General features: G+C 44.3%; 4 protein-coding genes across 9 annotated transcripts; 3 read left to right on the forward strand and 1 right to left on the reverse strand.

The window, feature by feature from the left end:
* The first annotated feature begins 16,375 nt into the window (after positions 1-16,375).
* LOC126997652 (protein dimmed-like) lies at positions 16,376-27,180 on the forward strand. The gene is made up of 5 exons (XM_050858871.1): positions 16,376-17,252; positions 18,919-19,034; positions 20,473-20,726; positions 21,990-22,126; positions 22,576-27,180. The coding sequence occupies exons 1-5, from the start codon at positions 17,194-17,196 to the stop codon at positions 22,703-22,705; spliced, it is 696 nt and encodes a 231-aa protein (XP_050714828.1). The 5' UTR covers positions 16,376-17,193; the 3' UTR covers positions 22,706-27,180.
* A 1,113-nt stretch (positions 27,181-28,293) lies between these two features.
* On the forward strand, positions 28,294-40,848 carry LOC126997653 (mucin-2-like). Of its 5 annotated transcripts, XM_050858872.1 has the most exons (15): positions 28,298-29,425; positions 29,588-29,743; positions 29,967-30,147; positions 30,696-30,886; positions 31,123-31,326; positions 31,482-31,608; positions 31,747-31,881; positions 32,236-32,319; positions 32,573-32,735; positions 32,936-33,076; positions 33,866-35,249; positions 35,666-35,766; positions 36,343-36,475; positions 37,034-37,129; positions 37,396-40,848. In XM_050858872.1, the coding sequence occupies exons 2-15, from the start codon at positions 29,645-29,647 to the stop codon at positions 37,648-37,650; spliced, it is 3,294 nt and encodes a 1,097-aa protein (XP_050714829.1). In that variant the 5' UTR covers positions 28,298-29,425; positions 29,588-29,644; the 3' UTR covers positions 37,651-40,848. The 5 variants fall into 5 exon arrangements, 4 of the variants coding, with proteins under 4 accessions (XP_050714832.1, XP_050714829.1, XP_050714830.1 ...); XM_050858874.1 differs by having other exon boundaries at positions 28,301-29,743; positions 29,967-30,151; XR_007752244.1 differs by lacking the exon at positions 37,396-40,848 and having other exon boundaries at positions 28,294-29,743; positions 35,666-35,761.
* LOC126997654 (dnaJ homolog subfamily A member 1-like) lies at positions 39,104-50,265 on the reverse strand. Of its 2 annotated transcripts, none has more exons than XM_050858876.1 (9): positions 50,111-50,265; positions 47,629-47,768; positions 45,853-46,031; positions 45,233-45,398; positions 44,896-45,018; positions 44,558-44,712; positions 44,254-44,372; positions 43,927-44,092; positions 39,104-41,739 (listed from the first exon to the last, which is right to left on the reverse strand). In XM_050858876.1, exons 2-9 carry the CDS (start codon positions 47,758-47,760, stop codon positions 41,589-41,591), a joined length of 1,191 nt encoding a protein of 396 aa, XP_050714833.1. In that variant the 5' UTR covers positions 47,761-47,768; positions 50,111-50,265; the 3' UTR covers positions 39,104-41,588. The 2 variants fall into 2 exon arrangements, with proteins under 2 accessions (XP_050714833.1, XP_050714834.1); XM_050858877.1 differs by having other exon boundaries at positions 47,629-47,771; positions 50,111-50,264.
* Positions 50,266-51,579: 1,314 nt separating this feature from the next.
* LOC126997763 (anti-sigma-I factor RsgI2-like) lies at positions 51,580-55,165 on the forward strand. The gene is made up of 4 exons (XM_050859001.1): positions 51,580-51,682; positions 52,525-52,574; positions 52,703-52,793; positions 53,388-55,165. Exons 1-4 carry the CDS (start codon positions 51,616-51,618, stop codon positions 54,719-54,721), a joined length of 1,542 nt encoding a protein of 513 aa, XP_050714958.1. The 5' UTR covers positions 51,580-51,615; the 3' UTR covers positions 54,722-55,165.
* The last annotated feature ends 15,729 nt before the right edge of the window (positions 55,166-70,894 follow it).

A 70,894-nucleotide genomic window follows, 5' to 3' on the forward strand; every position in this document is an offset into this window, starting at 1 on the left:
ACCATGATTCTTTTAACTTGGCTTTACATTTTTCGTTTCTCCTTGTTTCTTTCTCTCTCTTACTTCTTCATTTTTTTCCCTCTCTCATTTTTCTCTTCTCCTTTCTCTTACTTTTCTCTTTTCTCTCTCACTTTCACTAATCTCTCTTTTCTCTTTCCTTTCTTTCACCCTCCTCTTTTTTTTTCAACCTCTTTACCTTTTTCTGTTTCCAACCTAACATCGTCTAACCTTACAGTGTTTCTTATAATGTACCTTTTTTTTTACCGCTTATAACCTCCCATGCTCTTTTATAACCTACCTTTATCATATTACCCATCTCTAATCTTCCATACCCTTATTTTAACTACCATTTTTCGCCTAACCTCTCAAGATTTTTTACACCTATCAGATTTTTCCGTCTATAACCTCCCATGCTCTTTCATGACCTACCTTTTATCATATTTTACATGTCTAATCTACCATACCCTTATTTTAACTACCATTTTTCGTCTACCCTCCCAAGATTTTTTAACCTATCATGTTTTACCATCTCTATAACCTCCCATGCTCTTTCATAACCTACCTTTATCACATTTCCCATCTCTAATCTACCTTTTTATATCGTCAAACCTTCCATGCGCTTTTTATCTTCCTTTTTACCTTCACAGTCCAACTTTCATCAGCAGTCACATCCACACTTTCATTCTGATGGCACTAAAAAAAACATGCTTATCAGTAATTGCCAGAGAAATATATATATTCAGGTTTACTTTTTAAAATGTTTTGCTTATTTTTTCCAATAGGTCCGTCACAGGTGTGCCTCGCGGGCCGGCCACCTGTACTGCCAAGTGAGCGAAGGTGAATTCCTGATGATCCAAAGCCGGCAGGTGACTTCTATAAACACTCGCTCAGGATTGGCCCACCTGCTCCCGCCGCCCACGCCTCAACCTCTCCTGATGATCGGCGAGGAGGTGAGTGTTTGTTTCTTTCTCACACTTTTTCCCTTTTTTTAATCATTTTTTTCTCTTATTTTTTCTTTCTCACTTTCACTTTCTCGTTCTCTCTCTCTCTCTCTCTCTCTCTCTCTCTCTCTCTCTCTCTCTCTCTCTCTCTCTCTCTCTCTCTCTCCATATCCATTTTTACCTATGTATCTATATCTATCTATCATTGTTCTCTTATATGCTAATTGTTGCCACGCCATTTAGATAATTACGTGAATCACTGTAATGGGTCGTCATATGAGATGTATTTTGTTCACAGACAGACACGGACAGACACCCACCTGCTTAGACACACACAAAAAAAGCAGAAAGAGAGAGAAACAGTGTGTGGGTAGGTGTAGGTGAGAGAGAGAGAGAGAGAGAGAGAGAGAGAGAGAGAGAGAGAGAGAGAGAGAGAGAGAGAGAGAGAGAGAGAGAGAGAGAATGTTATGGGTAGCATATCTTTAGCATAAATTAAAAAAAAAAAACTTAATCATTTGGACGGACGCAAATACCATGACGTAAAGAAAACACACTCATATCTGCATACGTAATAGTACTAATAACTATTCCGTAGTGTAACATTTTCCAATTTCATAGTACAAGGTCATCAACTGTTTCGCGTGTAAAAATATCAATTAATACGCTAATGTGTAATCAACTGACGTAATGGTTTGGAACTATGTTAATGGACCAGTACTCTTTGCTAGTTATACATATTCATCTGCACATATCATTAACCTAATTTTTTTTTCTTTTCTTATTTGCTAGGATTTTGAGGGTCTTTATATTGATGGTGATGTGATTCTGTGTGGTTGATTGTGGCATAGTTACTTTATTTTTATTATGTTCATTTTCATTGCATTGAGTTGTTCAGTGTCTTCGATAAAACTCATAATCCCAGACCTTCCATTTATGAGCTATCTGGTGGCAAGGAGAGGATCACAGTGGTATCAAACGTGTGTGTGTAATGCTTTCATGCGTTTTCTTCGGTAAATTATATGTATGAGTAGTTTGACCCCTTTATAAATATCATTCAACCAGTCAATCAGTCAGTCAGTCAATACGTAGCTCTTTCTGTCCGTTCACCCGCATACGTTCCTGTTCTCCGCTTCGTTCCCTCTGTTATCACACCTAAGATACTTTCCTCTCTGTTAGTACTACCTCCTATACTTTCTTTCCCCGCTATTCTGACCACTCCAAGTTTCTTTGCTCTTCACCATCACCTATAATTCCTCAACCTGCCATCCTTATCACTGCCAGTTTATTTTTCCATATCAGTCAATCAATAGGGACGTATTTTTCCGTGTAGTTGTTTCCTCCTACACTCATACAATCTGATGCTTATTTAAAGTCTGCCCCTTGTGCTTAGGTTTACAGGAGGAGCAGGGAAGGGCGGAGTGAGGGTGGGAAGACAGGGAGGCGACCAGCGGGGTGAGACAGGCGCCAGTGGGTGATAAGAGACGTGGAGAGGGCGGGGTGGGTGCCTGAGAGTGCTGGCGGCGATTCTTCGTGCGCCTCGACTGACTGACTACAGGATGCCTTTTTCCCATGAGAGGTGATGTGTGTTTTGTGTTTCTCTCTCTCTCTCTCTCTCTCTCATCATATATAAATAGTTTGACCGGGTAATATTAAAGGAAAAACACCTAAGATTCGTGTCACGGTGGGTTTTTTTTTTTTTTTACTCTGGTGGAGGAGGAGGAGGAGGATGGGATGGGATGGAGAAATCTGTTTTGAAATTTTAAACAAAGACGAGGCAGGTGCTTACTTAAGTAGGCTTGACAGAGTATACAACAACACTGAGGGTCCAACAGTTATGATTCACGGTGCTGTCTAGACTTGCAATTATGAGATAGACAAACACTGAATAATCTACAGCCCGCATATTCTTTAGGAAGCAAACAGAGGAAACTAACACTACCCTCAGCAATTGCCAAGTGTAACAGAAGAAGACGGAGACAGAGCAGGCCGTGGAGCTGATTGTCAAGAGCACATAGGTAGAGGGAGAGGGAGTATAATAATAAGACAGTTCAGTTATATGAGGCATAGGGTAGGTTAGTCGTAAGGGAAGGGACTGTGAGGCTGACAACACAGACCGTGGAGCTGATCAAGAGCACAGAAGTTGAGGCAGGGTAAACATAGCAAGACTGTAGTTATATGAGGCATAGGTTAGGTTAGTCGCAAGTGGAAGGCCCGTGAGCCTGGTGGGGGTGGAAACAGTAATGCGTGGGAAACAGATAAGACGAGACCTGTTGCCCCCTAACGATGATATCAGCAAGTAGGCAGGAACAAAACAATAGCTGAGGCGCCCTTGGTATTCACGGCCTGAGCTGCGAAGACACTCACCTTGATTTCCAAGGCAGTGGCGGTTGTTACGTAGACTCGATCAAGGAAATCTATCATCTGCTTATACTCCTGATGTTGCGGAGACACTCAACCTGATTTTCCAAGCACTAGCGGCGACCCTATCAGGGAAATATATCCTCTAATTATACTCCTGATCTTGCGAAGACACTCACCCTGATTTCCCGAGCACTACCGGCGACTTTATCAGGGAAACATATCATCTAATTATACACCTGATGCTGCGAGGATATTTACTCTCATATCCAAAGCAGTGGCAAGGGTTAAGACGGCTATCAGGGAGGAATATCATCTAATTATACTCCTGAGTAGCCAACAGTTAGATATATTTACGTATTACCATATTCTCAGAGATTGTGGTTGCTGTTGTCACTGGTCAGAGGCCTCCGCCCCTCACATTAACCCTTTCCAGAGGTCGAAAAGGAGATCAGTCGGGTTCTAATGAGTGCTTCTTTAGGTTCGGGGGGCAGCAGAAGGGTTTAACTACCAGAAGGGTCATGGAACTGCCTCTAGAGATGCCCAAAACTCCTATACGAAAGCCTTGTCAATTAAGTGTGCTTGGCCGCCAGGGTCATAAAACTACCCCTGGAAATGCCCAAAACTCCTATGAAAGCCTTGTCATTTATGTGTGCTTGGCCGCCAGGGTCACAAAACTACCCCTGGAAATGCCCAAAACTCCTATGAAAGCCTTGTCAACTCTGTGTGCTTGGCCGCCAGGGTCATAAAACTACCCCTGGAAATGCCCCAAACTCCTATGAAAGCCTTGTCATTTATGTGTGCTTGGCCGCCAGGGTCATAAAACTACCCCTGGAAATGCCCCAAACTCCTATGAAAGCCTTGTCATTTATGTGTGCTTGGCCGCCAGGGTCATAAAACTACCCCTGGAAATGCCCCAAACTCCTATGAAAGCCTTGTCATTCATGTTTGCTTGGCCGCCAAAATGTTTGAAGAATATGACCTCCCCTGTGTTGCCTCCTCCCACCTTTTCGTTCCTCGTCGTGCCTTGGATTCAATCACGAGGGGCTTTCTTTTTCCCGTTGATGGACTCGCTAAAGGAAGGAAAGCCGCAACACCAACCTTTCACCGTGATGAGGAGAAAGTCAATCACCATTTAATTAACGTGGGAGATTGGGACGTCAGACTTGCTCGCTTGATTGGGCGCCCAGGAAGTGTGCCAACCAACCGATGCAGCCTCAGCCACTGGTCCTTCCACTTGTGTCTCGTGTATTCTAATTGATATTGGTTCGTTGTTTAATCTTTCTCGCCTACATATAGTCTTCCCAAGTACTCCACTGCATCGATAATCTCTCCTATTTTGATCAGGCCTTTTTAAGAAGCTAAGCGTGTGTCTCTAATGTGTTTTCTGATCAGTACTGCTTCGTTGTTTAATCCTTCTTGCATAGTGTTATCCCGAGTGTTCGGTTTGCATCGATATTCGTCCCTTTACCGATCACGCCTTTTCAACATGTAATAGCTAAACGTGAGTCTCTTCTCCGTGTGTTCCGATCAATATCTTCTTTTTTAATCTTTCTTGCGTATAGTTATCCCGAGTACTCCGCTTATATCAATCATCTTTCCTTCTCTGATCACGCCTTTTCAACATGTAATAGCTAAACGTGAGTCTCTTCTCCGTGTGTTCCGATCAATATTGCTTCTTTTTTAATCTTTCTTGCGTATAGTTATCCCGAGTACTCCGCTTATATCAATCATCTTTCCTTCTCTGATCACTCCTTTTCAACATGTAATAGCTAAACGTGAGTCTCTTTTCCGTGTATTCTGATCAGTATTGCTTCTTTGTTTAATCTCTCTCACATATAGTTATCCCGAGTACTCCGCTTACATCGATAATCTTTCCTCTCCTGACCGCGACTTTTTGACACGAAGTAGCTAAACGTGTGTCTATTGTGTGTCCTAATCATTACTGCTTCTTACATTATAGATATTCGATTACTTAGCCTATATTATCTTTCCTTCTCTGACTACGCCTTTTCGACACGAAGTAGGGAGGTATCAAAGCAGTGAGCTGTGATGTCGTGTCTTCGTTTCAAGGGCGCCTAAGGACCAAACAGAGGGAAGGAGCGAGAGAAAGGCGGCAAGGGTGAGCAACAAACAGCCGCAGAAGACCGATTTTGACTGTTTTTTTAATTTTTTACGCTTGTCTCTCATTCTGCATTCCTTCGCATTTAACATAACTCGTACGTCCCAGTCCTCTGAGCTCTTCGTCTTTGTTCCTTGTCATATTCTGTCATCGAGTTATGCACTTCTCTCACCCTCCTTCTCCTCCTCCTCGTTCTCCTCCTCCTTGTCCCGTTTCTCCTTCATTCCTCCTCCTCTTCTTCTCGTTCTTCTTCTTATGCTTATTCCGTCTCCACTCCTTTGTTGCCCGTCACGTTTGCTCTCTTCTCAAATATTTCCCTTTCTTTCCCGCCGCTCCGCCGTCTCCTGCACCCCCCTCCTCCCCCTCTCCGTCTAGCCCTGCCGCGAGGTCAACTTGAGTCATAGGTGAAGAGGGACGATGCGGCGGCTGGTCAGAGGTCATGGAGAACCAAAGGCAGAAGAAAAGTGGAGAGCGAGGTGTGGGAGAGCGGACGAGGGTGGGAGGGAGGGCAGAGGGGGGTGGAGGAGGGATTGAGAAACGATCGTGTGGAGGAGAAATACGGAGGTGAGTGGAAAGAAGAGAAGGCAGGAGGAGGAGAGGAGTGAGAAGAAAAAAAAGCGAGGCGTAGGAGATGGAGGAGGGATGATGATGGTGATGGTGGTGGTGATGGACTGAGTTTGAACAAGGTGGAGGAAATATGAAGGAAGGAAAAGAGAGTGAGAGAGATTGGCAAGGAAAATGGAGGAGGAAAGGGAGCAAGAAGATAAGAAAGAAGAATAAGAAGAACAGGAACAAGGAGAAACTGAAGAAGAAGAAGAAGAGGAGGAAGAAGAGGAGGAAAAGTACAAAAAAGAGGAGGATAGAAAAGTTAGTAACAGATAAAGAAAAAACTTGAATAATTGAATGCTAATGATCGTAATGCTAATAGTGGTCGTGGTGGCAGCAGTAGGAGTAATAGCAGTAGTAGTAGTAGTAGTAGTAGTAGTAGTAGTAGAAGTACTGATAGCAGTGGCGGTGAAGGAGGAAACGAATCAGGTCACCAGTGCGCTTTTTTTTCCCTAGTGACAGACGGACAGGTGGAGGAGGCAGGCGGGGAGCAGGTGTACAAAGGCTAGACAGGCGGAAGAGAAGGAAACGTGGGCGGCGCGCGGCGAGGCTCAGGTGGGAAGCCGAGTGTCACCTCGTTAAAGGCTGCCCTCTTGAGTACGTGTGTGACCACCTTCCTCGCCTTCCTGTTTGATTCCTGAGAACGCGATAGGATGTCTTGTGATGCTGTGAGGATGAGGCGTTCCAATACTCGCTTCCTCACTCACTCACTCACTCATCCTTGAACCTTAACCCCGTCTCTCTCTTTCTCTTTCTCTCTCATACACTCTGAGGCCGAGGCAGAAGGACTTGTGAGACTGTATGAGGATGAGACGCTTCACTACTCGCTTCTTCTTCACTCATTCACTCACTCACTCATCCTTGAACCTTAACCCCTTCTCTCTCTTTCTCTCTCTCACTCACATACTCAGACGCCACCGTAACCACCACCACCACTAACAACAACAACAACATCAATACCAACAACAACAACACCCCCAGCACCAAGGCAAACAGCTACCGGTATATCATTAGTAAACAAGAGTGTGTGCGTGTGTGTGTGTGTGTGTGTGTGTGTGTGTGTGTGTGTGTGTGTGTGTGTGTGTGTGTGTGTGTGTGTATGTGCGTGTCAACCTTCAAACCTAATCCTAAACGCGTACTTTCCTTCTCTCTTTTTTTTTCTCTCCCCTTTTAACCCCTCCATTACCTCCCCTCGCAGCCACTTTCGCCCTCACCTTTCTTATTTGCTCCTCCCCTCCTTCTTGCCCCCTCCATCTTCCTCCTCCCTCCCCTCCAAGCTTTCCCTTTCCCTCTCTCTTCCTTCCTTTCTCTTCCTACCCGCTTCTATTCACCTTCCATTCTTTGCACACATCCCCTTCTCTCTTTTTCTCGCTCTCCTTCTATTTCTCTTTCACTAATCTTTCGCGATACCTTCATTCCGTGTCCTTCCTTCCTCTCTTTCCATATTCTGAAACGCTTCGATGCCTTAGTACACTGGTTTGAGTCTCGTAGAAGTTGTTGGGATTTCCATGGGAGGTGGTTTAGGGACCCATGTGGTAGTCTGGCAAGGTTTCTGCGCCTTGAACGGGGAAACGCACGCATGAGAACCCGATTAATCTTATCTGTGGTCTTGGAAAACAGTCTTAGCGAGAGTTCGAAGCGTTGGAGAACACGATACCTGTTTTCCGTCCGTCTTTTCCCTTCCAGTTATCTTTCTTTTCGCCGTCTAGTTTCCTGGTGTCATAAAACGCGGCATAAACCAACTCTCTCCGGCTATTGGTTTGCCTCATGAACTTACCAAACCTCAGACACGCCACGTCTGTTAAAGGTTCCCCACCCAACCCTCCCCATTACCTCACACCGCGCACCTCGATCCGCCCGGTGATGTAAGGAGAGCGAGCGGCGGCCAGGAATGCGGGCAACTAGAATGCGGTGAATTAAGTCAGGTGGAGAGGCGGTGACGGGCGGCGGTGACGGCTACGGCGGCGGTGGTGATGGCGAGGACTCGAGATCGGAAGTCATGGAGGTAGAGAGAGACCCGTGACGGAAACCACCACTTACGATAACCTGAGGGCGAAGTTTTCTGGGGTTTAGTGTTAAGCGTTGGCCTCGTCAATAGCCGGGCTTAAAGACGTAGATAATTGGGTTGCTGGAATGCGCGTTAGTAGTGTTTGCGATGTTGATTTGACTAGTAGTTACGGAAGACGATAACCTGAGGGCGAAGTTTTCAGGGGTTTAGTGTTAAGCGTTGGCCGCCTCAATAGCCAGGCTTGGAGACGTGATTATAGGCTTCTTGAAATGTTCGTAGTAGCGTTTTCGATGTTGAGTTTACTAATAGTGGAGATGTTAATATGTCACGCAACTATATTACGCGGCGTTACTCTGAAATGATGTAGATTCGAGGAAGGGGAGCGGCAGTAACGGGGTCTGGCTAGGTGGGGTGCCTCCTGCTGCCTGGCTGACTGGAGGTGGCTGACCGCCTCGCTGACTGGCTGGCCATGTAACATCACACACTTGACCTGCTTCGACTTTTATTATTTGCTCGCCTTTCACCCGCACTGACGTCACCTCCTTATTATGTTTATGCTGGCGGTGTGGCGGGTGATGAGGGGGACTGTGCGTTGTACCTGGAAAGAGAATGACACGCGAGAACAGAAAGGGATCCAATACTAAACACAGTAGCCGATGACTCTTAGGTCGTATTACTAGACATGCCGCAGCCCAAGAACACATATTTGACAAGGCTTCCGTAGGAGTTGTGGGCATTTCCAGGGGTAGTTTTATGACCCTGGTGGTAGTGTGAGTCTTCCTCTGTACAATGAACCTGAAGAAACACTCATTAGAACCCAATTGACCCCCTCTTTGACCTTTAGAAATAATTGATGTGAGAATCGAAAGTCTTGTAATACCGACCTTAGATTCTACAACACAACCAAAAACAGTACTATTCCACCCTATTTAGACCACTAGAACCTCGCTATCTAACACATTACTGGGATTTAGGTATACAAGTGTGAAAAAATAAATAAAACAAGCAAAGAAGTCCCCGTTTCACCACCATTCCCGTCCCCGCGATCCCCTTCCTCCCGCCGCGGTGAGGGTGTACCCAACCCACTCGGCTATTAAACTGGCTCTGCCGCTGGTGGACTCCGGTCTGATGTTTCTGGGGCTGCCTTGTTAAACCCGTCCATCACCCACTCTGTTGCCACCCTTCCCCACTTCATCGTGAGGACCAGACAATGGATTCCAAAGCTCAATTTCGCCGGAGGACACAAGGCAAGGCGTGTGTAATGAGGAGGGAATAATGTATTTAGCCGTGTGATTGAGCGAGGGCCCTCCCAAACACATGTACTTCATCATCTGCCCTATATGCCCGTGCCTGGTGAGGTGTTGCACGGGATATGGGTGGAAGCGTGCATGGCGTACAGTGGCTACATCGGCGCCGTGAGTTGCGAGAGAGTCGTGGCGTGACGGGCGTGCTGTGAAGCTGCTGCCGATATTTACGTTCATGGTCGGTATGCGAACGAATTATAGGTTTGCTGAATACGTATGAAACTGCGCAGCTCGGACTGAAGTGAGTATTCTTGCGGATGATTAAGTTATTACTGATACGTTGATCGTACATCCGTTTCTCAAATTATGCTTCATTTAAGACTAATGAGATGGGTTAGAGGAGGAATGTGAGCTTGTAGGAACCGTTTATGGCCAGATGATGCAAAATTATTAATATGTAAAGTAGGAGCCTGTTATTAATTGCTGTCCTTGCCACTCCTACATCCTGACTCTCATCTCATTTACCTACAACCCTTTATCTACATCAGTTTGGGGGTGGGCCGCGGCTCCTTCACGCTGGCAGAATTACACTAACACACAGTCACACCGCGTGAGCCTGTGTGTTGCACCACCGCCGGTGACTGGCTGCACAAGTGTGTGAAGGATTCTTTGAGAAAGGAGGAAATATTTTATGATGTAACACTCCCGACCCGCTGCGTGCTTCAGAGGAACGTAGAGTTTCTGGGAAGTATTTGCATGTGTGGTGTCGTGCAGAACATGATAGTGGTGTGGTGATGGAGGGAGTCTGGATGGCGTAGTGGCGGCGACTGTGAGATAAACAGTAGACGCCTGCTTCACGGATACCACTTGATTGTAGGAAGTGCTTAAATGTGTGATGTTATATAGAATCTGCCGAGAAGTGTTGCCAGTCGTGGATGCGGTGCTGGAGACGGAGTGGCTGGCGGCGTTAGCGGTGGCGACAATGAAGGTATAGGAGTGTTGGTAGTGGTGGTGATGACGCAGGCCAGACTGTTGCTAGGCTGCCTTCATCTTGTCCTTCTCTCAGCCTATAGTCCGCCAGCCACACTTCGCCTCCTCGTCACGTAATATCATGTACCCTGACGTGTGAGGGCCCGGGCTAACGACACGGTCCCTCACGTCACACGCCGCTAACGTGATGCTGCCTCCCTGACGTGCTGAGGAGGACTGAGGTGAAGGAGTACGATCGCAACCATAGGCTATTAGCACATTTTCTATTGTCAAGTTTTTTTATCCCACGCTCAAGACACCGCGTAATTATTTCCCCCGCCTCCTCCACGCAGTCCGTCGCAAGCGGTGAGAGTGGCAGGGGTGGAGGGAGGGAGGGACACGGGTGCGCGAGGTGACCTTGGCTCACATACGTGGGGCGGCGTGGCGTGTGTGGCGCCGCAAAGGGAGTAATAACTGATGGCGATTTCCTGGCCAGTTACTAAGGCGTCGTAGGTGACTTTGAGGTCTGATGCTGGGCCCCAAGACGAGTTTAATCCTTTGTCAATACTCGCAGGTACTCCACCGGTTTGGTCATTGATATTTGGAGCCAGATCAACATTACTTGGTTCAGAGCGTAAAAAACACAATCATTCTCATTTATCGTCCTCTCATGGACATACATCTGGCATCCATTGCTTCCCTATCTTGATCTTGAGGCTGCTTTGTGTGGCTGATGGTGAGGTATTGATTCAAGATGTTGACTTTCTTATTGTTATATTCTCATTGACTGATCCCGAGACCAGTGCATGATGTTAAAGTCGTCCTTAGCTACCCACCAGTGAGCGGAGGTCTGGGGCAGGAGCGAGGCTGAGGGTCTGTGGGCCATGGTCTGGACGAGCCATGAAGCTGATAGTTTTCCTTTACACTATTCTCTCAGTGGGTATTTTCCCACGTTTTAAGACAAATCGTGACTAAAATACAGTACCAGCACCTGTAACACATCGGTCAAGGTCACATTTATTTATATCCTGGAGGAAACCAGCCGGGCCGCGTCTGGGATCCACCGGGACTGTCCCAGCGTCACTCCGGGAAGCCCGGCGCGGCCCCTCCGTGACCCTCCTGCGGCCCCGCCCCCAGAGTGGACCCGGCGGCCGAGGAGCAGCGTGGCATAGCGGGTCAGCAAGGACACCGACGAATGAGCGAATGTTACCAGCCCAGCGGCACGCTGGATTATCTGCATCCACCACTTGGCAAGGATCGCTCGACCACTTAACTAGTCGCAGTGTACGAGCACGAGGCAATATTATCTCTATTCCACCCGCTGACTTGACCGCCTCACGCTTAGAGACGCGACCTGCCATATATACGTAGTCGTGGGATGACCTTCAAGGCTCCCATTGTCTCGTATGGAGTGCTGTGATTTTTTTCCTTTCCTTCACATCCGTTTTTTTATTATTCTGAGGCAAGGCTGAGGGGTAGCTGGAACAATAGTAGTAGCCATAGCTTCGCTCGCTCGATTTCTATAGCAAAAATTACGCATGATAGTAATTTGATGGTTCTCATGACTTTTTCACGTTCATGGCATAGAAGCCGTGTCAGACTATAACTCGACTCATCAAACTACCCATGGAAATGCTCACAGCCTCAATACGAAAGCCTTAACAAATGTGGGTGTGTATGTCCCGAGATGTTTAAGTATATTGATCCCTTGGAGTCATGTGTAAATAGTAGTTATGTGGATCCTGGGTGCGTGGTGCTTAGAGGAAAATCAACACTCGTCCAGGGAACAAAGGGTCTTCCCCGGGTGCGATACTTGGCACTCCCTTACTCCTCACCTGTGTGACGGACGCAATTATGCACCAACGCGCTGCTGCCTCCCTGCATTAAAGCGTCTCCGTCCCTTGCTCTCACTTTTCACTTCTGGCTCCTCTCACATTGCTCGGTATTCATGGACGATTTCGCTTCTCACATCAACTCTTCCCAAAAGACAAAAGGGAGGTTAATCGGATTCTCGTGTGTCTTTTTTACGTTTAGGATACACAGGCTTTATCAAACTACCATCAAGGTCATAAAACTAACCCCCCTTCCCACCCATGGAAATTCCCACCCCAACTCCTATGAAGGCCTTGTCAAATTTGCGTGCTTGGCCGCGGAAAATTTTTAATGTTTAAGAATATGATCCAGTCTTTCAGCAACCCTACTCTTGGTCCGTTCTTCCCTACTCACTCCTGTTCCTCGCTCTTCTCCTTCTCCTCCTCCTCCTCCCCATAGGTTCGTATTTATTAAGGTTCATGAGAGATGCATAAAAAGGTCATATTCCTAGGCAATGCACATTTAGGACCATCCAAAGTTTCCCCTCACACCCCCTCTCGGCTTTCCTTCTCCCCTTACCCCTCTTTTTCCCGTTCCCCTTCCCCCTTATTCCTCCCCGTTTTCCCCTTTCCCCTTACTCCTCCACTTTCCTTCCCTCCCCACTAATCTTCTTTGCATCACTCGCCTCAATCCCTCTTTGCACTTGCTCTCTCCTGCTCTGCTTCTCACCTTCCTTTGATCTGCTTCCGTCTTTCATTTGCCTCCTGCTTCGTTAGCCTTATTTTGTTATTTTCGCTTTCATCATCATCTGCCATGCACGCTTCCTGCCTCCCTCCCATCAGCTCCCTCGTGCGCTGTTTCACCCCGACTCCCCTCCTTCGAGTATAACGCCTGACAGTTGGACTTTCACCGCCTTTCACAGCCGCCGTGCACCAGGATAGCCACCCCCACCCTCCCCAACATTGAACCAGTCACACCTCCCCTTCTTCCGCCACGCCCATCACTGCCACACCCACTCCGACCCGCCACACCCTCCCCTGCCTTCACACCCACGGAAAACACATACCTACAAGTTTCCTTCAAGATTAAGACATTAAGTGTGTGTAACTTGTCTGTATGTGCCTGAAATGTACTTAAACAACTATAGCATCGAACTGGAACCCAAGAAAAGCATTAGTGGCCCCTTTCAGCATCTCACTTAGGTTTCAATTCCTCTGTGCCGAGCGAAGAGCGAAGCAGTTTCATGTTAGTTAATAATACGGAGATCAAGTCTATAGTTTTTCCTCTTCGATTGAGATAGAAGAACCTGTGGGCGTCTGTTGTTTGATAGGGCTTATGGTTATGTAGATATAGTATAGGTAGGGTACGTATAGTATAGTTACAGTAATTAGTCATAGTGGGTTAAAGTAAATAAGTTGTGACTAGGAAGGGTTCGGTAGGTGTGTGTTTCAGTCATCGTGGTCTGGTTACGTGCTAGACTTGAGATCGCCAGCCAGAACCCTCCCTCAAAAAAGCGTGAATGTGGGGAGAGAGAGAGAGAGAGAGAGAGAGAGAGAGAGAGAGAGAGAGAGAGAGAGAGAGAGAGAGAGAGAGAGCAAGCCACACCCTCCCCTGCAGGCTGAGTTCTACTGCATCGCGTTCACTCGCTGGCCACTCGTCTGCACCTCTCTCACTTTCTCACTTCCTTTCATTGCGTGCTTATTATAGTTTCTCCCTCTCTCTCTCTCTCTCTCTCTCTCTCTCTCTCTCTCTACTATGCGATTGCGTGTTGTTGTTTTTGTTGTTGTTTTTCATGGTTTGCTTTCCACTAATACGTATCCAGTTTATACTTTTGTGTTTGTTTGTTTTTGTCTTCCATACGCTCGGTAGTGAATGTGTTAGTGAGTTGGTTTGTTTATGTTTGTTTTTCGCTCGCTTCGCTATTAGTTCTACGCGGTTACGTATATACTATACATTTATTTTCTTCTACCTTTTCTTTAAACTGAGACATTAATTATTTTTTTCCTACTCTAAAACCAAATTAAAGATGCTAAACAACACTAACCGCAACAAAGACACGAGCAGTACTATTTAGAATGTCAACACCACTTCACGATCGTCAGGAGAAACTCAACCAACCCAAAGTTCAGAGGCGTGATTGACGGAAGGAAGTTTATTGAAATCGCACATCGCGCCTCCTTGCGACATCGCGGCCTCGCAGGTGCGCCCCACACCTGCGAGGCCGAACAGGTGAAGCAGCAGCACACCGGGGAGTCTACTTTTCCTGTGCACGTATTTTTTTTTTCAGAGTTTTTCATACGTAAGGAAAGTCAACATGTGAATATCTGAAATCTAACTGGTGAGACTTATATTTACGTTGCTATATTAAAGAGATAGATAGATAGATAGATTGATATATAGATAGATAGATAGATAGATAGTTAGTTAGTTAGTTAGCTAGTTATGTAGTTAGTTAGTTAGTCAGTCAGTCAGTCGGTTAGTCAGTTAGTCAGTTAGTGAGAGAGAGAGAGAGAGAGAGAGAGAGAGAGAGAGAGAGAGAGAGAGAGAGAGAGAGAGAGCGAGTGTTTCTACCAGCTAAATATCTTATCCTCTCCCTCGTCACTAAATGAATTCGCTTTCTTATAATTCTCTGATTCCTGATTCCATTTTTAGTCTGTGCAGAGGGAAAAAAAAACACCATATTGATTTTTACGGATGAAACAATGATCTGCATAACGAAGTGAAGATTAGCATACGCGTAACGGTACTGAATTGACTTTAAACTGATCAGCTATTCATGTAAGTTTCCCAAGAGCATGGTGTATCAAGGCCGTTTAGAAATTCAATAATTCAAGAGACAGACTGTCAGTGAACGGGTAAGGCAGAGGAAGCATACGATATCAAGACTGTCCCTTCCCCTCCCCCCCCCCACCCCCAGCCCGGCTCAGATACTGTTTATATTCTCTTTACTTTGTGTTGGGCCAGGTTCAGGCCACTCCGTTTCGTCGTAACATAGCGCCGGATGCAGCGTCATCAGTTTAACGTCACTTCGTATCCTTACCCTGTCTTTGTGTGCGAAATTAACTATGATGTATGAGTCTTTCAGTTTTTTCCTTAAAGTATCCTAAAATAGTGTTATCATGGAGAAGGGAATGTAAATGGTATTGTTTATGGCCGTTTGCAAGAGTTGTGGCACAGAATAATAACAATGCCGAGACCGAAAACTCTCCCGGCGGCGAGGCTCAGGGTGTACTCCTTGTCCTTCTGCGGGGCCTCTAAGGTGAAGGATGGTGGCCAGGGTGGTTGTCCGGACTCTGCCGCCTCCACGGATCTAACGTCGTGATGACACTACGTACATCCGCTGCTGCGTAAAGTGAAACGTAATATGAACTGGTCCTGAAACAATCTTCCCTGTAATTTTTTCTTCGTTTTGTGACTCTACGCGTGTATCTTTAAGCCGGGGAGAGTTATTCAGGATTTCCGATAAGTATTGTGCAATGTTTATTTACATATCTTTAATACAAGTTTTTTTCCGTTTCTCAGATGTATTTTTTCCACGAATAACTATAATAATCACTCCTTAGGCCTAGCTCCCGGCTGCGAGAGGAAGGTCTTGTTATCTGTATGTCGAGCAGGGGAGAGGAGGACGAGACGGGTGGGGCATGTTGGATGAGGGGTAGGTAGTGTCAGTGCTGCTGGCGTAGAGGAGAGCCTGGGAAAGGTCCGACGTGCGGCTGTGGTGTGGGGCGGCAGAGTGTGGGAGGAAATGGCAACAGCAAAGTCTCTGTCTGTCTGGTGCTGTGTGTCATGAACAGTGAAAGTTAGTCGGAGAGAAACTTGACTTAGAAGGTGATTGAGACGGACAAACACGCCAATACATGACAGTGACGAAATCTAATGTTGGGTCTGACATGAGCGCGTTGAGGAAGACAGTTCGAATATCATGCATTTATAGAATCCAGGGATCAAAATAAATCACTAGATATATAGAGGAAAGCTACCATTTATTATCTCTCGTTAAAGAAATATCGACGGGATCCACTGAATCATAGTCCCGTTACTTAAACAGGTGCTGCAGACTTATTTTCGTAAAGGTAGTAAGGAGTCAGCGTAGAACAGTGCTAGATACGTGCTCAGAGAGAGGTAGTTTAACTTCAGAATAGGAATAGCGTGTAAAGCAAACCTAACAAGCTCGTATGATACAGTAACTGGAGGGGAGCTGAACGATGAGTAGCACAAGCATCGTATTATCTTACGTGTAATTTTCTGTGGTGTTACTAAGTGACTTGTATAATAAGTAATCTTAGACGTGAGGTGGTGGGTGGGGGCGGGGCGCTCCCTGGCAGTAGCGCAGCTCGATCTGACAAGCGGTGAGTGCCGTGGGCAGCAAGGTCCGCAGCTCCTCCAGGTCCGCAGCGAGCCGGGGGGCGGGGAGGTTGGGGTTGGGGATTTGGGGACTGGGGAACGGCGAGTGTGTGAGACAGCAGGCAGTATGGCGGTGGCTGCGGGAGGGTGGGGAAGCGCTGTCCCTCCGCTCTCACTGCTCAGACCGCTCCACACCGTCGGCAGTGGTGGTGGTGCCGCGGAACGAGTCGCGAGCAGGCTACATGCTCCAGCCCTCGTCGGTGGTGAAGAGGCCTCAGCAGTAAGATGCGTCTCCCCAGTCGGATACTAATGGTTGAAGTGTAAAATGTAGAAATACATAAAACAAAAAAAGTGCAAAACCAGGTCAAAACGGACCATAAAGTTGTTGTGCGAGTAACTCGCATCTATCAACGTTGAAAAAAATATATATACCTGCAAAAAAAGTTAAATTGTTCTTAAACATCGTGTGTGGAAGTGAATATCGTTTACTGAATGAGTTAAGATTGAGTGAGAAACCTGTGAACCTACATAGCCTGAACATCACCAAACTTTGTGACTTGTCATCTGCTGTCACCTTCCTTTTGGTGCACCAGCACCTAGCCCAATGAGATAATAAGCGGCGCCGCTCGGAACTGGTGCTGCGAGAAAAATCTCTGAAAACCTCTTAAGATAGTTTGTGAATCACACCTGGCTGGTTGGCCGACCATTGCAAAGTTAACGTGCCGGAGCGAGGCGGAGATACGTATGGAAATTTGCTTCATTTGTGGCGGCCCCCACAAGTTGTCTTGAATGCAAGAAAGACTGAGCAGCGGTAAAACACCTCCCAGGACACAGGGCCCCACCACCAGGTAAGACACGACCCTCGCCCCTTGTTCAGTCGTCACGACGACCACTAAGTGGCTGCCGAGTTAATTTTCCAGCTCTCCCCAACACTGGTGACGGACGGCAGGGTGCCAGCGCCCCCGCCCACAAGTGGATAACTCTGCGGCTGTCGGCAGCCCGCCTTGGGACTGGGTCAATGAGAGCTGTCTCGACTAATTTGATATTTTTACTCTGCTTAATGCGGTGACATGTATATTATCGCAGCCCGTTATAGATTTCGTGATACTCGTGTAATTACTTTTGAGCCAAAGCTTTCAATCTGATAATGGTGAACGTCAGGCATCTACTTGGCCTAGCTAAGTAAAGCTTTCTGAACAGTAAACGAGTTCCGGTGTTGGGAGATTAGATGGCAAGGAAAACAGTCATCAGAGGCGTGAACACCACTTATTACAGTTATTAGACGAAAGGACCCTCGGGCCGGGCACTGGAGCATCGAGCGACACACGTGAATCAGCTGTGTGCTTGTGAGAGGGCTAACTGTAGGGAACCTGCAGTTAAGGAATAATGACCATAATTTCTACTGTCACTCCTTATTTTCACCTTATAATTAACCTCGATCTGACGAAGTAATTTGATGCATAACAAGACTTTTTTTCAGATATGAGAGCAATCAGTTACGAAAATTAAGCAAAACAGTCGGTTCCAGCTACACATCCGCTTAATTTAAATAAGAAAATGAGGCACGGACAGGTGGCGTTCAGGCTCGTAGTCAATCGTCAATAAAAAAAAGACCGACAAATAATTGATAGAAATAAATAAAAAATAAAGGTCGGTTTCATCTGCTCCCTTGTTTTGTGAGGGAAAAAAAGTAACCTCCTGGACAAGCTAACAAGAGTTTTTGCTGTATACACATAATTCTGGACCCTATTCTCAGACGCTTTCGGTTTCGGTTCTCACAACAAACATTCCCAAAGGCCACAAGGAAGCTTGGGCTCCCATGAGTTTTTCATATTCATGGCACAGAACACTTGTTAAACTATCACCAGGCTCATAAAACTACTCGTGGAAATGCCGACAGCCTCTAGGAAAGGAGTTAAATGCGTCTGTGAGCCCCGAAATGGTTGAGAATATGCACCCAAGTGTCACACAGGTACAAATGAGTAGCTTGAGGAGGGGAGGAGTTGATGAGTTGGGGAGTACATTGGGCAGACAGTCAGGTGGTCGTGTGTGTGGAGGCGTCACCGGTGTGGCTGTTACGGTACTTCTGTGTTGTGGCGTAACGAAGCCTCGACCCCGGATGTTTACAGTATGAGCACTTTTAGGGTGTTAATGTGTCTTTTCATCACGGCGGTTTACTTTATCTTGCAGTTGCTTGGCTTATATTAATATTAATCTATTTATCCATTGATTTGTGTGTGAGCGCGCGCGCGTGCTCACAAATGGTGGTCATTGAACTGCACATGTTAGTGGTAGTAAAGCTTAATCTTCATATTTATGATGTGGTCATTTCTTTTTAGATGGTAATCTCTTTCAGCAGTAAAAAGAGCAGAGACGTGTTTGCTCGTCCTCTGCTTGATTTCAAAGGCCAAATATTGAGTAGACACTCATGAAAGCATCATATAGGTACTCAGCTATTTGTGCCATGAAGGACGGGACAACTGTTAGGTATTAAGCAGCCTCCTTGTGTCCCAGGATGCGCATGACGGGCCTGTGGGCTGGCGGGGGCGGGGAGGAGGAGGTGGTGGACGTGGAGGCCCAGTTCCCAGCGCTCACGCCGGGCACGCAGCATGCAGCACAGCCTCGCTCAGGTGGGTACGGCGCTACTTCTGAATGACCAATTTTCCGATATTCTGTTGCTACGGTAAAGTTCACTGACCCAAGCAAATACTTAAGGAAAGCCCGCAGGGATTCTGCTCCTACAAAGGTATAAGAAGCCCAAAGTATTGTATCAATTTGGCATCTGGGGTGTTTGCGCTGTATTCCATCAGAAGTATCGCGCTTATCTGATATGTTTGTTGGAGAATTATGTCTTACAAAATGACAAAGTAATATGCAGCATGTGGCGCAGAGATCTGTTACTCTCCATGCACTCCTGGCAGTGTTAGAGAAGTGCCGGCAGGGTGGGTCAGGTCAACACTGCTGACTCGTGCTCCTTGCCATATTTGAGAAAAAAATGTCGGCTACACATCATAAAAAAAAATGCATCTATGTAATCTGGTAAAGTATTGCAGTCTAATGAGTATGATACTTCAAAGAATTGCATGAAGTCAAGAGATTTCTTAACAATTTACTTTCAAACTTTACTTCAGAAAAGATCATTATAGCAAACTGCCTGTCAGTAAAGGCCATTGTAACCTAGGTCTAGTAGAGTAGCCCGGAGCTCTTCTTTTAAAGGGACGTAAAGACTGAGGACTGACCTTGACTTAAAATATGGAGGTATGAAGACGAGCATGAATGAAAGTACGCACATGGTTGTATACTAAAACAACACAGACCAAGCAGAGTTGTAGAAAAAAAACGTAAACTTACCTCAACACACACACTTCATCAGCACTTGTTCGTTTCCTAATTATTTCCAGCTCCCTCACGTTTGCTACCATGTACTCTTTAAATGAGATGCAGGTTTACTAAAACCGAAGGTACCGTAGCCTTTTTTTTTATGTATGGAAAATATATTTAAAGGCCTCCGTGATGCAGTGGTTTGCGTGCCTACCTACGAATTCGCAGGCCCGGGTTTGAATCCTGGCCCGGGTAGTCACCATGCAGCTCACTCACTTATTCATTCTCCCTTTCGGGCTGGTCAATAAATGGGTACCTGGGGAAACCAAGGGAAGTAAACTGTGGTAACCCGGATGTCACACCTTCCCTGTGTCCCGGGGTAATGGGTTCTTGCCACCACAGGCTTAAGGGCCGATGTGACAGAGATGAGCACCAAGGCCACACGCAGCTTTTTCGTATGCCCCAGACTTAACTTTTACCTTATAGAGTGACTTGGAAGTATAAATGGATGAGCAATGGTAAATGAGCAACTTTTTACAAGTTATGGACAGTAATATATCATAACCAAATGAATCCTTTAAATTTGAGGATTCATTCTCTTGGGCAGATTAACTAATGATCAGAAAAGTTTCATTGATATGTTGGTTCCTGGTTTTGTGTGTGTGTGTGTGTGTGTGTGTGTATCTAAATCTATATATTCAAAGAGTGAGATAGAGAGAGAGGTTAACTGTATGTCTACTATTTCAGGAGAGACAGAAAATGGAGGCGAGGGCAGTGTGTCGGACTCCCAGAGCGAGAGTGGCATCAGCAGCAGTGGCGGCAGCAGCACGAGCATCATGGCTCAGAAGAGAAAAAAGTCCAGCCTTTCAAGTTCCTCCGGCCCCCCGCGGCGAGGCAAGAAGAGACGGTCCGGAGTATCGGCACGGGAAAGAAACTTGAGAAGATTAGAAAGCAATGAACGTGAACGCATGAGGATGCACTCTCTCAATAAAGCATTCCAGGTGAGACGAGCAGTATTTAACTCTTACACACTCTGACAGTCATATTTCGAAGGCGATAAAAGGGAAAAAGAGAGGAATCGACGGACGAGAAGGCAAGAACAATTTGCTGAGAGATGAATATGTGACAGTACTCGTGGCAGACTGTCTTGGTTTACTCTAGAACTAGATCCATGAGACTGACAGCATCTCCTTACCACTTTCGTATAAGTGTCTTTTGAATTACTTAGGCATCTGTATACGGAAATGAGAATTCTAAATATCTTTCAATGCGATAATTTCATAAGATATGCCTGACAATATTATAAGACATTTCACTGCCCAAGAACACATATTTGACAAGGCTTTCATAGGAGTTGTGGGCATTTCCAGGAGTAGTTTTATGACCCTGGAGGTAGTGTGACCCTTCTTCTGTACCGTGAACCTCAAGAAACACTCATTAAAACCCGACTGACCCCCTCTATGACCTTTATGAATAGCTGACGTGAGAAGCAGAGCTGTCTTATAATACCTTCCTAAATGTATATACTAGTGGAGGAGGCGAGAACTATCATGATATTATGGAAGCTAAAGTTATACAGAGAGACCCCTTTTGCAATATACAAACTATCATTATTGTAAAGCAATTGTGAGAATGATGGAGGTGATTCTCTGATGGCGGGAAGCTACTACACAGGTACTACATACTGTTTAGCCGACACTGCCCCTGCCCCGTGCTGGAGGGTTGCAAACTGCCCAAGGGTGTCTGTCCTTACTACTTTCATAATCACACCATGCAGACAAAGGTATACCCTTCCTAAAGTAAACAAAATTGTGTGTGATTTCTCTGACATTAATCCTTATAAGCTGTCGTGGATAATGTTATGTAGCTAATATGAAATGCTTACCTTCAATCTGCTTATAGTGAGGCAGTTGATGTGGCGTGGTCGTGCAGGGTGGGTACCAAATTCATGTCTCTGCTGTCATATTCTATTGTTTCTCCATTAGAGACCTGGAATAGGCATAAGCTGTGTTCTGAATGTCCTGTTCACCGTTGCAAGATTATCGTACTCAGAGCATATACTGGTTTCTGATGCCTAACTATTGCCAAGAAACATCAGGAATTAACTATTTTAACGATAGTTATAAGTGAATCTCCTTATCGGGGTCCACGAGACAGTTTTTGGGTCGGAAGTCGGTAAATATAAGAGGCTGAGTAAGACAATCTGGCAACGTTGGTCCTGATGGAGTCTCAGTTTCGCTAATCTTACATTTTTAATCTTGCAGGAGCTGCGTGAAGTCATCCCACACGTCAAGATGGACCGGCGGCTGAGCAAGATTGAGACGCTAACCCTGGCCAAGCACTACATCATGGCACTAACCAACACTGTTTGTGATATGAGAGGAGATGAAAAGCCATACAAGTGAGTGTTTATCTGCTCTCTATTAATACCCAAATGTTAGTGTATAGATTCACAACCTGCTGAAAGTAGTGACACCTCTTACCCTGTTTGCTATGCTTCACGATATGTGTTAGGAAGCCTGTAACACTTGAGGATCTATAATTGTCAGTTTCTTAAGCTTGAAGTTCAGATCATTATAATGTAAGTGTCTATCCATTCATCTCCGTGGGTCTACTTTTTATTTCCACAGAATCTGTAAGCCTTGCTAGTCTCCTCTGGGTGTGCAATACTTCCTTGTTGTGGGTCAATTTCCTAGTAGAAGAAATGTCTTGCTGCCGCTCCTGATCATCTGTATTTCTTCCTTCTGGCTGAGGCATCCCAACTCTTACATATTTATATCTCTCGTGTGTGTTTGTGTGTGGTTCATACCTTGTGCCACAGACCCCTAACAGTTTGGTCTTTTTTTTCAGGTTTTTAGAAGCATTTGTCAATCAGGAAGGTCATCCTGATGATGATGAAGAGGAAGACGAGGAAGAAGAGGAGGAGGAGGAGGAAGATATGGAAGAGATTAACAATAATGGTCTTACACAAGTATTATAATTAAGAACTCCACATGGATATTAGGTAAGCGAGGCCAAATATGACTAAGATTGCACTGGTTAACAATGCTTGATAACAGATTATTTTCAAGTTACTGTCAATGAGGAAATGAAAGAGTAGGTTCACTCATGCTGAACGGCACGACATTGCTATCGTTGCATAGCAGTATTAAAACATATTCTTGTTACTTTTTATTTTTTTTATTTTTTTATATTCAAAGCAGTTTGGTGGAAACTTTTGTTCTGTTGTAAAGTCATATTTTACACACTATAATGTCTTTATTTGTTTTTTGGGGAAACACACTCAGTCAGTGTTCATAGAGTCATGTTAAAGATGGAAACAAGTAGCATCTGACAGTCTTATATTTTGCATGCATCTCAAATGTTTCATGACATGGGAGTTAATAACTCATTATTACTGGCCATTAGTTATGAATCTTAGTCGGCTGACTTCCAGTTACTGCCAGAGTTGTAAATATATATACACGTATGTTCTAGCGTCAGAACTTGTACTATGTGTAAACCTTTCAATGCTGATTACTAGAATGAGGTTGAAGATGTTCTGGATTGTTAGTTAATCCTGCCGGCTTTAACTAACACTTCCACTTAAGTCATTCTGAGTACAGGGTTTCCTTTGCAATGGAAATTCCCATTCACATAAGATGGAAAATGTAGATTTTGCATTACCAGATTGCCTTAATAGCCATCAAGCTTGTAAATAGAAAATGCAGGTATCCTGACACTAATAATTATGCCTTGTTTTCTGTAGGAGACATCATAGTTGAAATGTTTTTGTAAACTATGCCTAAATCATCATTATCATCATCATTATCATCATCATCATCATCACTGATCACTTCTCCAAAGGGGCAGGGCAGGGTGGGGAGTCCAATAAGGCTGTCTGGCCACTGTGACGGCTGCTCCAAGACGAGTCATTAAGGAAGGCCTTCCTGTATCATGTGAATTCCAAACCATTGAGTTTTGTTTTGTGGGAGTCCAGTGGAGTACAGAGACACATATTCACAATTCCCAGGTCTCAGGGATGAATGATACCTTGTAAAAACTGTCCCTCCTCTGCAAATTCCATCGCACAAATCTAGATCATGTAAGGCTCACCAAATCATTCCTGTTACTAGGGTGTACTATTTTACTAAGCAGTTATTTGTAACATGCTGAAGCTTAGTCATTAAAAGCTTGTAGTCAAGGCAGTGACACATCATGCTTATATTAAGACTCAGATATATCACTGAGGGTTGCAAGCATGCACAATACATATTTGTTCATGATAATGTGTGGTAAATATTTTTTCTGCACTTAAGAAAAGCATCTGAGGATTACATACACACACACATCAACAGTACTTCATTTGTAGCTTCATAAGTTTAGCAATAAGCCATGTTCCACCAAAACTGTCACCCTAGGAAGCAGAGGTCGCACTACAAGAATAGTTTCTGGCCCCAACTTTGTTTCCACCCCTTGCAGACTTTTCTACAAAGAAGCACAAAAAAGGTAAATATTGGGTGTGCCAGGCATGGGCACTGTGCCAGTATTAAGTGAAAAATGAGAAGTGAAGCATTTGTAGGCAGTGGAAAGTGTCAGCAAGTATAAAATCACAGGCATCTTCCCTCCTCTCCTAGAACACTGTTGGTGGGAGCAAACATATAGAGATTGGAAGGTTTTCAGCACAGGCAATGAATGGCTGGAGGTTCAGTCTGCTGCTGAAATTGTATCTTTATTTTGCCAGCTGTTTTATAGCAATAATGTGCTGTACAGAATTACTATCTAATAGAACGTACTGTGTGTGTGTGTGTGTGTGTGTGTGTGTGTGTGCGTGCGTGTGCATGTGTGTGCATGTGTGTGTGTGTGTGTGTGCGTGTGTGTGTGCCCGCCTGTGTGTGTACATGTTATATGCATCAGAGAGAAAATTTCAAGTTAAACAGTCAGCGGTCATTCTAGATATTTAGCTAATTGATAACCAACAACTTCCCTTGATCAAAGAATTTACATAGTGTATAAAACTTGGTTTTACAATATGATATCCACTAAATATATCCATTATTGCTGTTCAAACAATTGTCAAGGCAACCTCTTCTTGCTACTCGGCTGACCAAGCTGAATTTGAGTCCTCTGTTAAAAGCTGACAAGAATATTAGTTGTACTATACATTCCAGTGATGGTGATGAATGTGAACCAGACTGACAGAAGAATTTAATTTCGTTTATGTTTATATCAGTGTTGAAAATAATGCATTCATAAATTTGATGAGTTAATTGTTTCTAAAATAAGAGGCATATCTTTACAGATTTTTAGTAATGCCCCAAAAATGTTCACTTCAGATCTGCAAATATGAATTTAATGTTTCTAAGTGGCAAATTTTTACAGCACATCTTGTGATATAAATATTTACAAGTCAGTTCCCAGGCACACATTCCATTCCTGTTGCACAGTTGCATCTATATTTTTTGATGTGATAAGAATTCATAGATAAACAGATATGATATTCATGTGCAGAAAATATATTCATCCTAATATACATAAGAGCTGTTTGACCATACGTAGGCGTTACATATGAGGCCCATGAGAGTTGGCCTGAGAAGTGTGAGTTCTGTAAGAGATGAGCAAGTTCAGTCTTTGAACTTTTTGAGATTACTGCCGTGGCATTCCTTCGAGTGACTGAAACTAGTGCCAGCAGTATTCTGATTGCATTACAGTGAATGGCGTAGAATATGAAAAGACATTTCACAATGTACTGTGAAGTTAATCTGAGTTGTGGAACATGGATTATTTTCTTCTAGATGTAGGATTGTACATTATAGTCATAAGTATCATACATGAATGCTGATTGGTAGCTACTGCAGTCTTCATAAGCACTTTGCCTTCCCATCACATACTTCCTCCCCTCACCGCAGTGCCATACGACCCTGGGTGTCTGGCACGTTACTGTTTTCTTCACACTAACTCGCTCACTCACCATCATCAACATAATCATTATCATTGAATGATAAGTTTCTCAGAAGATTTCATGTTAATTGCCATCATCATTTTCATTATCAGCATTTATATTTTTCATCATTCAAAGCTACATCTTCATGAGTCAACACACAATGCCAGTGCATCAGCACATAAGAAAGAGTGTATGAAAGTGTCTTTTGCCTCGGCCGTTTCACTTCAGTCTGAAAATTGCTTTCACATGTGGTGCACTACAGTAAGAGGTAATATTGTTGCTACCAGAGCTGTAGTAATATACATTGTATATTTGAGTAAGTTTGAGGAATTACATTTCACATGTGCAAACATGTGCACTTCAAAACAAACACACACACACACACACACACACACACACACACACACACACACACACACACACACACACACACTCACACTCACACTCACACATACACATACACATACACACACAGGTGCTAATATCTCACAATTACAGACCTCGATAATATTGACTAGAATGTCTAATGGCTTATTTGTTAAGCCTAAAGTAAAGATATTTCTGACGTCATTGACTGGATGAAGAAGCAAGAAACTGATACCGATATATACACACACACCCACACTGTTGTAGTCATAACACTGGAGAGTTGACGCAATAGTTTAGAAACTTCGTCATGTCCCGGCTTTGTCCTAACCTTACAGTACGGTGACACCAGCAGCCGTTAGCCTTACAGTGTAGTGTTTGTACCCAAGATGTGTGAACTTCATCTTTGCTCTCTTCCTTCACTGGTTGTGGTGAATGCTCTTGGTTTGAATGACTAGTGGTAGTAGAAATGACATATATTTGTAATATTACACTTGAATACAAGTAAATTGTATAACATTTAGGAAGATAATGATCAACCTCCGTTTTGAATACCACTTCTATGATCTCTGTTTCTCTGGATATGAAGGTGATTGCATACGTGAGAAATGAAAAGTGCAATTAGTAAGGTAACTCCAAAATTTAGCTGTAGAACCTATATTTTATAATACTACTTGGCATTAAATCTGGCTTAATATTGTCTTCCCAATTTATATTTAAGCCTTAACCACTGCTAGGGGAAAGAAATCACTACAAGTCTGTCAATGAAATTTTGTATGTTTAAGATTTTTAGATCTAGAGTAGCATGAAGACTGTATCCTTAAATTTAACTTTTATATGAAGCTTTGTAAAAAAACAAACATGGTTGCTTGAGTGTTTTGTAAGAACTTTGTGACGTTTAAAGTGTCTGGGTGGCAGTAGGTTACAGGCTTGTCTCTATAGTATTATATCAGAGTAATATATTTTTTACTTTTAAGATCTTTGCCTCACACAGCCAAAGAAAAGAAGGTTTAAATTGGGAAAGCTACTGGAGAGAAAGTTATGGATAAAACACACCATAGATAATTAGCACAAGAAAGAGAAAAGTCCAAATGGCAAAGAGAATATTGCAAGTTTAATATATTGAAAAGTAAAGATTTATCTTTATAATAAAAGTGACCAGACTGTGCGAACTTTTATTGCCTTACCCTTGACATTCCCACCTCAACCAACTTAGAATTCTTTGGCATTCCTATTCGAAGCACTCCTACATTATTCATCTATGCAGTGTGGTATATACATTAAAATAGGAACAGGATGATTTAGTATTAGAGTAGATTGACATCTCATAACCCATCTGCTGCGATTGGCATGGATTTCACCTTCACTGGTAGCCTGGTAACATATACTCCCAGGTTTTTCTCTGCCTCTTTGGTGGATAGTGGAGTGTTTCCCATGTGGTACTGGTGTGCTGGGGTGGATAGTGGAGTGTTTCCCATGTGGTATTGGTGTGCTGGATATCCCTTCACTGGTAGCCTGGTAACATACACTCTCAGGTCTTTCTCTGCCTCTGTGGTGGATAGTGGAGTGTTTCCCATGTGGTATTGACACTCTCAGGTCTTTCTCTGCCTCTGTGGTGGATAGTGGAGTGTTTCCCATGTGGTATTAGTGTGCTGGATATCCCTTCCCTGGTAGCCTAGTAAAATATACTCCCAGATTTTTCTCTTTCTCTGTGGTGGATAGTGGAGTGTTTTCCATGTGGTATTAGTGTGCTGGATATCCCTTCCCTGGTAGCCTAGTAACATATACTCCCAGGTCTTTCTCTTTCTCTGTAATGGATAGTGGAGTGTTTCCCATGTGGTATTGGTGTGCTGGATATCCTCTCCCAAAGTGCATGACTTTACATTTTTCTTCATTGAATTGTAGCAGCCACTTTTTGTTCCATTCCTGTAGTTTGGTGATGTCTTCTTGTAGGAAATCCTCAGTCAAGGGGTTAAGAAATCTCTGGATCCCTCAGAACTGAAGGTATATTGGGAGTGTGGAGTTCTTTGCAATGGACCAAGGCTTGTCATCACTATAATCATGATTCACTTACATAGCTCAGTTCAGGCACATTTGTAATTCCTGCGCTAAATTCAATATCCATGTCTCTGATACTTATGACAGGTTAGGAAGATAATACTTTTCAAACCCTTCATTATTGAAATATTCACACCGCTCTGTGTTGTACCTGTCTTCCCTATACACACACACACACACACACACACACACTCTCTCTCTCTCTCTCTCTCTCTCTCTCTCTCTCTCTCTCTCTCTCTCTCTCTCTCTCTCCAAAAAAACGAAATTCACAACATAATTCGCCTCTATGTAAAGTATTTTGGCTGTATCCCTTTGCTTTCGCATGTCCGTAGTGTACATGCTAATTTACATCAGTCTTTTTCAGCTACACGTGTATAGCATAGTGTCTCCTCCCATCACGTCCAAGGTTGGTAGGATTTTTTTTAGCTTGTATTTCATAACCTGGATACCCATTTTTGACAGTTCGTTGGGGGTAGGTAATATCCTCTTTATCTTCTTCAATTATCTCTATATGTAGGTTTAATTCATTATGGAGACCAAGTTATGAATGTGTTATGGGAAACGAGAGTAGTCATGTAGTTTTAGCATCCTCATATACCTGTAGTGGTTTAATATAGAAGCTTATGATGAAACTATAATCCAGAGCTTGAAGGCTGTCAGAGGATGAAGTCTGCGAGGGTGGTGTCAGCTGGAGGGGATATTTTTTTCTGAGGGTGAAAATTAGACCAATGTTTTAAGATGTATGGCGAGGTGAAAGGTGTAAGGAGTGATGGATGGGGAACAGCTGCACCGCCACCACGATATACGGCTCTCACGGCGACATAGATGGCAGAGTTGGGAAGGGTTTCTTGTTAGCAATCCGTGTGACACTTATATGTAGGCCGTGACTCAGTGGTTGCTTTAATATCACTTAACGATGGGAATTGGTGTCTTATGAGAGGGGGAGAGAGAGGGAAGGGGGAGATGGAGGGCCGTGGAGTGCGAGATGAGTGCAAAGTGAAGAATATACAGGTATGCAGGCACAAGTAAATGATGGATGCAGGTGTTTGAGGTACCCGAACTGTATACTTTGTTTGGGCGAGGACCACACACCCTTCTGATATCTTGTGCCCTGCTTCCTGTGCGTGTCAGTGGGCCACACGACTCGCGGTTTTGGAATATTAGCCGTGAGTCAGAGTGAAGAACTGACCTACTCGAAAACCTTTGCATACAGCCAAGGTCGCACACGTGTCCATGGTTCGGGGGCCTTTAAATATTGCGCTGTTGACTCTACTGCAGGAAAGTGAAAGGAACCACTTTCTATCCTCCTATTGACTGTTAACACCTTCGTTCCTTGTTAGTGGTCGACCAAAGGTAAGTGTTCTACCTTTGTTGAGTAACTGAAGTCTCGTTTTGTTGACAATGTAAATTTTGTGTAACGTGGAAGCCGTTTAGAGCAAAATAATGGAAGGTATTTCCTGGACGGTGTAATCGCTTAGCTAAGTAATGTAAGTCACACACGTCGGCACCCCGCAGACCAGCCAGGGTGCAGGTGCTGACGAGGGCGGGCCGACAGTTGGACGCGCGCGGTTCATGAAGCAGAGCATGAGCGCTTCGGATAGCGGTGGGACTCTGCGCCTGCTGTTGGTGCTGCCCCTGCTGACGCTGCTGGCAGTGGCGGCCTGGCTCGGGGTGAGGCTGTGTGTATGTGTGTGTGTGTGTGTGTGTCAAGATGTAGTGCGCACAGTGTACTAACATAGAAAGATAGACCTGACATTTTTTCACTCAAACATTTCCACCACATCCCCAGAGTGAGGTGCTCGTGACGGGCAGAAAGTAGTGTGTGGTGTAGCCGGATGGAAAAGTGACTACAATTTATATTTCATATTACATTATTTGATCAATGTCTACGCAGGACCCGGGGACGTCGCACAGTTCGCACACAAGTTTTCTTAAGGAATCTGTGACAAGACACGTAAAAGAGGGCGGCTCATCCCACGACGTGGAGGGCAGGAAGGCCACGGCGTTCTCCCTCCTCTACTGGCCCGAGGGGGGCGACGGGCTGCCCCTCATCCCCTACGTGGTGGTCGATTTGAGTGCGTGAGTGTAATGTTCTTTTGACGATCTTTTAGTGGCCGCGAGTAGGCAGGAGAATAAGTCAGTGGCGTAGCCAGGGAGGAAATGCCCAGGGCTTGGAGTGGCTGTGGGCCCCATGGTGTTGCCCAGTCACGCTGAGCCCTTGTTTTTTTCTCTCTCTCTTAAGAAGCCTATGGAATTTAACGGGATTAAACCTTTCAAGCCTCATGGACCCTTTGGGGCCCCTTGGCTCGTGTCATTGTGCCTCAAAGGTCACCCTTTTGCTACGCCTCTGATAATGCTTGCTTCATAGGATAGTGTTTGAGATCTAAGGGCAGCAGGTAGACAGAAGAATAACATTTTTTCCATATTCGTTATGTTAACTAAAACCTTCAAACCTCCTACAAAATGTTCAGGTCAGCTGACAGGGAAATGATATGTGAAGGAATCCCTAATGAGGTGGCGTTAGCTATGGTGATTTTGAAACAAACTTAAAAAATACAAGGACACGAGTGTCCGCGACACACACTGGCTGCAGCAACTGTCTCACTGTGTCCCCGCGAGGCAGCCCCCGGGTACCGTCGGGCGGCGCGGCGCGGGATGGCCTACTGGATGCTGCACACCTGCGTCAGGTTCGTGGAGGTGCGCCACCCCACAGGCTCCCACCTGAGGCTCATCCGTGGCCTCGCCTGTCGCTCCGACGTGGGCCGCGTCTCCAAGACCGGCCAGGATGTGGTGATCGGACCCGGCTGCCGCGAGGTGAGCCGCTATGTGCCGATGGAAATATATATACGTTGTAGATCACATGACTCGTTTGCTTTCCCAGGTTGATGTGTCTTTGGTGTTTAGACTTTGTCTATATAACCGTATTTAATTTTCTCTGCTTAATGTACTCGCATATCCTTGCCCTTCAGATTCTAACTCCTTAGCGACAGGGACTAGCTTGCTTTTCTTTACCCCTTCGCCGTCTCACTAACGCCTCTGCCTCGCCCAAGCTCCGCCGCATGGTCCGCCTGCTGGCACGTGCTCTGGGCTGGTACGACGAGCACAACAGACCGGACAGAGACCTTCACGTGCATGTGAACCAGGAAAATGTGGACCCTCGCTTTACTTACCTCCTCAAAAAGATTCCCCCGCACCTGGTGGCTGACTTCGGCGTGCCCTATGATCTCACCTCCATCATGCATGCTGATCCGCGGGTAAGGAGGAAGAAAGGGATATAAGAAACGTATAATTAGTGTATGTAGTTTGGTTTCAGAGGAGATAAGAAATGTTTAGTCTATGTACTTTGTCGCACCTTTAGAATTGGTTTGATTGTTTATTTATTCATTATGCGCTGCCTGTTATCCCGCAGTTCCTCTCGGCTAACGGCAGAACGACGCTCGCCACCACCAACCCGCTGCTTCAAAGCCTCGCGGGGCAGAGTCGAGACCTCTCCCACCGCGACAAACTTCTGGCCAACCTCATGTACCAATGCACAGGTGAGGGAGATACTCGACGCTAAAGGTACCACAAATATAGGCGTTTTAAGTTTATATCAGGTCAAATTTAAAACACCAAACATAGGGGTAAGTGCGTATGGCCAGTTTCAAGATGTGCGCTTTCCATTTCCTCCTCAGATAAGTGGTTGAAAGCGTGTGAGATGGAGGCGGAGAGATGCAGCAACGGCGGGTACACTAAACGGGACTGCTCTTGTGCTTGCCCTCCTGGAACCGCCGGGAACATGTGCGAAAACGTGACTGGTGGATACTATGGTAAGTGTGCATGCTTCTTGTATTAATAGAAAGCTAGTTAGAGAGTAGTGGTAGTAGCAATAGTGGTAGTAAGTTATGTGGTGGTGATGGTGGTTCTACTTTTCCACTGTTAACGCATAGTCATTTATGGTTTAGTGATCGATTCATATTTTTTGTTTCTACTCAACCAATTTGCCTTCATAGTCATTCTTTTGGTGTTCTGATTGTTATATTTTCATTATTTTGTTTATATTGCTTTCGTATACCACCATCGATGACTGTTATTCACCCACAGTAATTCTTTTATATACGCATAGTTTTCTGGGAGGCTGTATTGATTTCCCCTTTCCCTACCTTCCTTCCTCGCTCCTACAGACAGTCTCCTGCCAGCTTGCACGGAGGTTCTACGGACACAAACCAACATAACTTCCCCTGGGCACCCACGCAACTACGATAGAGGTAAGACTAATAAACGAAAGGTTGTATTTGGTGATCTCAAGTCCATTGCTGTTCCCTATAAGATGTCAAACCCAGTGTAAGATCATTCTATGTGTCTTATTTTACGCCCATGTCAGAGGTAAGACTGGAGGCAAGGATGTATTTGGAGATCCAAAGTCAATTGCTGTTCCCTAAGATGTCAAACCCAGTGTGAAATCATTCTGCTCCTCTTCTTTCACACCCATGTCCACGTTTTTCGCGTTTTCCTCCACAGACTCGCGGTGTGTCAAGTGGATCAAGGCCCCGCCCTGCCACACGCCCGCCCTCACCTTCCACGCCTTCCATCTCTACGGCAGGAACACTTACGGCGACAACCAGCCTCTCTGCTACCTGGACTACCTCGAGATCAGAAATGAGAGTCTCTACAGCGGCGAAGTGTGAGTGTTTGTTGTAGTTACGAGGAGTTACAAGGAGACGAGCAGGTAAAGATTCAATGGTACTTCAGATTCACTTCAATTGGTGGTTGGGGTTTCGAAGATCCTTGATGAGTGTTCGATCGTAATCAAGCTCTCTAGCATTACAAATACAAGTTGAAATATGACATAAAGGATTAGTTCTCATACCGAGTCTTCTACAGGTATTGCGACAGAGAGATCTACCCAGGCCAGGTCTTCACTTCGTCATCTACCGACCTCATTCTCTACTTCAAGACCCAGACGGACTATTTCCCGGGGTGGGCGGCCTCCATCACCTTCACGCCCATCGATGGTTGTGTTAGGTAAGATAAGGATGCAGTGAAATTAGGTACCATGTTCCTCAACTCTTAATTCGTCCTCCACTGTCTTAATCCTACCCTGCCATTACCCAGTTGTCATGTTGCATAGTTCCTCATCCTCCACCACTGTCTTCATCCTACCCTGCCATTACCTAGTTGCCATGTTGCATAGTTCTAAATCTACCACCACTGGCTAAATCCTACCCTGCCATCACCCCTGTCTTACTGATATGCATGTCGTACCCTAACCAGATTCATACTGACATTTCCTCATAAATATATTCAAATAGTCATGGTTTATTAGTAACACATGTAAATCCAAATAACCTGATCATGGATAAATCTTCTCTCCTGCACTTTCTACCACACTCATTTAGCATTCATTTGGTTTGATTTGCTCTACTCGCATATACGGCAGGTTAGCTCACATAGCCCATAGTCCTTACAGCATCAGCCTTACCTGCTTTACCCTCCATGATGTCAGTTGTAATAGTGCAGAAGTTTACAAGTCAGTTTTGTTGGCTTTAAATGCAATGGTTCTGTATACATGATAATCCTAGTGTATTGCTATTATGCCTGGCCTGAAACTTTTGCTTCATTTTCATTGATACCCTACGCCCCTGTCCACCCAGCAGTGAATGGGTACCAGGTATTAATCGGGGGTTGTGTCCCGTCTCCTGGGGTCTGTTCCCTTCTCCTATAATTCCTTCCCCTTCTGTCTCTCTCCGGCATATGACCACAGATGTTGCGCCAACTAAACGAAACTTTCCACCTTTTTTCATTTTCTGACAGCAATGCGAGTACAACCACAATGTCATCCTCAACCACCACAGCTTCAGGCTCCACCACGACAACCAGCCCACTCACGGATACTACAACAACCACAATTGACGCAGAAACCACATTAACAACCACCACCACCACTACTACCAGCACCCCAACCCCTACCAATAGTACAGAGGACACGGCTTCTACAGCTACAACCACTACAACAACCACCTCTCCTTCCACCACTACTTCATCTACCAAAAATATTACCATCACCACTACACCTACCACTGCAACCACCTTCTCTCCCTCCACCACTACTGTATCAACCACAAACATCACCACTACCATCTCCACCACCTCTACTGGCACTACAAGATCCACCACCCCTGTCAGTACAACCACTACCATGCTGTCCAATACTACAACCTCCCCCACTACTACTTCTACTACTACTATTACTACATTTCCTACCACTACAACCGCCACTACTACTACTCCAGCTACTACTGAAACTGATACCACCACAAGTTCAACCACCACTGCTACTACTAATACTACCACTGCAACGATCACCACCCCTACCACTACCACATCAACTACCACCCCGGCCACCACAAGGAGAACCACTTCTACTCCTACCCCAACCACCACCAACATAACCACCCCAACCACTATGACCCCCACCACCACCACAACCACCCCAACCACTACCCCAACCACTATGACCCCCCCCACCACCACAACCACCCCAACCACTACGACCCCCACCACCACCACCACCACCATAACCACCCCAACCACTATGACCCCCACCACCACCACCCCAACCACTATGACCCCCACCACCACCACCCCAACCACTATGACCCCCACCACCACCACCCCAACCACTATGACCTCCACCACCACCCCAACCACTATGACCTCCACCACCACCCCAACCACTATGACCTCCACCACCACCACCACCCCAACCACTACAACCCCTACCACCCCCACCATAACCACCCCAACCACCAAAAAGACAACCACTTCTTTAACTACCACTCCAACCACCTCAGTCACCACTACCATCACCACCCCAACAACCACCTCTTTAACTACCACCACATCAACCACTAAAAAGACAACCACTTCTTTAACCACCACCACCATCACAACAACCCCAAAGACAACCACCCCAATCATCACCACCACCACCACCACCCCAACCACCACCACCACCACAGCTCTCACCACCATCGTAACACCCATCACCGACCCTGACACCACCACGGACACCACCACCACCTCTGACCCCAACTGTGGCCTGGAGGACAAAAAACGGAGGTACCACTGGACATCCCCGAACTTCCCCTGCCAGAATTACTCAGACAACTTCACCTGCATCATCAGAGGAGGATCAGTGAGTTGTTGTTATTGTTGTTTTTACAGCGGAGGAGACAGATCAAAAAGAAGGAAACAATAATGAAAAAAAAAAGCCCATTACTTACTGCCCCTAAAAAGATTGGAGAGGAGTGGCCGAAAGAGAAGTCAATTTTCGATACAATGGATTGCGGATATAACGGACGAGGTCAATTAGTCCGTTATATCGAGGGTTTACTGTAGTGTGTTTTAGATATATGTAGTTTGCCTGCTTCGTTCTTATGCTTTCCAGGGTATAAAACTATGTAGGTGAGAATTGCCAGCCATAGAAATACAACACACAGATTTTTTTTGTTGTGTAGAGGAAAGATTGGAAGGATATGGCTATCCAAAAACTGTTTACATAAGATATCCTCCTCCTCCGTCATTATCACACCTGTCTCTCACATTTTTTAGAGGCGGCCGTTCTGGGCAATCTTCCGCTTCAACGTGTTCCAGCTACCTCGGGGCTGTGGCGACTTGGTGACCCTTAGCCTGCCCTTTAGCCGAGAGGTGACGTGAGTGGGATCCAGTGTGATGCAGTCTTTTCATGCCTAATATAATGGGAGTATATGGCGGGATAAATACATGACAGTCATAACAATCCCCATAAAAATTTTCATCCCTTGTGGACATGTAACCAAGGAGTGAAATGAGTCTCAGTCCTTGCACATAGCTGCCCTGCCTCTTCCAAGACTCAGAAGTGCTTTGAATTAATATAATGGGGGTATATGGTGGGATAAATACGAGTCACTCATAACCGTGCCCCATAAAAATTCTCATTCCTTGTGGACATGTAACCAAGGAGTGAAATGAGTCTTGGTTCTTGCACATAGCTGCCCTGACTCTTCCAAGACTCAGAAGTGCTTCGAATTAATAGTCTTATATCTGCTCATAGAAGTGTAGCTTGCCAGATATAATGGGGAAAAGTACACAGAAAAACCAGACTTCATTTCTCGATTAACAAACTTATACAAAGGAGCGCAACTCATTCATACATTGGGGATAGTTTGTACGTATATACTTTTTGTTGTATGTCATCTGAATATAAACTGTATTTCTCTGCTACTTGTCTCATACTAATACATTTGCAGATTTTGTGGAGTGAGAAGCAGACCTTACTTGGCACCAACCTTCAACTTTGAGGCATCTTTCTCCTCTGATATGAGCGTAACAGACATAGGCTTCAACATTACGGTCACCCCCAAGAGATCTCCGTGCCATAAGGTGAATGAACTTATAACTCCGGACCTGCCTCTCTATCTAGCTATTCACTGATATATTTATGACAACAGCATTATTCCACATTTTCTTAATACATGTACAAGCAAAACTGGTCTTTGTAAACTTACTCTCTCTAAAACCACCTTGTTCATCTCTAGCCATGTAATTTTTCACCTTTGAACTCTATGTACTTCACGATAAATACATCTTTTCACAGTTCTTTCATTCATGTTTCAGTCTTCATGCACCATAAACAATACCTGCAACTATTATAAGATCACCTCACCAACCTTGCACTCTCTGAAAACTCCTCGTTCATCTCTAGCCATGTAATTTTTCACCTTTGAACTCTATGTACTTCACGACAAATATATCTTTTCACAGTTCTTTCCTCATCCCTCAGTCTTCATGCACCATCCTACCCTTACACATTACCTTTAACTATTCTAAGATCACCTCTCCAGTCTGTTTTATTGTTTTAGTTCATGTACCTTCTACCCCTCCTCCCTTATATGCCTTTATGAGGAGTGTTGTAAGTTCATGTGTCTGTGTGTCTTGCAGCGTGTGGTGCTGAGCGATGGTGACACGCAGGGCAACGTGACAACCTGGAATACGGGCAATGTCAAGCAGCTGGTTCTCTGTGAATGGTGGGTGGAGGTGAGTTACAGCACACTTGGCTAGTTGCATTAATACTAGTAATAATAGTAGTAAAAGTACTGGTACTGGGAATAATATAAGTAGTAGTAGCAGTTGTGGTGGTGGTGGCAGCAACAGCAGCAGTAAAAATTGGAGCAGCATTGACAACAGCTACAGTAACAGGGCAAAAAAGATGTCTTACCAAGGGATGAATCTATAAAGCAATTTCTCCCTACTTGATAGAAACAATATTACTTTAGTCTGTAAATATATCCCGGTTTGCTCAGGCCCCTAAAGGGAAGCGTCTTCGGGTTGAAAGAGTGATGACTTCCATTGCCCGGACCAAGGACTGCACCCTTGACCACCTCATAATCAATGGGGACGGGCAGAAGAGATATCCTGCAACCTCCAGCCTCATCTACTGCGGCTGGATGAATGAGGTGGCGCCCCTCACCACCACCGGAAACCTGCTGCTGGTGGTGTACAGAGGGAGGGTGCCATGGAGCAAAGGATTTGTGTTGCAGTACCAGGTTTTGAGTTAAAAGTGTGTGATGGAAGGAGAGATTGTAGTGATGCAAGTATGTGATGGGGCGACCTCACTGTGAGTGGTACATGCCTGGAGAAACAAAGGCAGTAGCAGCCACCAGAGGCCTGCAGCCCATTGTGTGTGTGAATCTATACTCTGCTGTTGTTGAAGACATTGGGAGTTAGTACATTCAGTGCACCAGTAGTCTTTAAGAAAAAAATCAAATAGAAATCTGATCTTGTGTAGTACTTGTTGATGAAACCATATGACTGACTTCTATTATATGATTTGCTTGCATTGTTACTAGTAATGATAGTAGTAATTGTGGCAGTAGTACAAGTAGTAGTAGTAGTAGTTGTTGAGCTGAACTTGCAAGAATACTATTTCAAGAAATGGCATGTTTGCCTGTCTAAACACATTCCCTGTTCTTAAACCAAGTTATCAAAACTGTTAACATGTAATGGATGATAATTATGTTTGAATGCATCTACTAAAAAACTAACCCTTGTTTATTTGAAACCTTATCTTTGTAGCTGCTACACTCACAGGTATTTAGGTGTGGTTTGAGTTCAAAAGTTGCAAATTATCTTTTTCACAATAACTAATTATTAACCTCAAAATAACATTTTCATTTTTCACAAATAAATATTATTCTCTTTAAGGCCTATGTAATTTTTGAACTTGTAAAGAAATAAGTATCAGATTTTCTCCTTTCCTTTCTAAAGCTAGGAATCTATCAAGGTAACAGCTGTTTCTCTTTCCAATCTTCACTTTTTTCCACTATCTGTTTATTTGGATGTGAGCTGTATACAAGGTAGGGGCAAATTACTGTAATATACTGTAATTTAATACATTATATTAATTTCAGTAATTTGCCCCTACCCTGTGTACAGCTCACATCCAAATAAAAGATTGTGGGAAAAAGTAAAGATTGGAGAAAGAGAAACAGCTGTTACCTGACAGGTTCCTAGCTATAGAAAGGTAAGGAGAAAATCTGAAGATTATTTTCTTACAAGTTCAAAAATTACATAGGCCTTAGAGAAAAACTTTATTATTTGTGAGAAATGCACATGTTATTTTGAGGTTATATAATTACTGTTATTGTAAAAAGATCCTTCTGGAGTGGGGTCACATCAGTCTTACATCACCAGTTCTCCCCAAGGCAGAGCATCACCACCTGGGTGCTGTAATCACACAGTGTCACAGTTACTTCATTCATCTATAGGACCCCCCAAAGACTGGCAGTTGTCTCTGCCCTAACAGAGTCGATCAAGCAGCACAGTGAAAAATGTCAAGGCTTCCTGTTGAGACAGAGCGCCTTTATAAAAAGTAAAAGTATATTGGAGAAAGGGCAGAAAATTACAGAAATCATAAGACAACTTTCACTACACAGAGAATGCATGCAGGTAACCGAGAAGTAATAAGTAAAAGCTGAGCATGTGGAAATTTCCTGAAGATAAAAAAACAAATACTATGAATGTTTCATTATCTATATGTGATACATGTCTTACATAGCAGCAGCTGAGATTATCATCTATCTTCTCTCATTAAATAAAAGATAAATAAATACAAATAAATTGCAAAGCCTCACTTTATAAAAAAAGAAGTATACTTCGGTTCATTTCCTCGGCTATCAACTTTGATAGTTCAGAACAAACAGCTTCAGTACAATTTACATCTCTATTCTATCCTGGAATACTAGGTGACCCGTGTCCTACATAAGCCTCATTCTTTTTGAATGCCTTCAAGCAGCTAGCCTGAACACTTTACATATAAAATTACCACCAGGAGAATAATCATGTGCAGTGTGCTGTATGTTTCACGTCACTAAACATCTATTTACCCCTGGGGTGCACTGTCTGTAACAAATGCTATTCAATAGCTTCCTTATATCAATCTGAGGATACTAAGAAAGCACTCATGACGGCATGTAAGCGATTTCTTATGACAAAGCTACCTGGTGAGTCTCGACAAGGAACTTGGGGCAAGTAACAATCAGTCCACCTGACCGCCAGCCACTGATAAGAATCGCTTTTACAGATGTGAAGTACCAACGGCACTTCATGATCACAATTTTGATGCTGAACATTTTTGCCCCTCCAGATATGACTTGTATTACAAGTCACAAAAAACTTGGGGAAATTGACACTGAACTTTGTATAATTTAATGCTTAACGATGCTAACCAATAAAGCAAAGCAGTTGGCAATACACTAAACCTCATCAGGTGTGTTTTTCCCAATGGATAATCTAGAACAACAATGAATGGGTTCTAGTGTTTTTCCCAATGGATAATCTAGAACAACAATGAATGGATTCTACCAGCCAATCTGTCTATCTTGAGAGATGTATCAAGCAGAAAAAAAATGTACCTCCTGCATCTAAAATTCCTAAACATACACATCATAAGTAGGCAGCTTTGCTTGAGGAAGTGGTCTTATCATTAATTATACAATACAAAACTGAGGAAAATACCAATAATGAAACCTTCATAATATTGATCAGCACCACTTCTATTTTATCTTAATTAAGTGCCTTTCAATGCCCGCTTGAATCACCATAGACATGACTTTTGAACTCAAAGCAATGGACACAGCAGCCAGGTGTTCAGGAAATGTTTAAAGTAACCTTCCACTTGTCAAATGGAAGGTTATTAACTGTTGTAGTATTAAATAACAATGTATGTAGTGAAGATTAGATCTTCCAGTTTCATGTAAACCATCACATAATCATTCCACAACTTCAGTTACCAATGGTCAAGGTGCAGGGAAATAGCACATCACCACAAAGGCCACACAACACCCTCAGCAGGACTCAAAACACAGCCACACTTGCCACTTACTCATTCAAGGGTTAAATCATTTCAACGTGCATTTTCCTCAAACTCATCACCGCTCACATCGCTTAAAAAGAAACCTCATGCCCTTCCTACATCTATGACTAGCCTCTTGATCAAGTCCCGGCTAGAGGTAGGCAGTCAGATTGTGTGTGGCCTCTCGTGTATGTACTGGTCACTGGTATGAAGTGTGGATGACACGGAGGACACAAAGTAATTATTCTCGGTGACATGATCTTTTCTTAACGATACTTTCTTGAGAATGCTTGGTCAGCTTGGGACTGACATTGAGAGAACAGTTAGTGCTCATTCATCTTTGTTCATGGTAAATAATGACTTACATTTTTGTAATTAGTTTACATAAAGCTAAATAATAATACCACAATGGTTTCACTTGGAGAATAGACAGTGCTTTCAGTGACATGCCAAAAACATTTTCTCTTATTGAAGGTATATGACAAAAAAAAGATTGACACGGTTTGCTGAAGCTTAGAAGTCGATGCACTTTACTAAACATCTCTAAGGAAATTGGTGTCCTTTAGACCTTGCTGTACACTTTCATTCCATTGCTGGAAGTGAAAAAGAAAATCTTGGTAAAGAAAAATTGTATTAAATAGACCACTAGGAGTCAAAACCATAAAACCATTCAATTTTCCTATACAACAACTACAGAGATACAATAAAATCAGATTTTGGGTGTGCTCCCTACTGCAGACTCCATCTCCCTACAATGGGAGAGAAAAATTATTACCAGTTTCTTCAGCTACAAACAATTCATGGTGTTTTGCACGTGGCACCATTACGACAATGACACCTCTGGTAACGCTGGTCATGATATGCAAAACAATCATAGCACTGAAACTAGAATCTGAGACAACATGGACACGAAAAAGTCTGAAATATCAAATATCCTGTTTCACTATGTACCTTTCCTGCCACAGAACACGAAACATACACCAGTCTTCCTTTGGGCCAGCCATGAACGAGTCAATGCGTCCATACGCCTGGATATAGATGGCCTGAACGGGGAAGAAGGTTTGCAAGAAAGGTGGCGCCACTGGTATTTACGTTAATGGCATATACATAATGATAGAGGAGGAATGGGGAGGAAGAATCTCTCTAGCTGGTCTGGCATTGGACGTGTTGCCGGCCTCCGTGGTGATCGTCGTCATCATCGTACATCTGATTGTGGTGGCGCCGTCCTCGCTGACTTCGGTCAAGCTCGACCAAGTTCACCTCCTCGCCATCGTCTGGGACAATTACCTCGGGTCTGCGGAGGAAGGAAGAGCTAAGCATGTCACCAAAGGAGGAGTTGGCCATTGAAAGCTAAGCTGGAGGTTTTGTTTTGTTTCAATATTTATTCGGTATGAAAATTAAACCAACAACTTTGCTTCTTAATTTCCAGCTATTCCTCTCAAAAGATTTCCTAGTTATACAGTACCCTCCCGAGTTTTGTGATCCCCGAGTTTCGCGCTCAGTCCTAAATTCTTACCATCCTGACTTTCGTGCATTATTACCCCGAGTTTTGCGCTGTTTTGACATGTAAGGATCACGTCGACTTACCATCGGCGTCACGCGCGCTGCCTGAAAAGGTAGTGTCACACTGGCCATTTTCCTTCAAACATTGTGGCTATGGGCAACACACACACACACACAACACAACACAACAGAGAGAGAGAAGAGAGAAGAGAAAGAGTGAAGAGAGAGAAGAGAGAGAGAGAGAGAGAGAGAGAGAGAGAGAGAGAGAGAGTTGAGGATAGTTGAAGGGGGGAATGTGAGGAACTCCTGTCCAAGTAGGATGTACCTTGGAAAAAGAAAGAAAATGGGAAGAGAGAAGTCGCAGTTGAAGGCAGCTGCCTTGCGATTGGCTGACAGTTCTGAATACACGCTTGTGATTCACTGGGAGTCCAATGACGTCATCGCCGGCGCTCACCCAATCATCGGCCTCACTGCCTTAAGGCAGTGTCACACTGTCCATTTTCCTCCAACCGTTGGGGCTATGGACAATGCCCGTACCCCGAACCGGGAGTGAGTTTTCAGGCATCCGTAATCTGGTGTCACACTGGGCCTTTTTCCTCCCACCACTGGTGGCCAACTTTTGTGTGTCACACCATAAACAAAGCACTTGCCTTGTATCGACATGGCGTCGTCTGCAAAAGTAAAGGCTGTCGCAGCTTGTGCTGCCATTACCCAAGTTATGGAATTGTTGCTGCCGTTAAATGGTAGGAAGAAACGGTTGTGGGTGTGGCATGCCTATGGTTTCTCCGTGTCAAAAATTCTCATTGTCACTACTGCACATGCGCGGCCAACCCACCAGTCTAGACCCTTGAGCACGTAAACATGTGGATCGAGTAACAACACCCACACCCACCACTCATCATGAACCATGACAGATGTTTCTGACAAACCGAAACAATTTCACCATTTCTTTGAGTGTTAGAACGTATATGGTGAGTGGATCACACGAACAAAACCTAACTCTTGGCAAGAAGAGAGCACTCATCTTTAACACTGCTTTCTTCTTGCCATTAGGTTTGTTTGGTTTGTAAGAACCACTCGCCTAATAAGTTCTAACACTCTAGGAAATGATGAAGCCATTTCTGTTTGTCAGAAACATCTGCCATGGTTCACGAGGAGTCTGGTGTGTGCATGCATGTGTGTGGTTGTTTGTTGTTACTCGACCAACGTGTTTATGTGGTCGGAGTCTATATGGGTGGGTTGGCCGCGCATGAGCAGTGGTGACAATGAGAACTTCTGACACGTAGGAACCACAGGCATGCCACACCCACAACTGCTTCTTCCTTACATTTAACTGCAGCAACAAGTCCATAACTTGGGTAATGGCAGCACATGCCATGACAGCCCTTACTTTAGCAGATAACGCCATGTCGATACAAGGCAAGTGCTTTGTTTATGTTGTGGATGTGGATACGGGCAACCAACCTTGGCTGTGTGACACACACCCGGAAAAGTTGAAGTTGCTGGTTGCCCCTGCCACCAACGTGGTTGGAGGAAAACGGCCAGTGTGACGCCGCCTTAAGGCAGTGAGGTTGCTGATTGGGTGAGCGCTGGCGATGACGTCCTCAGACTCCCAGTGAATCACAAGCATGTTTTCAGAACAGTCAGCCAATCGCAAGGCAGCCGCCTTCAACTGCGACTTCTCTCTTCCCATTTTCTTCCTTTTTCCAAGGTACGTATTTTGAGATAACAAGGGAGTAATGCGGGAAAAAAAGTCAGCTTCTCCACAGGTCAGAACAAATAAGTGCTTTTTCAGTGTTTTCAATGCCCCGAGTTTACCAATCCTCGAGTTTAGCGCTATACCTTCAGAATGAAGCAAGCCTGAAACTCCGGAGGGTACTGTAGTGTATGCACCAACATCAAGTAGATAATTTACAAATTAAGTTATTTCAGAGCAACATAAAAGGACTAATACAAGAACAGGCAGATTTATTCATACCTGGTAGGCAAGATCTTTTCAAGTTTTCGGATGCGGTCAACAGGGATTTCCGAGGGGAAATCTACGAGGAACTGAAGAAGCAAACGTCCCTTTTCAAATGGATTCTTGTATTGTGGCATCCCCTCCCCTATCACAGACTTGATCTCTCCATTCTTGATCACCTCACCTGTTGAAGAGGAAGCAATGATAGGCAGCTGGAATTAATTATGAAGTACAGGAAAAGGGAAATGCTTGTGGTATTTCATCTGAGTCAATATTTATTATTATTTTTTATTTTTTTTATTTCATGTCACCTAGGTACTGACAAGCATAATGTACAATACTTACCAGGAATAGTGCTAATGACAATGGTCCTATCATCTAGTGTTTTGATGGGTTTCTGGAAGCCACACAGAGCCTCCACAAGGGATATGTGGATCTGCATAGTGAGATCATTGTTCACACGTCTGTGGAGAGACAAACATTATGAATTGATTATTGCAGGCACACATAAATAATGTTTATTCATAATAGCCTCTTCATACCTAAAAGGTAAACTGTAAAATATCTGACACTCCAAGCTAAAACATGAGGAGTAACAACAGCAGGACAGAGTTTAAGTTTCCCCAGGCCTTATAAGTATTAACATTACCTGAATATTGGGTGCTCCTTCTCATCCAGGACAATGATGATGTCTCCAGGGTCCAGGCCGGGCTCCTGGTCTCCCTCTCCTGAGAACACCACCTTCTGTCCGTCCTCCATACCCTTGTCCACGTGAACCTCCAAGATTTTTCTGTCTTTGACAACCTGAGAAGTATTTTTTTTACAATTAAAGGAAGCAACTATAACCCAGTCACCTTATTACTCCATTCAATATTCATATATGCTACCTGAATAAAGAGACTTACAAATAGCCCCCCTCCATTGACTTTACTGTAAGTGCTGCCTGTTATGCATTTGAAGATACCCTCAACCTAGCCAGCCACTCACCTTTCTGCCCTCACATGTCTTACACCTGTCCTTAGGGTTGATTCGCTCGCCCTGTCCTCGACACTCTCCACACATGCTCTGCACCTGAGACACCATGCCTGGACCCAGCTGCTGGATTCGAACCTGTTCAAAAGAGTATATGATTGTGAGACAGGAAAATGTAAATAAAAAATACAACATGACCTATACCATTATTCCTTCCCACAAACTGAGGCTCTTGTAAAATTCAACGAGACAACAGAACCTCTTTATATCACCATGAACACACAATATATCCATCCTGAGGTGCAAAGGTTAAGAGATATGAAAAGCCTGTGTCACTGGGACCGAGGCTCACCTGCATGCCTGTTCCTCTGCATGAAGGGCACTTCTCTGGGGGCTTCTTTCCTCCCTGTCCTTCACACTTGCTGCAGATGACGTGCTTCTGAAGGGCTAATCTCCTAACAGCTCCATTGTAAAGCTCCTCTAATGACACACTCATCTGGTGGACTACATCCTTCACTCTGTAAATTAAATAAACCTCTGGTTATCAAAGGCTTATCAACTGGGTTTTTACACACCCCTGTACTGGCTAACCTCGGTCTTTTCAAACCTGTGTATAAAGAATTATACAATGAGGTAATTATCACAAGAATTCAATGGAGATGCATTCTGGGACAGTCACAGAGACAGCATACAAAAAATTAAAATCACAGGACAATATTTCCATGGGGGCTAGAGTCTCACATGTTTGAAGATACGCAAACAGCACATGTAACTAGAACCACAGTCAACAGAGGAAAAATAGCTGACATTAACCAAACTATAAAATATCACTTCCCCCGTGGATTATCTTTGTTTTCTTTGCCTATAACAGACCATTTGCAAATATCAAATTATTTACAGTTACCCACAAGGAATTGCACAAATATTAGTTAGAAGAAAAGATTGCCCCCAAACTATATGTACATAGCTTACCTTTTCTCTCTATTCCTCTTCATGCCGCCACCAAAGAACATGTCAAAGATGTCCATGGGTGAGGTGAAGCCTCCTCCCCCACTCCCACCTTCCTTGAGGGCCTGCTCCCCTCCTTGGTCATATATTTTCCGCTTTTCTTCATTACTGAGGACCTCGTACGCCTGAGAAATGAGCTTGAACTGCAAAAAGAGGGGTGATCTTGATTACTTCACGTATGTAATTATTTGCCTTCTAAGTTAGCACGAACTGATTCAAAATGGTTACACAATTCCAAACCTCTTTCCTGTTTTATGTGCATTTAATCTTGTATAGTATAACCACACAAGGCAACATCTGACACACACACACACACACAGTTATCAGCATGCTCGTCTCACAACAGAGGTCCTGGGTTCGATTCCCAGGTGACGTGAAGACGACTGGAGTGTATATCCTTTAATCTGTACCCTCATCCACCCATCAGTGAATGGGTACAGAGTGTCAGTTAGGGGGTTGCTTACTGCCTCTTGGGTGTGTGTGGGTGTGATGTGATGTTCCAGCCACACCAAAACACCGATCATCTGAGCCACAAGCTTATTTAACCTTTTCCTTGCGCACGGTGTGGACGCGACTATCCCCTCAGGCGCAGTCAGGCAGCCCAATGGGGGGTCTCTTTTAACCTCTGTATCTCAAAAACTATTCATCACAGCTAAAAAACAAAAACACCATTGGAAAGAGGAAGTCCAGATCTATAGGAGTCAGTTATGTATGCCTCTCTTGCGAAAGTACATGCACGTTCAGGGAGTGTTGAATGTTAACACTTACGTCGGTGCGTGCAGGATGATCAGCCATATTGAGGGAACTGCGGACATCTTTCCTTCAGATTCTGGCAAGGGAGTATTGCCAACTGCAATATTTACAACCATTTGGTCAAAGAATCAGTCAGGTGATAGGTGAAGCTATGCAAAAATGCCGCTATATTGGGCAAGAACATCCACCAGTTACTCGTCCGTAGATTTGCCACGCTGGGCTGATATGATTTTCCACCAAATTTACAGAAGAACCACTCAATTGGCAATCATGTGTTGTGAGAATTAGTGTTGGAACACACTCATGCACGGGAGATTTGAGTGCAGGTGGAGCTCGCAGCGAGCATTTAGCACCACCAGCAAATACGCCAAACGCTCGCTGTGAGCGTTTAGCAATGAAAGGGTTAAGGAGGATACTGACTGGCAATCGCAAGTTCAGCGCATGATCAAACCATGGTGAATGACACACACACACACACGCACACACAAAAAAAAAAAAAAAAAATACAAAGGATGGCAACAAAAATGGTTCCAGAACTGGAAGGATTGTCATATGAAGAAAGGTTAAAGGAAATGGACCTACCAACACTGGAACAAAGGAGAGAAAGGGGGGACCTAATACAAATTTCTAAACTATTGATTGAAATGGAGGAAGTAGAAAAGGAGGAGTAACTACTAACTACTAAGAGAAGGAAGAAATGTCAGCAACACACAAGGGCACAGTAAAAAGTTGAGGAAAGGAAGATGCTTGAGACATAAAGAAATATAGCTTCCCACAAAGAAACACAGAAGTTTGGAACAGACTAAGTGAGGATGTAGTATTGATGAAGAGTGTGCACAACTTTAAGGAAAAGCTGGACAAATACAGATATGGAGACGGCACCACACGAGCGTAAGCCCAGGCCCTGTAAAACTACAGGGTAAATACACACATGCTCAATCACCTCCAACCTTAAATACTTTACAACAGCTTTACAACGAGCCATACCTTCTCCCCCTCATTTGGGTTCTTGTCGGGATGGTACTTCAGGGCCAGCTTGCGGTACGCCTTCTTGAGCTCATCCTGTGTGGCGGTGGGCTTGACCCCGAGCATGTCATAGTATCCGGTTTCCTTCACCATCTTCGGTTCTGCTGGAGAATATGAATTTGTCACATGCATAGAGCTGTCACCTTCAACCCTAACACTCCAACCTTAAATAATAATAAATACTTTACTACATTACATTATAGCATCAATTTTCACACATCTACTCTAATATTTAGGATGTAGTTGATCAAAATTGCATCCTCTCTCACCAATGTAATAAACTAAGCTTAAAAATTAACCTTGATGTAACCTAACCAACCCTAAATGATATATATATTTTAATACATTACATTATAGCTTCAATTTTCAAACATTTATTGATATTTAGGATGTAGTTAATCAAAATTGCATCCTCTCCCACCAATGTACTAAACTAACCTAAAAATTAACCTTTAAGTAACCTAACCAACCTTAAATAATAATAAATACTTTACTACATCACATTATAGCTTCAATTTTCAAACATTTATTCTGATATTTAGGATGTAGTTGATCAAAATTGCATCCTGCCCCACCAATGTAATGAACTAAGCTGTAAACTAACCTTGATGTAACCTAACCAACCCTAAGCTAACTGAACCTAACCTAATCTAAACTGTCTCCACACTACTTCCTGCCCCTTCAGTGTTGTACAAACGTTTGAAATTCAATTATACCTGAAATATGTGGTCATGGCAATTAGATTTTTCCTATTCTGCAAACACCAATGGTCAAAATACACTCACACTTAAAATACCAAAATACTTGAATAAGGTCTGGCACACTAAACAGATGACTGAGTTACTTAAATTAAATGCCGAAATAATTGAATAAGGTGGCACACTGAACGGATGACTGAGTTACTTAAAATAAATGCCGAAATACTTGAATAAGGTCTGGCACACTAAACGGATGACTGAATAAGAACAAAGAGATAAGCACAAAAGGAAAATAGTGACAAGTTGGATTTTATTTTTAGATACGAGAAAAACTGTGACAAAGGGGATTTAAATACGAGGAAAAAAGTGACTTGGGTTGGACTTGAATAATATGGACCAAATAGTGACCAACAAAGCCTTGAAATAGAGACTTAAGTTGAATTTGATAGATAGAAAAGAGCAGAATAGTGACATAGGTTGAATTTGACAGTTTGGAATGAGCGAGGATAATATTCACGAAAAGGTAGCCTCCTCTGGTGGCAGCGGTCCTACTGGTGTTGCGAGAAATACCTCCTCGCAGAAATATAAAAGTCACATTCACATGCGTGCCTCCAATATTGCCCCCATGAGAATAACCTTTTCAAGGTCTCACATACTGTTGTACTTCTCTAGTTTTACTGGAGCATCATACATGTGGGGTGGGGTCTTGGGGAGGCACAGCCCCCCTAGTTAGGAGAGGGAGTTTAGGGGGGTGAAGCCCCCCATTAGGGGTTAGGTTATGTAGAGTTCGGTTGGAATAGTTTAAATATGCTCCCCCACCCAAAACCCCCGATTTCCCATGGGTCCCCCAACTTGAATCTCTCTGCAAGCTATTTTGCAGCTGCAGGTGCATAATAGGCATTGAAAAGTCAATCATTTAGTAATTTAGAAAAATATTATCTCCATAATAAACAGCATCATATTTTGTCCAGAAATAAGCAGTCAGGCTACCCTTTCGTGAATAATCCCCCAATCAAATTCAACCTGTCACTATTTGTTGTTGTTGTTATTATTGTTGTTCCTCTATATGCATGGCCACATTGTCTCATGGCCTTGCATCATCTCATTTTCGTGGTCATTTTATGTATTTGACCCTTAAATTAATGGCCCTGCATGATCTTATTTTCAGAGATGGTCTTTGTTAGCATATAGAGTAAAGTCTCAGTCGGTACCACTATTATAATTTAAATTCAACTTATGTAACTATTTACGTTTGATAGATATGAAAGAGCAAAAATAGTTACATAAGTTGAATTTAAAATATAATAAAGAACAATGGACTGAGACTTATGTATGCTAACAAAAAAGACTATCCCAGTGAAAATTAGACCATGCAGGGCCATTAGACTAATTAAATACAGCAGGGCCATGAATTTAAGGATCAAAAACGTATAATGACTACGAAAATGAGATGATGCAAGGCCATGAGACAACGTGGCCATGCACATAAAGGAACCAAAAAGAAAAAAAAAAAAATCCACATCACAGGCCTATCCACTATCACTTAGGCCTTCACAAACACATCAGGAACACACAATCACCACGAAAATAACACACAAACAGACACAGACCACTGGGGAGGACATATATATAGGAGGAGGATAAAGGTGGACCACTCAGAGGACCACACCACCACACATGACCCCTCCACCCCCGCCCCCACAGACCACTCTAGGCCCTCCAGACACGTTAATATAGACCAGCACCTTCTTCTTTCTTGGTTGAGTGTGGACTGGAACTGGTGGAGGCGCTGGTGTGGTTGTAAGGGAGGAAAAGGAGACGGTCACACGGGAAGCTTCCAGACGACACGGACGGCCCGGGACTCCTGGCGGCAGACCTCGGACTCTTGTGGCGCTGCTTTCAAAGGCCTCAACGTAACCTTCCTGGGCGATATAACTACTAAACGCCTTATTTTATCTGCTAAATGCTTGATTAATGCCCTCTATTGCCTTGAACTAATGGCAGAAAGGTAGAATCAAAGGTACAATGGTCCTGGCGGCAGACTTCGGACTCTTGAGGCCCTGCTTTCAAAGGCCTCAACGTGACCTTTCTGGGCTATATTTACTAAAAGACCCCTTATATTATCTACTAAGTGCTTGATATGAACTGATTGATGCCCTCTAATGCCTTGAACTAATAAGAGAAAGGTGGCGGCGGACCTCTGATTCTTGTGGCGCTGCTTTCAAGGGCCTCAACGTGACCTTTCTGGGCGATATTAACTAAGAGACGCCTTATATTACCCGCTAATTGCTTGATATGAACGGATTAATGCCCTCTAATGCCTTGAACTAATAGGAGAAAAGTATAATCAAGGGTAGAATGGTCCATGACAAAGAGGAGACGATGGAAAAAATATCTGAGACCATCGAGACTGCAAAGAGTTCTTATATACACTCGATCTAGGCTGTTGAGAATAAAACTGACCTAGTTTTTAGTAATCCTGCAGTTGGCGGTGTACGATGAACTGCATTTTGAAGTGCGACCCAACTGTGAGATAGGTAATTTATAAGAATCATGACAAGTTAGAATAAGAATGGGGAATATAGGCTACACAGTGAGAGACAAAGTTTAATACCATGCAATTATATATTATCACTGTCAAAGATACGGCCATCTTCAGGCCAACTGTACTGCCAAGAGCAATGGAGAGGCCCCACAATGTTAAAAATGTGCAGATCATAAGTCGAGGGATTACACGTACCATGGCTGAAAAGAAATGCATAACTTGTGTGAGGTACAAGAAGCCAGGAATCAATCACTCAGTGAATGACCAGTGTTGTGTAGTATTTCAGAATGAGATTGAAAGAATTCGTAAGAGAACCGATCATGGCTACTATAATTATTCCTCATATTGTCCAGTAATCGATATGCTCCAGTGATTATCGAGTATAGTTACCTAACAGTGAGCTCACCTATTGTTTTCACATGGTAGAGAAGAACAGACTCGCAAGATCCGGCTCAGGGGTTTCGAATGCACGGCTCAGATAGCAACACCAAACAGCTGCTAGTGACTTTGTGTGGTAGAGGAGTTAGTTAGTAGTCCTCTGGTAGTAAGGTTAGTATGGTAGTTAGTATGGTAGCAAGCATGGTGGCATGGTTCGCATGGTAGTCGGTATGGGAGAGAAGAACAGACTCGCAAGATCCGAGCAATGTTTCGAATCCAAGGTTCGTATGACGTCATCAAACAGCTGCCGGGTTAGTGTGTTGTTGTATGCACGTGTTGGTGGTCATGGTGAAAGCCTCGCCGCCCTCTAAATACTACCTGACGCGCCATGACCGTGAGTATCTTCCTCATAGTCCACGCAAGTCACTTCCTCCAATATCTCAACGGTAGCAATGCCTCCAATAACATGTTGTGTACGTGAGGCATCATGTTAGGGTCAGCCTCCCATTTCCTTCTCGCAGCGATGTAAACAAACTTATTTCTGGCTGTGTGTGGTAATGACAGGTGTGTGTTGATGACAGGTGTGTGGTAATGACAGGTGTGTGTTGATGACAGGTGTGTGGTTATGGCAGGTGTGTGTTGATGACAGGTGTGTGGTAATGACAGGTGTGTGCTGATGACAGGTGTGTGTTGATGACAGGTGTGTGGTAGTGACAGGTGTGTGGTAATGACAGGTGTGTGGAAGCTGGTGAGTAGCTCCAGTCTTCGCCATGTTACCAGACTAACGAAAATAATGTAGAGCTGATAATTTAAGAGTTGTAAGGGCATCATGAGGAGCTATTCATTTACTTTAGTCCTCGTATTGAAGCATTTGTTGTTGTTGCTAGGAAGAAAACGAAATATTTTAACGCTAACTTATTTAAGTTTTACACACGTGTAGCATGAATGGACCTCCGACTATATGACTTGCTGAGTAGCTACTATATAGGTAATTCAACACAGACAAGCACTGTAAGAATGGCGTTGTAAGTAATCAATCTACCCTAACACTAATTACACTTAAGTGGGCGCTACTCATGTTAAGAGAAGCATAGACCTAAAATGAGGAGGAGGAAGAAAAGAAAGATGAGTAGGAGAAGGAAAGTGGAGAAGGGAAAAATGTAACCCCTACCCCCGAAGATATGCTTTATATAGAACTTATAATGCTCAGACCTTAATGATAATGTGTCTTTTCAGGGAGGACTGGTGTCAGGCCGTATTCGGGTCCATACTGCCCCCGGATATATGTAAGTAGCTGCAACAAACGTTCGCATATGTGAATAAACTTACTAGCAAGACAAGAATGAGCATATATACGTACGATTGGGTAATGTAGTAGCTTTTTGGCCCTAACGACTGCCCGGTTCCTCTTCAGATCGATGCCTGGCGAAGGAAGGACACCCGCCACAGGAAAAGGGACGCCGAGGAGAGGAAGTTCGATGCTCTCCTCCTCGGGCGAAGTGAAGGTTTGTGTGCCGTTGAAAAGAACACCCAACTTGATATCCTTGCCCACTTGATATCCTTGCCCACTTGATATCCTTACCCACTTGATATCCTTGCCCACTTGATATCCTTGCCCACTTGATGTCCTTGCCCACTTGATGTTCTTGCCCACTTGGAATCCTTGCCCACTTGATATTCTTGTCCACTTGATATCCTTGTCCACTTGATATCCTTGTCCACTTGATATCCTTTCTCATTTGATATCCTTTCTAACTTTTCGTGTATACCAAAGACACTAACACCACTTGCCGCGTCGACAAAATATTACGTATACATTTAAACCAAAGAACAACAAGGATGCTTACAGTTTCATGGGTTTAAAATCAATATTATGAGTGGGTGATCAGAGAGTATCTTAAAAGAAGCGCCTTAAGCCATTTTCCTAGATAAGATAAATTTGGTTGAGATTTAGGACATGATATTTGTCAAGGAATATGATTAATGATCTTCGGTGGTTACTTGAAACTTTTGAATTGATGTTTGAAATTTTCTCTCTTCCCTATGTTTCAATCTATGTTTAAGCTATCTCTCTTCTAAGCTATCTCTCTTTCCCGCAGATTCTGAGCCTCAGGAGAAGAAGCGATCAAGCAGCAATACAAAGAGTTGGATAAGGAGACTTTCAAGGGAACAAGAAGAGGCTAGGAGACACATGAGTTCCCGCTCCATACTCAGAGAATCCTCCCGGTCGTCTCTGCAGCTAACTCCTCCAAGAGACGAGTCCATCAGCTTCTCTCTCGTTCCTTTGAGGCAGACTCCAGCACGGGCATCACACACACACTTACTTTCCAGCAGGTCTGCTTTTCCTCTTCCTCCCACGGATAGCTTACCCTCTTTCCTTAGTAAGTCCCCTTCCCCTCCACCACGCACGCCCATTCTCTCAACGCTTTCCTCCTCCTCTGACTTACGAGGTTCATCAGCTCCAAGGTTGCCATCGTACTCATCCCTGGGGCATCCTTCTTCAAGATATAAGGTTTTGTTAGAGTCTCCTTTTTATTCACCGTACAGGCTCCCCATCTCCTCACCTGATCAACCCTTAATAAGATACCGCCCTCTCAGCCCTGCCAGTTACCCCAAAACATCTTCCCCTCGCCTTCCCTGCTATCGTAAACCATCTGCCTTTCGCCCAACCAGCTACCCCAAAACATCTTCCCCTCGTCTTCCCAGCTATCGTAAACCATCTGCCTCTCTCCCAACCAGCTACCCCAAAACATCTTCCCCTCGTCTTCCCAGCTATCGTAAACCATCTGGCTCTCTCCTTCCCACTGCCTCTAGACGACCCTCTCTCTCTCGCCCTTCTACCGCTCCTAAACCATCTACTTCTCGCCCTCCCACCAGTCCTAAACTACCTGAATCTCGCCCTCCTGTCACCTCTAACCCACGCTCTGTCTCTCGTCCTTCCACCGTCCCCAAGCCATCCTCTACCTTTCATCTAGAATCATCATCTTCCTCTAGCTCTGAAGACAGTATTTTCACCTCCAGACTGCTTTCCTCCTTCCTCCGTTCCTCCATACCTTCCGATCAAGCAGCCAGAGAGCATTCCTCTTTCCTTCGTTCCTCCATACCTTCTCATCAAGCAGTTTCTTCCCCTGAGGACCTGCATGTTAGTAAGTCTTCAAGAAGGAGCGCGCATCACCACACCAGCCCAGATGTCTCCTTGCCTCTGGTGCCTCTATCGCCTCTTCGACCGCGCCGCTCTCACTCCCCCGCCAGTTCTCTCAGAAGGGTGAGGGTGAGGGTCGAAGTTCACCACATTAGATCTTCGCAAGCTAGAAAGTCTCCAGAACGCAACACTCGCCAACAGAGCAACCCAGAAGTCTACTTGCCCCTGGTGCCTCTAACACCTCCGCGGCCCCGCTCTCTCCCTTCCCGGTCAGTTCCGTCAAAATGTTAGTAGTGAGGGCGAAGTCCACCACGTTAGAGACTGAGAGAAAACAAACATGATGCTGTAGGTTGGACACATGGTATGAAACATTATATATACTGAAGTTTATATAATTAGTGATGCGGTTCATGCAGTTTTATTTTGCTATTACTGCAGTTCTTCTTTGTGTTTGGCTGAGCTGTTGTTTTATCATTAATATCATTTGAGATTTGAGCTGCTGTGCGTGAAATGTGTTCACTATTACTTGATCTATCACAGATGAAAGATATTTCATGTAATACGCCTGCGGAATATGTTTGTACGAAGTGATGATTGTATGTCGGTTTAATTAATTGTTTACATAACTATAGTGAAGGTCCAACTTAGCACATTTAATAATCATGTGCCAGGGAAAGAGCAATCTCAGGTCTGGATTTGATACTGAAAACTTGTTATATAAGAATAAAATTTACCTGTGCAGTATAGGAGTTCATTGCACCTGAATCTTGAAAGGAAGGGAAATATGGCCATAAGTACTGAATGAGACAAAAGAAACGTGATTAAAGCCCAAACCTGACATGACTGAAAGAAGAAAGCCTGGAGAGTCAAAGGCGATAGAACACTCGACTACCAGATGGAGCGAAGGGAAAAGGGAAGGAGCAAATACCATAAGGAGGAAAGGGAGACGGAGAAAGGGAAACAAAGGAGGGGAATAAGGAGAGAGAGGAACACGGGAAGGCCATCCATACAAGACCAAACAACTAAACCTCCAAGCAAAATGACCTCAACAAAAAAAGGGGAGATGGAAAACGGATGGATTACAGGGGAGCCTAAACACTTAAATATGACTCCCATACATGCGGGTAACGACGAACCACAAGCAGGTCGAAGGAAGTCTTGAGATGGTGCGCTGCTTAAATTATACGACGGTGCATACTCCTCCTTGACGATTGGTGTGCGTAGGCTTCCAGTGGAGTGCCTTGGGCGTGGCGGAAGGCGAAGGGGGCGGGGGCAAGCCGAGTAGGGGCAGATATAATACCACAATTTGCTTCCTGGAGATGGCCGCGGCTGACAAGGGAGGCTTTTACAAACTCGCTGATGGAGGTGACAGCGGTGTGGATATGTTAGCGTCTCCACTGTGAATTCCTTGGTTATATTTACCTCACCTTGAGCCGCTGGATATGCGAAAACACTGGGATTTATCGGGAGAATGGTTTAAGTTATGGGTGTTTTGTATTCTTCTCCCTCTTGGTCTTGTCTTCTCGGCTTCCCTCGCACTCTGTATTCTGTACGTCGTGTCTGCGCCTTGTAGCAAGCTGGTGTCCGCGAGAGAATTGTTTAGAGAATGAGTACAAGTTTTCACTGGCTGCTTTTCTTTCTGTCAAGTGTCCTGGGCGTCCGCTGTTGCCTCTGCCGGTTTTCTGCACAACAACGAAGTCGGGTTGAAGGGAAGCTTGCGGACTGGCTGGAAGTTTAAGATATTCCAGGTGATTATTGTGGTTTCTGTATTTTCTCAGTGGTCTCTTTACTTCCCATGTGCCTTCCGGTGCCTCCTGATGTGGTTCTGTGAGTCTCAATTTCAAGTCCGGTGTCTAGTTTGAAGAGCCTCGCGGCCGGCCGGCGTGGGTGTAATTTTAGACTCCCAGACACATAAATCTAATTAAGTCACTGTCAAAGGTGAGTCGGGAGAATACAATTACTTCATCAACTACTGTAGGAGTAAAGTGATCTCTATTGCATCTGTTTCCCGGCAACGGTCCCCTGAGCCAACTCGACCTAGATTTCATTTGGATTTCCATTATTCCACAAACTGCCCCTGTTATGGCCGAGGATCTGTCTGAGATGCCTGGGATTACACTACTATCTGGGTCCTGCTGCCCGCCTTGCTCGGCCGCCTACCGACAACACTGAACAAGATCTCTCTTCTTGCTAACCTCGCACTCTCTTTACCTTTCTCTATCCAGATCGGGTGTACTAAGTGATATTGCCTTTCAATAGTGCATAAAAAGAGTTAAAAAGCCTTGCAGATCATCAGAAAAACTGATCTTAAGGTGGAGAGCGCAGCAGACAAAGCATACAACATAAATAAACATTACTAATAGGCATTATAGGAAAAGGGGAAGTATTGTAGGTGAAGTTATTTGGCCAGGGCGAGGAGAGTTAGATCGAGGCTTATGAGAGCAAGGAGGGGCCGGACTAACAGGTAAGACAATGAGAGGGAGAACTAAGGGATACTGACTGGGGTTTAGAAGCACTGACGATAGAGAGAGAGCATGTAAAGCGAGGGAAGGGTTGAAGAGGATGAGAGGATGCTGGCGATACTAATGACTAGGAGGAGATGCTGAAGATGCGTGGGAGGCTTATAGGAGAGGACGTAGCGGTGAAATGTGCCACTGAGGGTAGAGGGAAAGGGGTGGAAGAGGCTGCGAGGATACTGGTGTTACTAATGACTAAGAGGAGATGGTAAAGATACGTGGGAGGCTTATATGAGAGGCGGTGGGTGTGAAAGGACCAACTGGGGGAGAGGGGAAGGATGGCAGGTGGCTTTCGGAGGGGTAGAGGCTGGTGGCAGGTGGTCTTGAAAAGCTGGGCGGAAGGGAGGGAGGGAAGGGCAGTCACCTGGTGGTCCTCATGAGCTAACTTGGCCCCATTAAGGCTTGGAATGTATTGCTTCTCATGATGAATGCTCTGGACCGTGGAGGCGCCTGGCGGTTGTGTTGTGAGTGTTTTAACTAATGGTGTGTGTGTGTGTGTGTGTGTGTGTGTGTGTGTGTGTTAGTAGTGGTAGTAGGTAGTATTAGAATTAGTGGTAGTAGTAGTAGTAGTAGTAGTAGTAGTAGTAGTAGTAGTAGTAGTGAGATATCAATAACAATAATAAACAAGAGCAACAACAGCAGAAATAATAGAATAAATGGTAGTAGTAGTAGTAGTAGTAGTAGTAGTAGTAGTAGTAGTAGTAGTAGTAGTAGTAGAATACCAATAACACCACCTACAATAGATAATAACCACAACGACAACAACTACAATAACAAATATAATAACGGTAGTAGTAATAATAAACTGTTTCTCCTCTTTGAAGCTCACTGAAACACCGAGGCACCGAAGCATTGAAACACCGAGTTCCAAGCTTCTACGTTTTCCCGGGGGGCTGCGGCGGAGTTGACAAGGCCGGGAGGGGGGAGAGGTGGAGGGGGACGTCAAGAGAGGGGACAGGGGACAGGCTCAGGTGTCCCAGGAGAGTGAACTTTAGACTAGGTAGATTTAATTAAGACCGTGACCTTAAGTAAGAGAGTTCAAGGTGGAAATGGTCTCTCTCTCTCTCTCTCTCTCTCTCTCTCTCTCTCTCTCTCTCTCTCTCTCTCTCTCTCTCTCTCTCTCTCTCTCTCTCTCTCTCTCTCTCTCTCTCTCTCTCTCTCTCTCTCTCTCTCTCTCTCTCTCTCTCTCTCTCTTTTCTTTCTCCTTTTCCTTTTATTCTGTAACTGCTAAGGATTTTATTACGTTATACCTCCCCCCCTACACACACACTCACACACACACACACACACACACACACACACACACACACACACACACACACACACGTACATTACATCGTTGAGCAGATAGTTTCTTTCTCTCTATACCTATTTATTTTCTCTTTCTGTCTTATCCGGGCGATTTAGAGGCAATTCAGGTCCTTACATGCTGCCCTACACTTGCTAAGGCATATACAGAAGTTTTTCCCACACACCCACACCCACACAAACACATGCCTCCCCCCCACACACACATGTCCCTCCCTTCCCCTTTCACACACACACACACACAGACACACTCACACACACTCTCTCACCTCGCCTAATCAAGCAAGCTCCGCACATCATTCTCGTCCTCATTAATCTCACAAACATGATGGTAATTAGAATTTCCGGCGCAGTCCAAGAAATAGTAAAAAAAGAAGAAATCCCGCGGCCTCCTAAAATTAGTGTGAGAAAACGTTTGCATTGCGGCACCAAAAAAAGAAGAAAAAAGTACTTCATTGCGGTATAAAAACGTATCTAGTGGTTAGTATTTATACAGAGAAACGTTGATTGTGTGTGTGTGATTAGAGAAGTCGAATGATGAGATGGTAAAAAAAAAGAGTTTGGTTAATGGACGAAAAGATAAAAGAAAGTTAAGTGGAAGCACAAAAATAAAGTTAGTTAAGTAAATGCAATAAAAGATAAAGGAAGTTCGGTGAATGTTATTTTTTGATGTCTCTGTAAAGGTGGGGTATCCAGAGACGTGATAAGGCATGTTTTGAGAGGATTGAAATGTCTTAAAGTATCAGAGTGGGTCCTATAACATGTATTTCTGAAGGACATAAGTATCAGTCGTGGAAGAGAGTAAAGCATCATAATAAAAAGCATTGAATATTAAGTTTTCCAATATGATTCTTCGCTCTGTCTTGTATCTTCTTCCTTGTCCATTTAACTTTGGCTACATACATATATAAGAGAGTTAAGTAAAACGTAGTAGATACTAAATAAGTAGTAGATAAGTAGTATAAGTTAGTTTGTTTTTTTGACACGGTGATGTAATGTGAACTGGTAATGTAAATCGGAAAACACGTTATTTACTTGTTTTCATTATTCTATTTATCCTGGCTTCATCACAAATATTGGAGAGGGAAAATATCGCCGAATAATTTGTGCTTTTTCGTGGAGTTGACGGCGCTCTCGTGATTTTTGAAGAGAAATGAATGAGGGGGAAAGTTTTGAGGCAATTAATCAACGGATGTGTTTGTGTTTGTGCGTGTGCGTGTGTGTGTGTGTGTGTGTGTGTGTGTGTGTGTGTGTGTGTTTGCCCATTAGCGCCAACGTATATTTGTTTCAAGTTATCAGTCTTGAGAGAAAAAGAATGAAGGATATTGCGAGAGGAAGAAGCATGGCCAAAACTCCATATTGAGTAACATACAATCGCCTTCTAATTCCAGCATTCGGAAATTTCAAACCACAAAAATCTACACATTATCACTGTTCGCCGCGTCCCTGTATGCAAAGTAAGAAATCCACTGAGGTAATAACCACCGCCGCGACCTCGCCTGTTAGGAGTTTCGCCCTTTGATGGAGGGAAGATCGAGGCCAAATGAAAAATATCGCCCCAGCCCGAGCGAGACACCATCGCGGACGGAGCCATTACCGTCAGCTGGAGGGGCTGCGAGCGGGGCGGCGTGACAAGCGAGCCAGTTACCTCCATGAATTTTCCCTTCGTGACGATATTCGGTGCCGCGGCTGAAGGTGACACAAATTTGTTGGCGGCGGGTGATGCTGCGAGCTTTTGGGACGGGGAGGTCGCAGTGAGGCCCCTTTGCCCCCGCCGACAACAGGACGCGAAGGGATGACGCAGTGTGCCCTCCGTGTGGCGCGGCGCTGCAGGCTCTGGCGCTTGATGTTATGGGCGGCGGTATCAAGCCTCGTCCGGGTGTCATTTACGGGGCAAAGGGGGAGAGAGAGGGAGACGGCGAAAGAGAGAGAAATCTAGGGGAAAAATACCCAAAGATAGTGAAATATTACACTCAACCCCCGTAGACTTTCTTTGCTGACTGGGACCTCGTGCAACACTAGATAATTTTCTTTCTCCTCGTGTTCCATAGCACTAAGTAACTACTCTCTACGTATAACCACCATCTTACTTACCCTCTCTCCCCTCTCTTGGCATGCCGCCCAGCTACGTATGAAATCTAATATGTCACGAGTGCGAGAATTTACGCCGAGGCTTGCTAGATGAACGACTTAGATCTTTGATGTAATTTTGATGACCGGGAGCGGGTCACTTAAGTCGCTGGCCACGTCGGCGCAATAGCTTAGGCCAAATAAGTGGAAGGCCCGGGTGCGTGTAGTGCGTGAGGCTTTAGGACGTTCAGTATGCAAGTGAGACCTTCGGGGGAGCAGGATCGGAGGGGATAGAGAGAAAGGGGGCGTTTGTTGAGGCGAAGGGAGATATATAGGAAGGAGGAGGAGGAGGAGGAGGAGGAGGAGAAGGAAAGAGGAGGAGCTAGGAAGAGTTTGTTTGGGAGATAAAGAAGAGAGGAAAGATGGAGGCATTTGTTAAGGCGGAGGAAGGGGCAAGAAGGACGAAGGAGATTGCCTATCGAAGAGAGATCGGAACAAGGAGATTGGGTGACAAATTCCGTACCTTGTAATCTTCCCATTGGGCCAGGAATATTATGATGAAAAAAGGATCGGGTAGAGCAGACCTGTGTGTTGGTGTATCAGGAGCGAAAAGATAACCTGCTACCACCGTGAAAGATAGGCAAGCACTGATCTAATCCTTTTATTTCCTTCGCCCCTGAATTACCTTTGCCTTTGACCAATTCGAACAGATAACTCAAGTTCACTCCTACAACATAACGTTCGTAGAATAAACGTATCATATCGAGTTTGATTGTATTCTGAGACAGGCCGCTTCTTGGTACAGATATTGCCTTTGTAAATTGTGCTGCGTCATATTTTCATCTTGCACACGAATTCGGACGGTTCAGTTACGGCGCTTCGGCTCAGAGTAAAAAGTTCCCGACATGTGACTCGTTTCAGATCGCTTGCCACCCAATAGCTACACGTTTGGAAGAGATGCGTTCTGTGTAGGAACAAATGGAGGTAGGTTCGTGTTCTTCAAAGTACGAGTTAGGCCCAAGTAAGAAATTGCGGTAGACTATAAACGGCAGCATAAACAATGGCAACAATAACGTGAATAGCAACAACAACAACAACAACAACAACAACAAAAACAACACGATATATCTCTGAGGCAATGTTCCTCTTGTGTGTGTGTGTGTGTGTGTGTGTGTGTGTGTGTGTGTGTGTGTGTGTGTGTGTTTGGCCAACCACACAGGTAAACACACGTGATAAATACGATTCTGGAGAGGATGGGAGTAGCTGAGTCTGGGCTTCCATCAGGTATGTAAATGGATGACCTAATAATGTTGACCGTACGGTGTGTGTGTGTGTGTGTGTGTGTGTGTGTGTGTGTGTGTGTGTGTGTGTGTGTGTGTGTGTGTGTTGCAGGTCCTTTTTAAACATCCCTACGCCACTGCTGCTGAGGATGAAACTGGTTATATATGTTTCAAATGGTACGATAACAGGTAGCAGTAGTAGGAGTCGTAATAGTCCCTCGCATGTTCACTACACAGCCTCTGCTTCATCTGAATGTGGGACAGCGCCGTATAACTCGCCTGAGAACCCCGTTTAATCTCGGCGGGTGAATAAAATTTCGATAACCATAAACTTCCTTTCATATATATAAGAAAACTGTTTAATACAAGTGAAACCCTATTGCCGTTAAAGGAACTGAACTCACACGATTACGTTAGACACCTGAAAAGAGGACTAGCAATGTGAGACTTGCCGTGAGGGGAATTTGAACCTACCTTTAAAAGTTCCCTTGAGAGTTCAATTCTAATTACGTAATGCCTTCAGGTCTCATATTACCCTACTCCGCTTCCTGATTCTGTGTAAAGGGAAGGCGAGGCTCCACGTCCCTTGTGGCCTTATCAATGGCCCATGCAGCTTAATCGGAATATTCTGTCCCAGTGCAATTCGTGGGGCCCTCGCGCCGCGCCGTAATCTCACTCAAAGTCTCTCCCTAGGTCTGATTTGGCCCGGGCGTTACGTTGGCTCGGCGCTGCAACACATTCTTTGCCCGCCTCCATAACCTCCATCTCCGGCCGCGTCGTCAGCCTCCCAACAGTTTCAATATCCATAACTTTGGCTTTTGTCGCAAGTGTGATTACCCGACTCGTGCAGGGCTATCAGCGCGGCGTTGCTTATCTAGAATATATTAGAAATTCGACCGTTAGTTTAGAACTCCGTACAGTCTAACCTCCCTGCAAGCCAAGCGAAATTTCTTTTTTATTAACTTAATCCACCTTATAGACAACCTTCAAACTCTTCTATGCAAAAATTCAATCACTAGAGGCTAAGATTAGGGCCACAATGGTAATAATTAGGTACTGCAGGGATGTGATTACTAAGAAATTACCTAAAGCAAGTGGTTGAGGCGCCGTCATATCACGGGGACGCAGTGCCCTTCTCTTTGACGCGTCGCCGTGTGGGTCCCGCGGCGGGGCGGAGCGCGGGAGTGCCTGCCCATAATTACCGGCGTCAAGAGCGTCGCCTGTCGGCCTGACGACGCACTAACCACACAAACTGCCACCCCGCCCCCGTTAGCCCAAATTGAGGCAACAAATTATCTGACAAGAATAATTTAATGTGAAATACTGTAATTTTGACCTGGTAGCGCGGGGTTTAGGCAGAACTTGGCCCGGAGAGGAGATGGAACAAAGAAGGGGTCGGGTAGCGGGGGGAGAGAGCGGGAGTGGGAAGAAGAGGGAAGGGAAAAGGGATGTGACGGGAAGGGGAAGGAATGGCAGGGCGGAAAGCAGGTCGAGGAGCGCTGTTGCCTTCGTTCATCACCGTCTCGCGCTGTTTTTTTCTCTCTTTCTACTCGCGTGACAATTTTGCGGGCCTGTAACTAAAATCTAATATCCAGTCTTGATATTCTCGCGGAAGATGGATGGCTGACGAGAGTGAGGGAGGGAGGAAAGGAAGGAGGGAAGGAGGGCGGTGAGAGGGATGGAGGGGAGAGACGGGAGGGAGGGAGAGATGGAGGGAATAAGATAGAGGAAGAAGGAGTGTAGGGAGAGACGGATTGGTTTCTCGTGTCCGAATTGAGGCGATATGTAAAGTGTAATAAAGTTGAGTCAGAAATGTTAGTGACTAAGAGTACCATAAATCTGTTCTGCTTCCCTGCTTCATTCTCCCACTCTTCGTCTTCGTCCTCCTCCAACGTTTTCTTTGCAACTCGAAATTAGTCTTGCGTGTGGGGGGACTTTCATATTCATCACCATCATTGTGACCTCCTGCTATAACCGCCTCTTTTAGATCGTCGATTAATTGTCACTGGATATGTTAGGAGGAACTGGACCAGGCAAGTTATGATCAATACTGAATGTAGAAAATATGCAACGCTCTTCCGCCCACGGCTAACTCAAAAAGGTACGTACGTTGGATTGCACAGTCAAAACAGTAATCTTTGATCTTTAAGGGCTTGAAGTTACTGTCTTCCCTTTTTATTCCATCTGGGTCGTTCCTATACTCTCTCCTCCACGACAAATTGGAAACGTTTTTTTGCCTTTCCCCGCCCAGAAACGTCGCGGCATCTCCAGCACGCACAGCAAATGGGAGGCGGTGCGTGTTTGCCTGGCTGTCTTAACGACCTCTTGTCCCCTAAACGTTATACACTTTAATGGGCGTAATGTTTGTACCTGCAAGCGGGAAATATCTATTGCCGCCATATATTGTGATGGCAATAAGCCGACGTGATAAGTTAGCGTCAATGGCTGCAGCAACAACAGTATTATTTCTCAGTGCTGTTGTGTCGTATTCCCGGACAAGGCTTTAGGCGGCGAGGAGCCTTGTCTTGCCTTGAGCGTGAGTGTTGACACGACGGAGTAGGAAGCACAGGATCATATTCATTCTGACATGGCGAGACGGAGGAATCATTGGAGGAAGATTCTTGTTCCTAGCGACGCAATGTTTAGGTGTGCACAGTGTTATGGTGAGACAAAATGCACATAAACCGAGGTAGTGTTTCGAGTTAATTAAATACGACTGGAGACTCCTTTAGGTAAAACACTGAAGAAAAAAAGGAACATCTAGGTCTCATCAAAATCCCTTCTTATCAGAGTATAGACAAACTAGCCGCTATGAGACAAAAAAAAAAGGAAAATATGAACATTTAAACGGAATGGGATTTTTTAATTAATTATTTACTATGTGGCATATTTATTTCTAGCTTCAATTATCGATAAACTTATAAACTTTCTTAAATGATAATCAGGTAAGATATTTAACGGGCCTAGATTACGTGTTATGATTTATTACTATTTGGTATATTTATTTTTAGTTTCAATACGACGCAGATCCTGAATTATTGAAACCCCTTAAACACGTTCTTCCATAATAATCAACGTAAAGAACAACACTCAAAGCAGAACGAGGGGGGAGTAAATCCTAACTAAACACTGGGCGTCCTGGAGCAGCGGCGGCGTGCCCCCAGCGTCGCGGCAGGTGTCCAGGGTTGGGCTGAAGGGCCTCGTCAAGACAGGCCAATAAACACTTGTGGCAGCGGGCTTTCATACCAGCGCCATGGAGCACCTCAAGGGCCCTCACCGGCAAGGACAGCGGATATCCCAACTCAAGGCCAAGAGCTGTGGTGGTGATGAGGGTCGACGGCTGCTCTTGACCTCTAGAAGTATATAATTGTGGACTGCTGGCACGGTAGAATGGTAGATAATAGGAGAGTGGTAGAATGGAAGGCAGGTAGAAAATAGAAGAATGGCAGAATTGTACAGCAGAGAGATATAAAAAGTTGTTTGCATGAGGAGAGAGGACAGGTCGGTTCTGTTATTTCTGTTTGTGATATTAAAGTGACCAGTGGCTAAACTAAAACAAAACAAAACAAAAGAAAACAAACAACGACCATGAGAGAAGCGAAAGGAAAGATGCTTCGTCAGATGTTAAAATAGAGAATGATGTATGTAAAAGGGACAATGTGTGTGTGTGTGTGTGTGTGTGTGTGTGTGTGTGTGTGTATATGTGTGTACGTCCCGTTTAACTATAAGAACAATAACAACAACAAATATGACAAAAACAAAGCAAAACAATATCAACATCAATCCAAAACCCAACAACAACAACAACAACACGAGCCTTTCAGCAAACCACTGCATAACGAGGCTAACAAAAAATAAACGCAAGATTAAAAAAAAAAATAATCATGACCCTCAGTAGACTCGCTCCAGCCCTTTCGTGACCTTTCCCGCGGCAGGGTTAGCACGGCCTCGCTGGGACCCGCACGAGACGCAGCCAGCAGCCAGCCAGTCCAGTCGAGCGCCAGGCCTGAGCTAACTTGTGGGTGCTGGGACCGGGGTAGAGAGGGAAGGATTTTCATGTTTGCTTGCTGACTTCTTTCTGTTCTTCCCTGTTCGCTGGGTTGCTTGTTTTCTCGCTTTCTTGGTTAGTTGCGATCTTTTTGGTTGTCTTTCTATCTGCAATCTTTCTGGCTTGTGCAAGGCTGAGGTGGAAGAACTTGCATGCTTCCTCGCTGATTTGTTTATGTCTGTTCGCATGGTTGCTTGTTTTCTCGCTTCCTCGGTTAGTTGCGGTCTTTCCTTTCGAGTTTCTAATCTTGTAACTATTTCATGCGATACTAGTGAACATATCAGTTTCTTACGTGCTGAGGTTGTCCTAAAAACAATGAAAACAAGGACATTAAACGATCGCTAGGCAGAGGTGGGGCGGAACCTTTATTCTGAGAAACTCTTGACTCGCTGGTGTCCTGATTTTCAACCTTCGTGGCTCTGGGTGATTCATATGCTCTTTCTGCGGCCTCTAATAGGTATAAGGCAAAGCTAGGGAGTATACACCTAACACTAACTTATCCATATATTCGTTCCCTTCAACCTCTCCCAGTACAAAGGTTTACTCTCTTCTGAACTGCCACGGCGTCGAGAACATGCATGAGCTCCTGTACACTTAAAATATGAGAAAAATGAAGTTGAGGGGAGAAGGAGAGTATAAAAATTAAAAGAAAGAGGAGAAAGAGGAGTAAGAAATGAAAGGGAGAAGAAGGAGAGGGGGAGAAGAAGGAGAGAGGGAGGACTAATTGGAATAGGGAGGAGGAGGGAGAGGAAAAGGATTGAAGGGGAGGAAACAGAAAAGTGGAGGAAGGGAAGCATGCGAGCGGAGGATAAAAAAGAGCCCCCTCTCAGATTTTCTTCCAAAGCTTCCGATTTTTCTTGTACATTTTAGGGAACAGTATTTTATTCGGATATTGAAAAACAAACCTTCATTTTCGTGTCCTTTTTCCTCGTTGCATGTCATCTCCTCTAAGTACACGTATGGAACCTGTTTGCATGCGAAAACAAAGTGATTTACAACATTTTAAGCTGTTATCATTTATCTAGAGGCTCGGTTTGGATGTATTTTATTTATTACATGTTTATTTACGCTATGATTAAAATATGGATGTCATCGGCTCGCACGATTTTCCATTTTTTCTTCTTGCTGTGGTTTCCTCTTTTTTTATTTCCCGTGGTTGCGTGCAGGAGCCTGGCGTGGGAAGGTTCTGGTTAAGGCATATAAAAAAGCCACACGGAACATCATTAAATCATGCAAAAACTTCGGATTTCTACTTCGCATTTTGTTTCACCTTCCCTCTGCTTCCCTCCCTCGCCGGCCACTCTGTTCGTTTCTCTCCTAGTTACTCGTGTAGGAGACCACTCGAGAACACTTACAATTTTTCGTTTTTCAGATAGAACAAATCCGTAACTAAACTAATCATACACTTTTGCTTCAATGCGCTTGCTTTTCACTCTTGCTAACCCGACTTGCGTCCCTCAAACTCCCCTGAATCTGAGAATATCGCTTCCCGTGGCACTAGATTTTTCCTCTCCATACAAGCTTTACCTATACGTACATCCCTTTCGATTCTCTTTCTCTCGTTGGGTGCAAGTGTGTGACTCCTGTTTCTCTAAGGCGTCGCGTGTCACTGCAATCCACTGTGTTCTTGTACGTCAAAGCACGCGGAAGGAATTGACTTGTGCTTTTTGCCTCCTCAGAGTCGTGGAAGACCCAGGGTAAAAATGCATAGTTTTCGGTGTCAGTCTTCTCGTGTATCGTGGTGTGTTTGACCGAGCCTGATTGTGTTAGGGAGCGGCGTGAATCTGATACACTCTCTCTCTCCTCGGTGTTTCTTCTCTTCCAAGGCTTTTACTCAGGCATTTGGGTCCTGTTTTACGATACCCTTTCTCTTGGGTGTTATAAAAAGACCTGTTCTTTATTTCTCAGGCAGTATTGGAATAGTTTGGTCTAGTATTACAATTACGTGAGGTGTTTGATTTAAGTTTTCATGTTCTTTAAATTGAGAATTGTAGCTGGTCTTAATCATATTCATGTAGTCTGATGTTATTATTTATTAGTTTGGTAGCGAAGCCGAGCAAAGCAGTGCATCTAAATAAAGGTTTTGAGGTGTATTATGAGCATCAGGTGGTTTTGCAGAGTATTAAAGTATATCTAGTAATGAAGCTGGTTTTAATCTTAGTCAAATATTGTGATATTAATATTAATCCCTTTGGTAGCGAAGCAAAGCAAATAACAGCATCTAAATATAGGTTATGTGGTTTATGAGGAACAATAGGTGGCTTTGCAGTGTATAAAAAGAGTATATATTTAGTAATGAAGCTGGTCTTAGTCATATTCAGGTAGTCCCATGTTAATATTCATCCCTTTGGCAGCGAGGTCAAGGGAAACAGAGCATCCAAATATAGGTTCTGTGGTTTATCAGGAACAACAACAGGTAATTCAGCGGAGTATAAAAAGTATACATATCTAATTACGCCACTAATTTATCCCCCAAAATATCCAGCGAGCAAATCATTTTTATACGCGATTCCAAAAATAAAACTGCGCGATATACAATGACCCTTTCTTTCCACGGGGGATGAAATGTTTGCTCGGGTAGAGGGTAGTTAATGAGGCCGCGGTAATTAGCTCCGTTGTGCCTCTGAGCGTGGACTAATTACCGTGAACAATAGTTAATTACGGGCGACAGTGACCAAGTTAAGTGACGACAGAGTTCACAGTATCGACTAGACGGGGGAGAGGCTTGGCGGGGTAAGGGGGAGGGGGTGCGTAACAGAAATCGGTGTATAGCGGCTGCCTGCGTGGGTTGGAGCTAGGGTGACACACTGGCTTAGGGATTGTGCTGGTAGTATGTTCCCTGCATGTCTCTGGCTGCATCTACGAACGCGACAGAGCAATAACACCCATGGAAACGTAGGATAAACTTATGATTTTGCAGACTGCGCGGAACTGAAGCGATTGAAATTTTGGGAATACGACAGAATATTCCAAAAATTATTCCTAGTTTGCTTAGGGGAGTTAATGAAGAAATCAGAGGTGGATATCATAGGAATCAAGATAAACGATTACTTAAACAGCTAAAACTCACAGATGTCATAATTTTGATCAGTGAATCTCAGCAAAACTTACGAAGAACGATCGATCAGCAGGATTGGGATGAAGAGAAAGGAGTAGAAACAAGTAGGAATGAATATGAATGAATAGGAATGAGTAGGAATTAGCAGGAATGAGTATGACTAAGTAAGAAGAAGTAGAAAGCAGTAGGAATGAGTAGGAATGAGTAGAAAGTAGTAGAAAAGAGTAGCGAAGGGATGGTGAGGTTCTAGTAAACACAGTAACATCAAATCCCTTCGCTTCACCAGTAGTCCGGTTGTTAAGGCACGGAAGAGCACGGGACAGCGAGGCTCCGGCAATCGCAGCACCACACTCCTCTCACGTCCAGCACGAGCCAGATTCCCGTTGTGCAGGAGGGAAGTTTGCAAAGAGCCGCGCTTCCCCAAATCTGAGGAGTTAGTTCCCGGAAAATATTGTTCTGACTACAAGAAGTTTTCGGTCGATGTCTCTCCGCTTATCTGTGAACGCCGTCACGTCTCCGCAAGCTTCTGTCATCACGCAGAAGTTCCCCCTGACGTCAGCGCGAAATATAAAGGACATTGAGCCCTTATAACTCTAAAGGGACAAGAACTATAGCCAAGCACACACGCACACACACAAGGGGCTATATTATCACACATTTCGTCGCTAAAAACACACGCATATTTAACAAGGCTTTCGTGGGAGTTGTGGGGCCTTCCAGGGGGTAGTATTTCGACCCTGGAGGGAGTTTGACGAGGCTTCCATACCATGAACTCGAGAAAACACTTCTGAGAACGCATTTTACCTCTTTTTTGGCCTTTAGAAACAACTGGCGTGGGAGTTGGTAGCGTCTAAGATTACGGCCCGGTGTTGTTTGCTGTTCCGAGTCGCTATATTTTCCTACAGAGTCGCAGAAATCTGAATACTAGTTAAATTAGAGGCGTGGCGTACCCAAAGCAGCCATAAGAAAGTTGACACGTGGAAATGGAACTAAAAACAAACGTCTGCACCTCGCGTTTCGCCCCTAAAAGTAAGTGAATCCATAATACCCGTCCAGGAAAAAGTGAATTGCTAAATAATGACCTAATTAAGCTCGTATTACCCGCGTCTCCATTTTAAGAGCGTGATGAAGGACTCCATCAAGACCGAGGATGTTTTTTTTTTTACCGACATGTAAGAAAATTTAGATTGAAAGTGCAATTAAGTGGATGAGACGAACGGAAGGGGCGGGGGCAGCGTGAGCGGGAAAGAAGCGGAAGAAGCGGAGGGACGCGACGCTGCCCTTGGACTCAGACCCCTCGCTGCCCTCACGTTGCTTTCACACATAAATATTACTTTCCCGCGTCAAAAACCTTCACGCTCGAGGCTGCATAGCGATCCAGAAGGAGAAATGAGCTAAGAACGCAAGCAGCAACGGAAAAAAGAGTAAAAAATGGAACTTTAAGTCTATCCGTATCCAAAAACAACCATAAACCAGAAACTAATCGAATCTGGGGTCTGTTCTGCCTTACTGACACTTTCTTAGGCTTGACAGAGACGGTGAACAGAGTGGAAGGGCATCTGGTCAGCGTTTCACCCTCAAATGAAAGCTCTGTGTCTTTTTCTAACTAAACAATTATATATGTTCTTTTACTAAGGCTGTTCTTGATGGTAATTTCTATTCGCAATCTTCTTCTTTTCCCTCCTTTTCCTTTTCTTCTCCTTTTTCTCCCTCCTTAACCATTCCCTCACGTCCTCCAATTCTTCTTCTAATTATCATCTGTTCTCTTGCTAATGTTGAGGTTGACGGTAACTTCTGTTCGCTTCCTTCTTTTTCTTCCTCTTCCTTTTCTTCTCCTTCCTCTTCAGCATTTTCCTCACGTCCTCTGCCTCCTCTTTCAGTCACTCCTCCTTCCAACACTCACGTGGCGCGGCGAGGGAAGGAGCGACAACGGGGAGCGTGTGAGCAAAAGTGGTTTCCGATACACCGACAGCCTGCGTCCAGGGTGATAACGTACTAATGGGATTTTAAAGCTAGCGGCAAACACGGGATTATTGTCGGGAAGAAAGAATGAATGCGTAAAACTGTAGTAGATCTTCACTTTTTTAACTTTCTGTGCGTCATTTGCGTTTGGCTTAAGCATGAAAGATATATTTATGGCGTATAGCATTATATTCGTCTTTTGGTGGTTCTTAAGTGTTTCTA

Source organism: Eriocheir sinensis, chromosome 12, assembly GCF_024679095.1.
Source record: "Eriocheir sinensis breed Jianghai 21 chromosome 12, ASM2467909v1, whole genome shotgun sequence".
Classification (NCBI taxonomy): domain Eukaryota; kingdom Metazoa; phylum Arthropoda; class Malacostraca; order Decapoda; family Varunidae; genus Eriocheir; species Eriocheir sinensis.

Excerpts from the sequence above, each read along its gene's own strand:
- LOC126997652 (XM_050858871.1), top strand. The coding sequence starts at position 17,194 with ATGCAAGAAAGACTGAGCAGCGGTAAAACACCTCCCAGGACACAGGGC. Across the intron at positions 20,727-21,989 it reads CTCTCAATAAAGCATTCCAG|GAGCTGCGTGAAGTCATCCC; the intron begins GTGAGACGAGCA and ends TTAATCTTGCAG. Across the intron at positions 22,127-22,575 it reads GGAGATGAAAAGCCATACAA|GTTTTTAGAAGCATTTGTCA; the intron begins GTGAGTGTTTAT and ends CTTTTTTTTCAG.
- LOC126997763 (XM_050859001.1), top strand. The coding sequence starts at position 51,616 with ATGCACGTGTTGGTGGTCATGGTGAAAGCCTCGCCGCCCTCTAAATAC. Across the intron at positions 51,683-52,524 it reads CTACCTGACGCGCCATGACC|GGAGGACTGGTGTCAGGCCG; the intron begins GTGAGTATCTTC and ends GTGTCTTTTCAG. Across the intron at positions 52,575-52,702 it reads CATACTGCCCCCGGATATAT|ATCGATGCCTGGCGAAGGAA; the intron begins GTAAGTAGCTGC and ends GTTCCTCTTCAG.
- LOC126997654 (XM_050858876.1), bottom strand. The coding sequence starts at position 47,760 with ATGGTGAAGGAAACCGGATACTATGACATGCTCGGGGTCAAGCCCACC. Across the intron at positions 45,019-45,232 it reads GCAGAGGAACAGGCATGCAG|GTTCGAATCCAGCAGCTGGG; the intron begins GTGAGCCTCGGT and ends TCTTTTGAACAG. Across the intron at positions 44,713-44,895 it reads AGACATGTGAGGGCAGAAAG|GTTGTCAAAGACAGAAAAAT; the intron begins GTGAGTGGCTGG and ends AATACTTCTCAG.
- LOC126997653 (XM_050858872.1), top strand. The coding sequence starts at position 29,645 with ATGAAGCAGAGCATGAGCGCTTCGGATAGCGGTGGGACTCTGCGCCTG. Across the intron at positions 30,887-31,122 it reads TCGGACCCGGCTGCCGCGAG|CTCCGCCGCATGGTCCGCCT; the intron begins GTGAGCCGCTAT and ends GCCTCGCCCAAG. Across the intron at positions 31,609-31,746 it reads CCTCATGTACCAATGCACAG|ATAAGTGGTTGAAAGCGTGT; the intron begins GTGAGGGAGATA and ends TTTCCTCCTCAG.